The 72,089-nt window shown below is 33.5% G+C and overlaps 2 protein-coding genes and 1 long non-coding RNA gene across 4 annotated transcripts; 1 reads left to right on the plus strand and 2 right to left on the minus strand.

Moving 5' to 3' along the window:
• Nucleotides 1-18,972: 18,972 nt before the first annotated feature.
• Nucleotides 18,973-21,582, minus strand: LOC131594403 (F-box/kelch-repeat protein At3g06240-like). The gene has a single exon (XM_058866522.1). The coding sequence runs from the start codon at nucleotides 21,491-21,493 to the stop codon at nucleotides 20,270-20,272; it is 1,224 nt and encodes a 407-aa protein (XP_058722505.1). The 5' UTR covers nucleotides 21,494-21,582; the 3' UTR covers nucleotides 18,973-20,269.
• Nucleotides 21,583-29,122: 7,540 nt separating this feature from the next.
• LOC131594405 (uncharacterized) lies at nucleotides 29,123-36,845 on the plus strand. Of its 2 annotated transcripts, XM_058866524.1 has the most exons (10): nucleotides 29,123-29,449; nucleotides 29,678-29,752; nucleotides 30,102-30,577; nucleotides 31,228-31,427; nucleotides 31,526-31,675; nucleotides 32,869-33,183; nucleotides 34,181-34,330; nucleotides 34,419-34,568; nucleotides 34,667-34,873; nucleotides 35,046-36,845. In XM_058866524.1, exons 1-10 carry the CDS (start codon nucleotides 29,356-29,358, stop codon nucleotides 36,307-36,309), a joined length of 3,081 nt encoding a protein of 1,026 aa, XP_058722507.1. In that variant the 5' UTR covers nucleotides 29,123-29,355; the 3' UTR covers nucleotides 36,310-36,845. The 2 variants fall into 2 exon arrangements, with proteins under 2 accessions (XP_058722507.1, XP_058722506.1); XM_058866523.1 differs by having other exon boundaries at nucleotides 29,123-29,752.
• Nucleotides 36,846-56,575: 19,730 nt separating this feature from the next.
• Nucleotides 56,576-57,729, minus strand: LOC131598757 (uncharacterized). The gene is made up of 2 exons (XR_009282386.1): nucleotides 57,620-57,729; nucleotides 56,576-56,926 (listed from the first exon to the last, which is right to left on the minus strand). It is a non-coding gene; the product is annotated as an uncharacterized LOC131598757 (long non-coding RNA).
• Between the last annotated feature and the right edge of the window lie 14,360 nt (nucleotides 57,730-72,089).

Here is a 72,089-nt window from a genome sequence, read left to right on the forward strand (position 1 = left end):
ATACACTACATGACTAGGGATGGCAACGGGTGCCCGCGGGTGCGGGTTTTATACTACCCAAACCCGCACCCGAAATTACCACCCGAACCCGAACCCAAACCCAAAAGCTATTCGGGTGACAAAATAACACCCACGCCCACACCCGTTGGGTTCGTGTTTTTTCACCCAAACCCAAACCCGCAACAAAATTCATAAAACATATTTTTCCTACAATTTTCTTACAAATTTCCACACAAAAAAATAATATTATATATATATATATATATATATAAAAAATATATTATATAATATATATATATATATATATATATATATATATATATATTCGGGTGTGATTTCGGGTTTCGGGCGCGGGTTTCACACTACCCAAACCCGTCCCCGAAATATCGGGTGGCACCCGAACCCAAACCCAAACCCAGTCAATTCGGGTTTTCACCCGTTGACTCGGGTTCGGGTGCGGGTGGACCCCGTGGGTTTGGGTCTGTTTGCCATCCCTATACATGACTCTCTATATTTCTCTTTTTCATAAATGACATAGTTTAAACCTTCTATTTGCATCGTCTTTTCATATTTGCATAGTTTATTCATATACTATCATTTTCGATCTTTCATTCTCTACTTTGCTCATCCACTACTCCAAAGGTATGTTTTAATTTGTTATACATCTTGCAATCTACTCAGTCAGAGAATCCACGATCCAATTTCAAATTTTCATTATTCTTGAACAAAAACCCCTCATTTTTTTGCTAATTGTAATCTCTGGTCGTATTGATTTTGTATTTCGATTTCAACTCTCAATTTATGAGTTTTTTTCTCCAGTTTTTGAACTTCAATATCATCGTTTTGTGACAAAACCCCCAATTTTATCGTGAACTGATTTTGAAATTCATAGTTTTCCCCTAATTTCTAAAATTAGTATCAAGTTTCGAATAAAAAGGTAGGTTCTTTTTTTATCGGATAATAACAATTGATTCTATTATCAAGATATAACATTCAATTGATGTTTTTATTTTCAATTTTTCAACTTTTATCGTTCTTTATCGAAAGTCCAAAACGTAAGATTTTGTTTTATTCTTCTTAGAATTAATTCGCTTCTAATTGTGAAATTGTTTCCACTTCTCAAATTATTTCCATGTATGCATCATTTTTCTGTTTAAGTTATAAACTCATATCTTCTAAATTTCCAAAATCAATTGTTTACAGTTATACTCTCATGTATTTACATGGAATATGTTAATTGAAAATATTATTTTATTTTCCTTTCTCTTTCGTTTCAGTTTCTGAAGGTGTCTTCAATCTTTTTGGTGGTGGGTAGACCTATTGATTTGACATTGTTTGTATGTTAGGTGTATTAGTTGCTATTTTTTAAAATTATTTTGTAATGTTAATTGAGAAATTGAGTTTCAAATCTTTTTTAATTAGATTAAAATGTATATGTTAGTGGTTATTGATTTTCTTAAAAGTGTTGTGAAAAGTGAGATGGGGACAAAGGCAATGAAAGCTATGAAGAAGATTTTAAAAATGGTTAATGCTAAAATTAAGTCATTTTAGTGTTGGGGTTGATTGAAAATATACATGTTTAAGAAGTTTCACATTGTTTAGTTTTGTGAGTCCAAGGCTATATATATGGGATTCAAGTTTTTTGAAGTCACACGTTGCTTAGTTTTGTGAAGGAATAGGGAGTCAAAAGCTATATTAAGGATTCAAGTTCTTTGTTATAAGATGCATAAGTCAAAAGCATTTTAAACTTGTATTTGACTTTCTTTGTTCTCTTATACTCTTGTATTAGAGTATTGTGATATATAGTTAAATATTTATTTTGGATGGTGTGGGTGTACTGGGGGCTTGGAGTAGTTGAAGTTATATTATGTGTTGTAACAATTTTCACATAATGCTATTCTCTGGTTGTCATTTGGCAACGGTCGTGGTTTTTTCTCTAGTTTTGGAGATTCCACACTATGTTCTTGTGTTGTGATTGTGCTCCTCTTTTTTCTCTATGTTTGTTTTTTTCCAACACTGGGGGTGTTGATTTTTTGGTACGTCCAAATAGGGGTGTTTATTGGTTTGAGCAAATCCAAACCAAACCGGAATCCAAACCAAACCATAGTGTTTGGTTCGGGCATTATTTTAGTTTAGACAAAAACCAAACCGAACCAATAAAACTCTATATTAATTGGTTCGGGCATCGGATTTCCAAAACTTTACCCGCGGACCCGTCTACCCGAACCAACCATAACTAATTTGAATAATTTATATCATAATTATCATGGAAACTAGTATTAAGTATTCAACTTCAAGAAGAAAAAAAATAAAATTTCATTTGTGACATTCACAATCTATATGGAGAAACGAAAAAATTAAAGATTTTATATTATTATTGAAATTTAGTTGGTGTAAATTAGATATTTTTAAAAAATATTTATGCACATTTATTTTTAGTGTATCCGATCAATTCAACTCAAACCAACTCGTTGTTTATCGATTTGGGCTTTATTGCAAAAATGTGCAAATCCAATCCAATCCATATATTTTTTATCGGTTTGGACTTTATTGCAAAAATGTGCAAATCCAATCTAATCCATATATTTTTTACCGTGTTTACAAGAATGATTTTGAGACTATAAATTTGGAGTGGTTTCATTTTGTAGAAATTTCAATTGTAGGTATTTTGAGGACAACGTGAAGCCTTTTAAAGTCTATTAGAATTGAATTTTCTAATATATCTTCCATTTCAATATTTTCCTCTTCTTTGTAGTCATTGATGATTGTTACTCCATAGTTTACTAACATTTTTTCTCTCTTTATCTTTTGGTTGTTTTAGTTTTTCAAGTTTCTAGGATGATTGTTCAATTATTATATTCATCAAAACGGTTTCCTTGAACATGATTCATTTCAATACAAATAATTTGATATGCATTATTGAGTATTACAAACATTAGTTATATTAGTTATATGTTTAATTTGGAACTTATATAGTTTAGAATCTAATATGCATTATGAATTTACTTGTTAAGAGTTTTTATATGAATTTAAGAAGCAAGACATACTAACCATTAGAGTAAAGATTAAATATTGATAAATCATGGGTTTTTTGAAGTCCAATTTGTTGATTTTTAATTAAAATTGAGATGCGTCTTTTTAATCTCAAGCTTTTGGGTTTTTTAACTTTAAATTATTTTACCAATTCAACATGATATTTTTGCTTTCATCTAATATAAAAATTTCATTTGATTGATATTTTCATCTTAATACTATACATAAATTGATTTTGAATTATACAACTTCTTTTTCTATATTTAGTTATCTAGCTTTTTCAACAAATGTCATCACCCATTTCATGATAATACGATTTATTTTCTTATTTTCATTTGAAGTTCTTTGTCAAAAAGGAAGAAAATAAATCAATTAAAGTATTAATGCAATATGGTGCAGGAAGTCAGATTAGCATATTGATTGACTTATTGGAAACAACATGAAGAAGCTAGAAATCAAGAAATAGAATTCTTAACTCTTGATCAAGAAGCTATACAACTTTAAAGAGCAAGATAGGAATAACACCTATTTGAAATATTTTATTGTATTAGTTAATTTCCATTTAATTTTTATTGAATTGGTTAAAATTTTATAATTAAGGATAATGTAATATAAGGTAACTATTTTATTCTGAATGAGTTTTTCTTTATTTAATTAAATAATATATTTGTAGTGTAGTTTTTGGAGCAGTAGTTGATGAAGGATTTTTTTGTTAGATTGTTGTAGAAATTGAAGGAGTGATTTCATACATATGTAAGAATTACATTTTTGTTGTTTAAGTTGTCTGCATTTTTATGTCCTATAGATTTTTTCTTAATTGGTTGCATGGATAGGAATTGGGGAACTGCAACAAGTATTGGGAAGTTCCTCAAGGAGAAAAACTCATAAATCAAGGTAGATTTGTTTATCCTACATATTTTTTTTCGGTTAAAAGTGAATACATGAACAAGTTTTTGTGTTTATATTTATGCTAACTATATGCTTTATGTCACTTTCGTCCCTAAGTGTATGGTGTAGAACCGTTTAAAAGTGCAATTATGAATGGAGGAACCCTTATATTTTAAGGGTTCTAAGGGTTATCTTTAAAAAACATAGAAGGTACAATTTTTGAAGAGTGAATAGTTGGACTTCAATGAATGTGTTTTACGCATTGATTTCAGTGCAAATTTCAAAATGAGAAACCCAAGTACTCGTGTTTTGTTCCTTACCTTTTCCTTTACTTCACCTTCCCCTCCCAAAACTCTTAAATTTAAAATCACAAAACTCCAACTTCCATTCCCAAATCCCATCATCATCATTTCTAATGTCTTCTTGGTCATGCAAAAAATGCACTTTCCTTACCCCCTTCACAAACTTCCGAATGCCAAATTTGTTCATCTTCACATCCACAACCATCTCTTTCTCCATTTGTTTCTTCTTCTTCGTCTTTCCCAAAAATGGTCCAACAAATCATGCACTCTTTTCAACTTTTACAAAAACTCTACTTGCCACCTCTGCAGCATTCGAACCCGCTCTTTTTTTCCGTTTACACTTTTTACGATTTGACTAACATCGAACATAATGATCGGCTCTATTTTCTTTCTGCTTCGATCAGGTAAAAGGAAAGCCATTGTTTCCTTTGAATATCCTTCTCAGCCGCTAGATTCTAAGGGTTCGCTAAGTTTCCTTCAACACCGAAACAATAAGCTTCAAACTAACCAACCACCGCAACTTACTCCCTCCCACCGTAAGCAACCTTTTCCACATTCCTCCGCCTTACTTCTTAACCTCCATCGACCTCTTTTCATCAAAAACAAAACCATAATCACCTAGCCACACAACCGAGCACCGCTATTCTACACACACTAACCACGTTTTTCATCAACATACTCCCTCCATATTTCAACCGTGAAAACTCAATAATGTCGTAACAATATTCTCATCCATTCCTGTAAACTCATCACCGCGCATCTCAATGCAACAACTGCATCTCACAACACATCAACATTACAAGACTTGCTTCTAACGATGCTTTTGACTTCGGGTGACGTCGAGAAGTTGTGAATACATTTAATGTATACATTTATTTGTAAATACGTGCAACATTTTTTAAGTAAAATTTGTTAAAGAGATGTTATATAAAAAATTATTTTAAAAAATAAGTGAAAATTTTAATTGAAAGGTAAAAGAAGTCTATTAACCTATTAAAAATGTAAAAATAAATTAATAAAAAATAGGTGGACAAGCCCGCCGCCCGCGAACCTGCCACCTTGGCAGGGCGAGCTTGATTTTTAGGCCCATTTCAACTTTGTGGGCTTGCCTTCCCCGCTCTTTTATTGCAGGCAAAAGGCGGGGCGGGCGGGCCATTTTGCCACGTCTACCTGCAAGGTACTCCGATGATCAAGTAAGTAGGAACACAAATACCTTTAGTGTTTCAAGGGTTTGAAATTGTGTTACCTGACTCTCTCAAATGATAGGGTTTTTATATTGCCCCCAGCGCTTGGGCATTGGTCAACATTTTGGGTTGGATCGAGGATCTAGGCCTAAAATGCATGACTGTCAGGATTCTTGGAGTATGTTTAGGAATCCTTTGAGGCTACCCGAAATTAGTCGTTGATCGGCAGAGAGATACTTCTGGGCGGGAGAGGTGCCCAGTAAGCAGATGGTCATTTGTTCCCGACGGGGTAGCAGAGGGATGCCTTGCTGCTGGTGCAGATGTAGGTCGGGTCAAGCCTAGTGATTGCACATTGTCCTCAGGCCAAATGGAGGAGTGTCCTCGACAGAGGGGAAGGAGAAGGGAGGCTTCCTTTGCCCTCAAGTGATTGGGCCTAGGCCATTGGGTCATTCTGGGTGCAGAAGTGGATTGCACCATGCTTAGCCGTTGGAATTGTCCAGAACAGTATTTATGTTGTTTTTATGATGCAAAAAATGAGTTTGTTGGGTATATTCGAGAGAATTTGGTTGAAAAAGTTACTGGTGGTACAAGCGTGACATATAGTTTTCTATCAACCAAGGCAGTTTTGAACCTTCACCACCAAATCAAAATAGCCTTTAAACACTAGAGATGATGACAACGACTATTAATGAAGATCCAATCTTGGGTACTTCATTAAGTCATGATCCAGAGTAATTATTCGTACTTTCTAAGCTCTCTATACATGAAATTTTGAAGGGGGGTGAGTGGTTAGACAATTTTGTATTACAATTGTGGTGCTCGTAAGTGTATTTTTTACGCTGATTTCTATTTAGGGTTATTACTATTTTTGCCCCCTACCATATAGGCGACTTTTGTTTTATCCCCTGTAAAAAAAAATTGTAAAACTAACCTTGTCAAATGAAGATTTTGTCGTTTTAGGCCTTGCCAGGAAACGACACACTCCAAGTGCCTATGTGGCGCGCTGACAGGATAAATTTTTTGTTTTTTATTTTTTTAATTCCAAAAATGCTGATGTGTCTTTCGTATTATTTTTTTAATTATTTTAAATGCCACGTTGGCATTTTATTAATTATTATTTTAAATTTGAAAATTTTAAAAGTGGCATTAATCCAAAATTTTGTGGACTACGGGAATTGAACCCATGACCTCTTAATTAAAAGAGATGGATGTTACCACTAGGCTAGTCAACTTGTTTTAATTTATTTCTGAACTTAAATGTATCAATTACATAGTACATTTTTATCATATTTCATATTTTCATTATATTTTTTGTGTGTAAATGATTGTATATTTTATATTGAATAATATTATATTATTTTATTGTGTTAATGATTTTTCAGTTTTTAACCATACATGGCCCTTTGTATGTGGGAGTCCATCTGTCCCTGGGATCGATAATATGGGATACCTGATGCTTGAAGTTACTGGTCAACCACCGGATTTCTGATAGTCTCGACTTCTCCAGGTAATTTTCTAGGAATTATCATGATGGAATTCGAAGGCACGATACCGACACCATCTGATATTATTGGCACAGACAGTGATTTCAACAATGGCTTTTTATGAAACTCGGGACCAATGCAATGTATTAGGATGAATATTGTAACACCCCATATTTTCTAATTTTAATTTAATCGGAAATTAAATTATTATTTGGAATTATTCGGTATTTTGTGGAATTATTTAGAAAGAATTATGAGATGGGCTATTGGGCCAAGTGTGGTGTTAGTAAAGAGGGGGTGCTATGTTAGTAAAGCCTTTTACTAATTAAAATGTTATTTTTCATAAATAATAAGGAAAATTGGGAGAAAGGAAAAAGGAACGTGAAAAGCAGAGCATAGGAGATGAGAGATTGGAAAGCTGGTACGTGAAGAGGAACAAAGAGGAAAAGAACCAATCAAGAATCTTTGGCTAAGGTAAGGGGGGACTCTTCCTTTTAGTATCTATTATGTGATCTTAGGTAACAGGTAGATTGATGTATGGTTTGGTTCAATTCTATATTGGGATTGTTAGGTTAGAGTACTCTCATTTGGATTGAATTGATGATGATGGTGTGAACTATTTGGCTAATAATGATGTTTTATGGTGTATAATTGACTGTGTGATGATTATATGCCTGTATGTGATGTCTGGAATCATTTTTGGGTGAAAAGGATGTGAAATCGCAGAGTCTGAACGCAGACCCGTAATTCTGCAAAATCGCCAAGTCGCGCCGCGAACCTCTGTTTGCGCCGCGAACCGTTGGGCAGAATTCCAAGAAGTTGTGATACGCTCAGGTCGCGCCGCGTCCATGTGTTGGCGCCGCGAAGGCGTAACTTTTTTCTCGTTCCGCGCCGCGAACCTGGTTGGCGCCGCGTGCTGTTAGTGATGGAACATTTCTTTAAAAATGCGTAACTTTCAAACTGTAGGTCCGTTTTTAGTGTCGTTTTGGGAGTTGTGCAAGTAATTAAATGTTTTATATGATGAATGATGAATGTAGGCAGTGGCCGACTTTATTTCTATAAAGCTTGATTTAATTACTTGATGAAAATTGACATTGTGTGCATATGAGATAGGTGTAACAATGTAATTGATGTGATGATGAATTATTGTGATTATTATTATGATTGTGATGAATGCATGACTATTTGAATGATGTTGAAAACATGTCCATACTTATTCGGTGATGTGGTGTTGAGATGAGTTGTTCATCGTGATTCGGTGTGTTTTAAGTATGTTATGTGTGTTTCATTCATTCATATGCATTTGATGATGGATCCAGTTGATGAGTGGATCGTTGGTGGACATATTTCCCATTGTGTGGAAATTGTGTCGGTGGGCCGTATCTCGATAAGGCGTAGATCGGTTAGGTGGATTGATTCCACGGTTTATTGGTACCACATGCATAGTGTCAGTTGTGTCATATGCATTTTGTCAAAACATGATTGTATGGATTTCTTTAGTATGTGTTGTAATCTATTATTGTGTGAATTGATGAATAATAGATGCGAATCTGAATATGTATAATTGGGTGAACGGTATATTATGATGCTTGTTGCTTATGAATGGCATAATATTTACTAACTGCGAATGAGACTCACCCTTACATGTTGTCATTTTCAGATTGAGGAGTAGCGGCATTAGTGCTTGGTGAGGATGACTCGTAGAGTTTATCCATTTATGTTGGGTCGTGTCAGTCATGCTCTGGTCTTGTAACACTGGGGAATGAGAGTTTTAGAGTTTTACGAGAATACTCTCTTTTATTTGATGATGAATTGTATTTTCGTTTGGTCGTATTTGACGATGTTTCTTATTCCGCTGTGATAAACATGATTGTGTTTTAGTGGACCGTTTTCTAATGAAGCATGACTTTGGCCTTAGTTGATTTAATTATTTTAAATAATTGTGGCACCCTTGTGCATATGTTTTTACTCTGATTAATTATTAAATTGCCGCGGGGTTTAGAAGGGTGTTACAAATATGCTTCCAGGCTGCGGCGGATCGTGTATGCCACGGGTAACATTAAGGAGCTTGCGACTGAACCTGATCTGATTAGAGAGCGTTGCCCCTAGTTGAGTATAATTTTTCCCAGAATAGAAGTATTTGAAAAGAGTTTCCTCGAGAGAAATAACCGAGATGTCCCATAATAATATGCCCCTGGCGTCATGAACTCGGTAATGTTACCCCTAGTTAGACGAAGGAAGGAACTTGTCCTGAGCAATTCTAAAGGAAGAAATATGCCTCTGGTAATTCGGATGAGGAGACATGCCTCTGGCTATTAAGCATCTTTGAGAGATTCTTCGAATCTTGACCTGACTTCCCCATATGTCATGTCCCTTGATTGGACGATAGTAACCATGTCCCTTGTATACATTGACTTTTAACCAACTGAGTCATGCGCAGGAAATGTCTCTGCTTTTCGATGCACTTTTAAAGCAACTTTGTTTGTCAAGAGGACTTTTGTTCATTGAATGTTCAGTATGTGTACTTCTCTGTTGTCAAACTCTTAGTTATATGCAAACAATGATATTCAAAATGCAATGCTTATGTCTGTCTTGAAGTTCTGAAAAAGAATTATTTAGCAAAACAATGTTTGTAAAAACTGTTATATTAACTCAAGATTTATAACAAGCCCTACAGGAGTCATGATACCTTCTTGTAACGGTATGCTTTCGAACTAACCATGCTTCACTTAGGACATTTAAAGGGTTGTAACGTGGCCTGGTTCACGGTTTAAGAAACAAAGGATAATGGCTCGAAGTTTATTTGTACCCAACCCAGTCCAAACATTGTTGAATAAATTATTAAAATACATGAAAATCCCTACTAAAATATAAGCATACAGGATCTTAAAGCAAAGAATCAAAATTCACAAAATTTTGGAACAGGCCGCGCTACGCGCCTATTTCCACGCGCCAAGTCAGAAGTTCACACGCTACGCGCGCTCTGACGTTGCAACACGCCGTCTACGATATTTGAAAAAAAACTCATTTTTGATAGCACTTCCGAAATATGTTTTAAACCAAATAAACCCAACCATAACCACCAACAATCATGCATATAAGGGTTTCTAATCATAGTTCTACCATGGGTTATCAACATAATAACAAAGAACATGATTAATCACACAAGTTCATGGATTCTACATAAATCCTGACATTGAAAGTTATGAAATAGAGTGATGAAGAAAACTACCCATTGCATACCATACAATACCCATAATAATGAGGATTATCCCCTTACCTTTTTAAGATTCCACTTCTTCTAGGTTTTTCTTCTCTTTCTCTATTCTCCTCTTTCTTCCTCTTTCTCTTCTCTTTTTTCCAAAATTTAAGTTACGAGGCTAAACCTAGTTTCCTCTTACTATCTTTCTTTAATCAAATGGGCTTAGCATCTCTTACACCCCCTTATTACTATCAGTTCTACTAATTAGACCCAATAGTTATTTAATCATTATTTTACCAATCATTCTAAATAGTATAATTAACCCATTAATACACAATCAAATAATTATCACACCAAGTAATAATTAAATAAATACTACAAATAAAATAATTATTTAAATAAATAAATAAAATAGATAAATCGTGATGTTACAAACATCATGATCGCCGTCGTGACAGGCCAACGTGTGATTGTTAAAGATTGTTTTGGTCTTTGTTCGGTGAGGAGGAGAAGACAGGGAGAGCAAATGATTCCCTAAAACGGCGCCACTGATCTGAACCAGAAGTGAGTAAGATACGTCTGTACAATATTGGTGATGAGGAAGAGAGGGTGTACCTGCAAGTAAGGGTGACAAAACGGGTCGTGGCCCACCGGGACGACCCACGCACCGACCATAAAATGGCATGTTGGGATTTTTGGCCCGTTGCCCACCAAAGCCCGCCCCACCAAAACCCGCATTGCCTATTCGTTCAGCCTATATCGCCTTAAGTCTGACGATCAAGTAAGTAGGAGCACAAATATGTTTTAGTGTTTCAAGGGTTTGAATTTGTGTTACCTGGCCTGGTTTTTATATTGCCCCAGCGCTTGGCCATTGGTCAATGTTTTGGGCGTGATTGAAGATCTAGGCCCAAAACGTGTGACTGTCAAAATTCTAGAAGTATGGTTAAGAATCCTTAGAGGCTTCCAAAAACTAGTCGTTGGTCAGGTAGAGAGATACTTCTAGGCAGTAGAGGTGCCCAGCGAGCAGATGGTCATTTGTCCCCGTCGTGGGAGCAGAGGGATGCCTTATTGCTGACGCAGACGTAGGTCGGGTCGAGGGTAGTGATTGCACGTTGTTCTCAGGCTAGATGGAGGAGTGTGCTCGAATGAGGGGCAGGAGAAGGGAGGCTTCCTTTTCCCTCAGGTGATTGGGCCAAGGCCATTGGGTCATTCTGGGTGCCGAAGTGGATTTAACTATGCTTAGCCGTTGGGCTAGTCCAGAACAGTATTTATGTTGTTTTTAGGATGCAAAAATTGAGTTTGTTAGGTATATTCAGCCACACTAATTTAAATCAGTTGGAAATTCGAGAGAATGTGGTTGAGAAAGTTACGGGTGGTACAAGCGCGACACATAGTTTTCAGTCAAACAGGGCAGTTTGAACCCTCTCCACCAAATCAAAATAGCCTTCAAAGACTAGAGATGGTGACAACTAGGGGTGTTCAAAATCAAACCAACTCAATAGAAAACCACAAACAAAACCAAACCAAATCGAAACCGCAAAAAACCGCATTTGGCTCGGATTTGTTTGGGTCATTTTTAACAAAACGCACGGTTCGGTTCGATTTGTATTTTGTAAACTGAATCAAACCACATTATGTTACAACCTACCTTTTACTTAATTCACATTTAACCCGAACTTAAACCTATTATACATTAGCCTTATGATTATGAATAATTTTCTCATCCTTATACATATGATTTTAGTACCGATCTTCTCAAATCTCTAATAGCATTATCTTGCCTTCTTTGCCACATACATTTTCCTCTTCTCTAATCGCTATTATCTTATATTCTTTCTTTTTCACCTTCTCATTTTTATGCAAATGTTCTCTAATTTAGTTTCGTTTTTATCGCACATCTTCTTCTCTAATCTCTCAACTCTTTTGTTTTTTCTTTTTCTTTTTCACTAATCTCTAGTCTCTTTCATTTTTTTATTTCATTATAATAATTTTTATATTGTTTCATACTATTATTTTATGTTTATTGTTCCACTTTTGTCTAATTTAATTTTTACGTATTAAATGGAAAGTTATTGTCAAAATATGACGAGTTTTGTGCTTATTTGATAGTGTATGAATGTCTAAATATAAAGTTATGTTGTCATCTATATGTGTATGTATGACTCAATAAAATATTTGTATAAAACTGAACCAACCGAACCGAACTAAACCGCATTGATTTGGTTTGGTTTGATTTGGTTCGATTTTTTTCTAAAAGTCAACCGAACCAAACCAAACCGCGTGATTTTTCCGCTTGCGGCTCGGATGATTTTTTTCCATCAAAACCGCCCAAACCGCACCGCGAATACCCCTAGATGACAATGACTATTAATGAAGATCCAATCTTGGGTATTTCATTAAGTCATGATCCAGAGCAATTATTTGTACTTTATAAGCTCTTTATACATGAATTTTTGAAGAGGGATGAGTAGCTAGACAATTTCGTATTACAATTGTGGTACTCGTAAGTGTATTTTTTACGTTGATTTTTATTTATATTCATACTTTCTTGTACTTTAACATAAAGATTTGCCCTTGCAAGCACATCCATGAGTTATGTGAAAGGAAGCTTCTATACAAGTATCGTATCTTGGATGTTGCGAAAATTGCTCTTACTCGCGATTCGCCAGGACACGAAATGAAAAATTACTTACAAGACAAGTTGATGGAGAAAGGGAACACCAAAGATTGTTATTTGGTGTCGTTTTACCGCGAGTAAGTGTATATTAATTTCTATTTTTATTTATAAATCAATTTTATCCATATTACTAATTATTCTGAATGTTTATGCAGGCGACATTGACAACTACTAGTTATATATCCCACAAAAATATTATAGTTGTGTTTTGCTCGTTGTACTCTAGACTGCCCAAAGTTGTGATTATTGCTTTGAATGAATAAGCGGAATTATTTTTAATACTCATATTTAACTTTAAAATTGAATAGTTTTTATTCATGTTTAATTTTAACTAACATGTGTAGAGCGATGGAGGAATTGAATGCGCGCAAAAAGAATTTTAGTAATGACATTTGATCACGTTGGGCCAGTTTATTCTTATATTGTTATGAATCTCTATAACAACAATAGTTTATCTTGGTTGTTGTAATCTTAATTTGTATATGAAGAGAGGTTTTGTCATTTTGATGTGCAAATCTGTAAATATCAAATGTGTGTATTCTGTCTTGATGATGATAACATGTAAATTTGTACATTTAGTTTTAAATGATATGATATATTCCAATTCTGTTATATATTTTGTAGTTTCTATGTAAAGAATGATACATGCAGGTTAAAAGATTTATAATGATATGATACATGCCAGTGAAAATGATTCAGGCAAAAAAAAAAACACACCAATAAAATTGGTATAAATACAACAAAAAAATGAATTAAACTCATCAGTTATCACATAAAAATGAGTTAAAAGAATAACTTATTACCTCAGATTTTAAATAAAAACAAAAGGTATATGACGCGCGCAACAAAATTTAGAAAAATAAAAATATGCAGTTCCTTGGTGTCAAACCCATGACCTTTTAACACTTTAACCTCTGTGTTTAAAACACCTAGGTGTTAAGTGCTAACTTTTCACGTTGCCCTTCGTTACCTCGCCTGGGTAACCGATGTTTAACGTAATTCGCGACCAAAGTTACAAGCGTTATTTGTAGTAGTGTTGGTTGGCACATCTATATTTTGGACAATAATGCCTATTATGTGGATGTGGTTTACCTTATATATTTTACTGACTTGGAGCAGATTCATGAGTTCAACCAAGGAGTCGATTGTTTGTTTTACTTGTACTCCAAGTTAACTAAAGGTTGTCTTTGGAAGACCAAATAGATGATAGTTGATTACACGTTATTGACGGTAATATATTTGCATCATTTACTGTTGTTATATCACTTTCATAACACTTGTGATACGCCATTACTAATAATTCATATGTACCATTTTTAGGCATGGATCCTCCAACACTTCTCATGCATCTCTGGCTAGTCATATGTTGATCTCTACACTAAGGATATGTCATGTGCTTGTGCATTCGTCCCGCTCAAAGGGAATCAATTGACTGAACCCTTCATAGTGTATTTTGACCATACAATACACGAAGATATACACTTTTGGTTATACGATGATCATTGTCATACGCGTCCTTTGGATGACATAGCCTTCTACTTTGAATGGTTGACTTGTAGGTGATATTTGATGTATATATTGACATCTCCTTGAGTGAGCCATGCTCTAACTCAGATATATGCAGGTTGTTCCATGAGAATACTTCGTGTTTGCTCTTCATGATATGGCCCGCGAAGATGTAGATGACGTGTATGATGATTTTCTTAATCATATAGTATTGGCTGAAACACGAGGTGTCATAGCTCCTAGTGAATGGAGTTGTGCGTACGACTACGTCTAGTGGTATTTTAGAATGTCAATCTTTATACGATACCAGATGTAGAGGAAGATCCACATAGATCAACTCATCGGAAGATATTAGAGGAGAAAAAATATGATATATCATGTTGTTGATGTGTCGCATGCATGTCGTTGTATTATAAATCTTACACGAGCGGAAATAGACAGAAAAAACTTTTCAAAAAACTCTTATAAAAAAATCATTGTAGACGTTATTCTTATTTAGACACAAAGGATAAAATTAGTTTTGGCTTTAGAAAACATGTCTTTTGAATTGTATTCATCCATAACTAATATAATTTCCTAGGAGCATTAACGTCAATCTTTAGAATTGAATCCTCTAAACCAATTCATATTAGATAAATTTTAATTGGCACATTTAAATTTTATTATTTATTATTAATGTTATTTATATAATGGAGCGGCTAGAAAATAAGGTCCTCAAATTTATACTAAAATATCCATGTAAAGTTTCTAGAATAAATAGTATTATTTAGGGTAAAGAGTGTAAATTGATAATCAACCTAAAAAGAGAGCATATAACAATTTAAACTTTTCTTAAACTAGAGTACTATTGCGTGTTATAAACATTTTTTCCATATATATATATATTTATATATATATATATATATATATATATATATATATATATATATATATATATATATATATATATATATATATATATATATATATATATATATATATATATATATATATATATATATATATATATATATATATATATATATATATATATATATATATATATATATATATATATATAATTCATCAGAGTTTTTGTTATAATATTTTTTAAGGTTCAATATTCTTTATATATTAAACTCGGGTTCATTTTAATCTGTTAATTTAAAAAATATTTATATTGATCATTCAATTTTTTTAAAATGTATTTTGTTGAATTAAATAATTAATATATATTTTTTTAAGTTAAAGAAATAAAATTAACTTCAAAATTAACATTTGAAACCAAATAAAATGTTAAACTTTTTTTTCATAGTAAAAATATATATAAAAAGTCATCGCTCTTTTATTGGTATATTATTGAGAGATTGTACATGAAGTTACTTTTAAAATGGTATACATAGTCCATTGTATAAATAATCTTACCATATTCTACACAAAATGTCAATTAGTTTGCTGACACATACCAATTAATATAGGTAAATTATTTGCTTAATAGCTGGAATATTTTTTATTCGACAGTTAAATAATAATAATAATAATAATAATAATAATAATAATAATAATAATAATAATAATAATAATAATAATAATAATAATAATAATAATAACATATATAGTTATAATATTTCTATTTAAAAATATAATTATAATATTAAACAAAATATAATAGTCTAAAATTCACAAACATTATTTAATATAATATTTAATCAGTACGCTAGTTAACATATGATATGTAACATTTAAAATTATTTTACAAATCAATACAATATTTAATGACAAGTGGATGGATGAGATATTTTTATGGAAATATTTTGTACAGGAGAATATTATTTTATAAAAAAGTGAGTATTATTATATAATAAAGTTTGCTTCTTGTCTACTTAAGACAATTAAATGTCTTTGAAATGAAATAATTTCTATCAAGATCAAGAATGTGTTATAGACCTTCCATCATTCACCAAGGGTCTGTTGTTAATGTGATCCTAGATTTCTTAGCAGGAAATTAACTTGGATACCACCATAAAATGTTATATTGAAAATTAACAACTATGTTTGTTTAAATTTTAAGTCATACTGTACCTATATAGTCAACAAAGATCTTGAATGAAAACATTAAACTCATAGGAATAACTTCCATAATGACTTGTCACAAGATAATAGAACAACAAAACATATACGCTAAACCGTACTGACTTAAAATTGACACAACTTACAATATATCTTGTACTTATTATAACATGAAGTCACACAAATTACTGTAGTGACAAATAAGCTTCTAGATATCTCACAGCAAATTCTTAATTCCAATCTTCAGGAGGATTCAACACAAGCATTAAATGAATACAGAGTATATGAATAGTCCCTTGTATCACATGCATCTTTGTGTGCGACCACAGTCTGTGTTGCGACTATAACCAAACAAAAAGGATACATGTATATGTCTGCTTTTTTCCTTTAAGTAGCTCTTAAGTAATTTCAGAAAGTACAAATGCATTACAAACCACAGTCCTAAATTAATTCTCATTACGTCATTGCTTGGCTCAACTTTATAAATGCATTTACATCCAAGTGAAATTGGCATCAAGTCTAAGAGTAAGACGTAAATCGGTAAGTTTAACTAAAAACATGCGTTATCTAAAAACATGTTGTTCTATAATCTAGCTTCTCCTTTCCTGCATGATTTATATTCATAATCAGTATACTTTTGAAGGTATAAAGATAGGAACCATACCAACTAAGGAAATTCAGTTTCAAAACGCGTCCTCAGAACGAAGCATCGCCACACAAGCTTTTTTCTTGTTCACAAATGCACGCCACCTAATTATGAGCAAAGTATTCTGTGGCTGCCCTGCTCACACTAACACAGGCAATCAAACAACAAGTAGTCAATGGGAAATGTATCGTAATGTTAATTAATATAAGTGATATATCTCAGTATACATGTCAAAACCTCCACTCCAGACCATGAAGATCCTTTTCTACAAGTGCTTGTCAATGCACTTAACCCAAAATCTGAGACCTTCAGATTCTCATTTTCATCTAACAGAATGTTCTCTGGCTCTACATCTCTACGATAATACCCTAAAATAGATTAGCTCTTGTTTGACGAACCACATAGGGTACAACGATAGAACAAAAAGTTCCACTTTCAAGAGCAATGGCACCAGGGAACAAAATCAGAATCAGAAACCAATGCACCCGAGTGTCTCCTCTTCTCTGAACAACCACCACTGTTGGCACCGGAGCAGCAGGAGTTTTGTTCTTCGATGGGATCATGATCAAAAGGAATCACATCTATTTCCTCATTTGAAAATATAGTCAACAAAGATCTTGAATGAAAACATTAACCTCATAGGAATAATTTCCACGATGACTTGTCACAAGAGAATAGAACAACAAAACATATACGCACAACCCTACTGACTTAAAAATGACAGAACTTACAATATATATCTTGTATTTATTATAGAATGAATAGTAGCACAAATTACTTTAGTGACAAATAAGCTTCTAGATATCTCACAGCAAATTCTTAATTCTAACATAAATGTATCATACTTTAACTATCAATACAAGTACAATACATAGTTCACAAGAGATCAACCCTATACATTCATTTCAGCGAGTCTACTATCATTATCAATAGTTAACAGGCACATCCAAAATTTTGTTTCCAAATCATAAATGATTAACCTAATTTAAACAACCATCAAATCCAAATCATAAGTTATCATGTTTCCTACTTATCTTCATCTGAATACCTTGAATCTAACCCTAAGCTTAACCTAATTTTGTTTTTGGGATACAAATGATTAACCTCCAACTACAAAAAATAAGCAAAACTTTGCCTAAAACATAACATAAATGTCAAATGCATTTGAAATAAAAACAAACTAGTAGAGTGATTGGAATGCAATAATCAAGAGTTTGAAGCATAGAACGAGCATACTCATGTAGATTAACAAGAATAAAACGAAAGAGTAGAGTGATTGGAAGAAAAAAATCTACAATGGTCAACCTCCTCCTATCAAATGCAGATTAACAAAATAAATTGACATGTTGGTAAATAGAGATAAAGCTTACAAAAGCTTAATCTGAATTACATTGTGATAACTGCTATTCTGTAAAACCAGACACGAACAATTCCAGCAAACAATGCCTACCAAACAACACTCAAACAGAATGAACTCAATCATACAACTTAATTTGAATAAGCAGGTACCAGCACAGTAGTAAAATTTGATGTGTTTCTGAACCTCACTCAACTGTATAATTCAAACACTAAACTACATATCATCTAACTCATTTTTCAATTCTCCTGCCAATATCAAAGTGAGAAAACAATGTTAAAAAAAAACAAAGATGCATGATAACTTAATAATATTTAGACAGAAAACCACAATAACAGTAAAAAAAGAAGAGAAGACTAAAACATGGAGTTAACACCAGACTCATCCAACACACTACTTAACTCCTGCGATACTTTCATAGCAATCTTTTCTCATCCTTGTCAAAGCACGTCTCTTCATGTTAGTACTTTAATCACGGAATACAGATATCTTACTTGTTAGTACTTTAATCACATACAAACAAGGAATACAAATACCTCACTTGTAAGTACTTTAATCACATACAAATTGATCCAAAGTTTGAGGGAGAGGTTTGAGAATCTCATTTGTGCAAGTAATAAACTAACAAGAGAGCAAGTACAAACGAACTTCAAATATATTTTTTAATTAATGGATATATTGAATCGACCAAAGATACTACAAACACCCGAAAACAAACACGTATAATTCAGCATAACATACCTACTAAAAACAAATCAAATGGAATGTATTCAATCATGTGGAAAGGGTAAACTTGACATAATTACATTCCTATAGTTTCTCTTTTCTCTTCAACAAAGATCTAAAACAGGTCTACGGTGTAAATAAATCAAACAAACAACTGAATTTGAACAAGTAGACACTACAACATTAAAACTTGATAAGCTTATGGACTTCATTCTAGTGAATAGTTCAATAACTCACTTGCAAATTATGTAATCAATTTTACAATTCTCCACTAAACTATTAAAATGAAAAAACATTGGAAAGAAAAATTCATGAGAACTTCAACATAATTAACTAGACTGAAAACAATAATAATAGTAAATAAGCGAGAAGACTCAACCTAGAGATAACACTAGACTCATTCAACACAGGGTCAACTACAATAAAATCAATAGAGACACAGAGGGAGAGACAGATATATAAATGTCATTCTTAAGCATGACTTCCTTTTGATTGTACTTCAGTTTTTTTGTTTATTTGACAAGAGAAATGCCATAGCTATTTACATATTGTGGAACTTAGCATCTAGTTCACTTTATTGATTTCTTTTTAGTTGGAAGACTTTATTAAGAAGCTACGGTTACACATATGATATGACTACATCAATGTGAAAAGTAACTAACTTTATTAATAGCTGAATATACATACTTATCTTGTGCATTTAGCACATTGGGTCTTCAAGGAGAAAACTTCCAAATACATATAGTTGATGATTTTATTATTTTCTTTTAGGCTAAACTAATAAAGGATAGCCACTGTTTGTTAACAACATTTTGTTTTTTTAGGACATGGGGAACTAGGAATCCATATATAGATCTCCCAAAATACAAAGGCTAACTACTAACTAACACTCTTACTAACTCTAACAGCAATACCAGAAACTAGCTATACAAGAAACATGCAAGATTTTTATTGCTGGAAGAGTAGTTGGGCTTTGCCTCACAAATTCATGGATGACTAATTCCATCATTGCAATTGATAACAAGTTTGGAGACTGTGTTACAACTTCTTTCAAGTAGCATAAGTTATAAAAAAAAAGTTGATTGTTCAACCATGAACAAGAGCCTTCTTGGCTGAGGCCATGTTACCTTATCAAGTTCCAAAATACAAATCATTTCTATGTAAAATTGGAGACCATTTCTATGTAAAGTTTTTGAGATTATAAAAGAAAAATAATCAATCATTTATCTGTCCAATGCGAAGAAGGCTTTCTTTGTAAATGACAATATGACAAGAAAGGAGTTTCCCTTTAAAACCAAGCTCCTTGATCATCTGTGTACTCAAATTAAACCAGACAAGTTCGTCATCTTTTCTTCTAAAGAATAAATCACCATTTACTCCCATTCCAATAGGTTCCTCGATGCAAGGTAAAGGCCCAAGAACGAAGATTTTAGTCCAAGACTCTTTTACACCAAGTTCACCCAAAATTGATATGTGGAAAGTAGTGGTATCTACATAATAAGATATAAAAGCAATGTGGTCGTTTAATACCAACAAGTATCTCCTCCAAAATACAACATCAGAACTATCATTCATATCGGAGGGCATGGATGTTGTACAAAAAATCTCATTGCTTAAGTCAAATGACACCAAATATGCTTTATTTTTATATTCACCTTCCCTAAACCATCCTTCATCGTACCAATGACAGGCTCCCTTCAAATAAACAAAGGCACCTACGTGACTATGACTACCAGAAAACATGTTCAAATCAAGTTTCTTCCAAGAGTTGTTTCTTAGACTGTATACCTCCCACGTGTCATCGGGGGCATTCGGTAGCATACCTCCCGTGTCATTCTGAAAGTCAGTTGTGTCATTCTGAGAATCAGTTAGACAGAATAGATAAGATACATATCGAATGACCTTGTAGTCACGAGTAACATAGTCATAACCAAATCCATGATAGTTAAAATATCCCTCCTCCTGATATACCGGTGACTCGGTAGGACTGGAAGGAAGGAGCTTGGATTCTTGGGTAGCTGGATTCCATAATACAACGCGAGGCCCTCGGCCTTGATAGAGACAAACAACGCCGTTAATAACCGAACCCAAAATATAAATAACTTGTTTCTCCTCCTCTTGAAATGGATGTGGATAATCTAATTTCATCATATTCTCTAACCTCTCACCAGATAGCAAATATAACTCTTGAAAATATGGAATATCAGTTTGAGTTTGTTGTAAGATGAAAGACGAGCCTTCTTCATATTCATTATTTCTAGACATGAAATTGTTGCCGTAGATTTTGATAAAATTAGGGTTTTCAAACAACAGTGACCATGATTTGCGTACACGGGTGAATCGTTTCAAAGATTTAAGAGGCAATTTCGATAAAACGGAAAATGTAAGATCATCGGGAATGTGATACCTAACCTTTTTGGATGCAATCGATTTTGACATCTTCTCAAATTCTTCCAAAACTCGCAGTAAGGAACCAATGTCACGAAAATGGTTTCACTGTTGTAATTTCTGTGAAAGAAAGTGTAATAGAATTTTATAATTCAAATAATTTTGTATTTTTCAATTAAAAAAATAATAATTTTGTATTTTCCCTAATCCTTTTTAAGCTTTCTAGATGGATGAGCTGTATTTGTAATGACTAGTTACATTAGTCTCTATTGCACCGACTTTAATATTTTAAAAATCAGACTAAACTGGCTGGTGACCGGGCGGATCGGAAATTAAAGGATCTTCGGTATGGTCATGGTCTGTATGCTGAATCGGGTATGATATTGAATTTGTAAAAACCAGCCAAAACTAGAAAAAATTGGTGAATCGACAATTTTATAAAATTGACAGTTCAAATATATGCTCTTTTTTCCACACAAAACGACGTTGTTTTCATGTTTTTTTAAATATAAAAATATAATTAAGTCTAAAGGAATAAGATTGTCTAATATTTGAAAAGTGACAAGTTGACACGCAAAAGATAACTCATGTATTGTTCTGATGAAGCAACCACATATTTCTTGGCTAACCAACAAATTTCACCCTTTCTATTTATTTTCCAATGAGTTGTATACCATATCTTGAGACAAAATCGTGCAACCTAAAATAGAAAGAAGTGTTATAGTGATGCTAACTCTTAACAATACTTTTTTGAAATGACAATGTGATTGAACTGAGATGCAACTTCAACATGGTGTTCACAACATCCCAACTTCGACATAAATATCCCTGGCTTGTAGTCAACATATTTTTTAGTCTCAAATGAGCATACTCCATCATAAAAACCATAAATAGAAATATATGTTAAATTATGACTAGTTATGTAATAACATGAAACTGTCTTGTTCTGTGTACCTGTTTGTTGTTGTGTTCCCTAAATGAGTGGCTCTATTAGTCCAGCAGCAACAAACATTTATTTATAAGGTGTCAACCATGTTTCATTCACATATTTAACAAATAAAGGAATATCAACACAAACAATCTCAAAGTGCTTCACGTGTTCGACAATTCAACTTCTGTATTTGAATACACGATGTTGTTCCATAAATTCATGACATGTTATTGTCTTTCTGATTTGACGTGCTCTATACATTTTATGCTCACGATTTCTGAAACATGGAATGAACACAACAGATGTGTTGCATTTGAAAACACAAATTTCATGACATTCATGAATGCAAGTTTTCGATCTGTCACCATAATCTTTGGTAGCAAGTTTTTGATCTATCACCACAATCTTTGATAGCAATTTTCCGAAAAGAATAACTCTTTGAGCTTCTCCAGTGCCCATGTGAAATTCTCCTCCCTTTCATGTTACAAATATGCAAAGACAACCAAAAACGTCAACTTCGTTGACGTAACACCAACAATCTCAAGTAGCGATATTTGGTACTCGCACCTGAAAATGCACTTAATAAAACATATTTAACAACTACAACAGATTCAAGATGTTCACTAAACAATTATTACCAGTTTGTCTTGTATGTGGAATAAAAAATCAACACCAAATCAAACATATCCATCAACTTCACAAAATTGGGATGTGTCGAAACGATATCAGCTGCAACATTTGAGTTTTCTCTATTTCTAGTTCAACACATGTATTTCTCTTTATGAATAAGGCTCAACAACATCTGCATTTCCATCAATGCACCTTTCAAAGCAACAACTATGTACCTTGGAGTCATATTATATTTCGCCATGTAATTCACAAACTTTCTTTCATTATCTTTTAGACGACACAATATGTCATGACCTTCCAAATCCTTCAATAATTTATGACTGCTCATCCCGCATCTAGTGGCGAAGCCAAAATATTATAAAGTTTGGACAAAAATTTAAATACCGTAAATTCACACTTTAAACAAGTCATCAGCAGATGTATAAGCATAAGCATAAGCATTAGCACAAGTATAAGCATAAGTATAAGCATAACCATGCCACAAAAGCTCCACAAACGTTTTAAACATTCCATCCATTCTAAATATTATCACAAAGTGATATGAAGAGTGAACTAAAAATATATTCCCTGCACAAAATCCGAAGCAAGAGAATAAAAGAGTTTTTACCATTTATTCATACAAAGATTATTCTTGTTTAATGACAAGATAGATAATGCAGGTGAAGAGAAAGATGGCGAGGATATGAAGCCACAACAACATCCATATGAGGAAGCAATCATGAAAACATGGGTCACTGACAATATGCACTAATACCTTTATATAACAGTAAAATGTTTTATTCTTCCCCTCCCATAACTTCCAAATTACTACTTACTCTCTAGGCTTCAAAAAGGGGAACTTTTTAACCGTACGACCAACTTCAGAACCATCAGAATCGTCCACCTGCAGTTGATTGTGATTAACCATTGTGTTATCCCATTGAATTTTATAGTCATTGTCCATGTAAAAATTTCTTAGCATCTTAACCGAAATATCATTGAACACAGTCACACTCCAATATCTTAGGGGACCATTCCGTAACATCCAAGGAGAAACAACAATAAAGTTTATAGATAATCTTCAAAAACCATTTTTATTATCACCTGTTTATAGAAGATTCTAAATAAAAACCTGCCAAATTCAAATTTAAGATCACACTCTCGAAAGACTCCCAAGAATTTAAAACTACATTGAAACACATCGTTAAGATAATATTAATATCTATAATCTAGTTTAAGCATAAAGTGAGTAACCTTAGGTTTGCAGGATTTCGCTTTGTAACATATACAATGGTTTCTTTTATCTATGACATCCTCCCATTTATCATTCTCATTTAGATTTTCATCCAAAATCTCCATTAAAAACTTTAAAGCAGCATCCCTCACAGTCTTTGAGGTTCTACAAGAGTAAATAAAAATACTCTCACATTGTGAAATCAACTTATTGTTTACTGCTGAGAAAGGTGAATAGAAGCATTAAAGGGAGGAAATGACAGACAACTCGGACCTGCAACAAAAAGATGCAAAAGAACATGGTTCACACATTTCACCTAACACTTGGGGTACATATCACGAAACGATAAATTCAACAACAATTATTACCGATTCATAAACTACAACCTGCAATAACAATGAATAACATCACAACAACGATTCCGCATCGAAAATAGAGCTTAAAAGTGAAAGAAAAAGAAGAAGAGAATTCACGATGATTCACTGTAACACCCTTCTAAACTCCGCGGCAATTTAAGTAAATATATCAGAGTAAAAACATATGCACAAGGGTGCCACAATTATTTAAAATAATTAAATCAACTAAGGTCAAAGTCATGCTTCATTAGGAAACGGTTCACCAAAACACAATCATGTTTATCACAACGGAATAAGAAACACCGTCAAATACGACCAAATGGAAATACAATTCATCATCAAATAAAATAGAGTAATCTCGTAAAACTCTAAAACTCTTGTTCCCCAGTGTTACAAGACTAGAGCATGACCGACACGACCCAACATAAATGGATGAACTCTACAAGTCATCCTCACCAAGCACTAATGCCGCTACTCCTCAATCTGAAAAAGACAACATGTAAGGGTGAGTCTCATTCGCAATTAGTAAATATTATGCAATTGATAAGCAACAAGTGTAACACCCTTCTAAACTCCGCAGAAAATTTAACAAAAATCAGAGTAAAACATGAAAAAGGGTATTACAACTTCAAAATATTTAAAACATTAAGCCATGTCATGCCTTATGAGGAACTTCAAAACACATTATTCAGTAATCATGTTAACACAGCGGAAAATAATTCAAAACTGAATAACATAAAACAACGGTATTCAACACCAAGAATTTACCGATTTAAAACCAACAAAACATCATTCTAGCATAAGAATTAATCCACCAGACAATACTAAAATAAACGTCCCCCAGTGTTACAAGACCAGAGCATGACCCGACACAACCGACTAAACGAAGTAACTCTACGAGTTATCCTCACCAAGCACAAGCCACTACTCCTTAATCTGAAAAATGTCAACAGTAAGGGTGAGACATATCACAATTAAACTATATTATAAGTTCATAACGACAAAATATCATAAGCAGATTATTCACCCAATCATCACATGTATTTCAGATACACAACAGTTAATCAAACACACAACCATTCATATCAAACACATACGAATTATAACATTGGACAACTTCCATTCATGTTATAATCCTACACAACAACCTAATGCAATGCAACTAATGCATGTGGTACCAAACATGGGACAAACCCATCTCACCGATCCACCACCATAAAGATTCGGCTACTTCTCTCACTAATTCCACACAATGGGAATTAGCTACCGCTGTCCCACCACCATAAGGGATACAGCCCACAACATGATTATGAAATACATGCATCAACCATAACATGCATATCATCAACATCCACCAAAGATTCATAATCATTCATCCATAACACACAAAGAAAACTCATATCACAACCATTTGATATTCACCACAACATCATACATTTAACACATAAATATATTATCACCACAGCGATCACATAGCCTTTATCAATTACAAATGACATATTGCATACAAGACAATCAATGTCATCCTCAACAACCACCAAAAACAACATCTATATTTGATAACTTAAGCCTCATGTATACATACAATTACCAAAAACATATGCAATTAAGAATTATCTATGCGATTCTGATATTTACGCACATCACCATAATTCAACATATTGAATTATCCACCAATTGTACAATATGCATTTATCACATAATAATCACAACAATGCATAGAATTTATCATTCATCAATTTCATGTATCACAATTAGCACATAGTACACAACACCAATACATATTGTTCTTAAATAACATTATTCCATGACATACACATATACAATTACATGTCATTTTCAAAACCACATAATAATTAAATCATCTAGTGCCAATCAAATTATTTTCATCAAAAAGAGTATTTCGTTAGCTTCGTAACGCTTCGAACGGCACCCAAAACGGACTTACGGATCAATAGTTATGAATTTTTAATGTTTTGAAAAAAATGCCAACACAGCGATGTAACGGGTTACATCATTCATGTAACCGGTTACATCAGTTCCAGTAGTGAAAATACCCCATTTTTCTTCAATGTAATCGGTTACCTCAACCATGTAACCGGTTACATCACCCAAAAATTCCCAGAAAGTTGCGTTTTTCATCATTTTTCACATAGGTAACCGGTTACCTCAACCATGTAACCGGTTACATCACTGAAGAAGTGTCAAAATCTGTATTTTTCTTCTGCTACGGGATTATACCTTCAAACCCCCAAAAACCCATCTTTTACACACCAGAAAATCATTATAAGTCCTAATTCTTCAAGTTCAATACCAGCATTATATAATTACTCAAATACACACATCAATTGAGATACAAAACCTACATAATCAATCCCATCATCATTAAACTGATAATATAGGCTAAAAGGATTAGTCACCCCTTACCTTAGCCAAGAACCTTGAATTCTTCTCTTCCTCCTCTTCTCCCCTTTCACGTTCCTTCTCTTTTCCTCTTTTGCTTCTCTTTTTTCCTTATTTTCACAATTTCTCTATTTTATAAAAAAATAGGATAATTAGTTAGTAAGGCCTCTCCATTGGCACCTCCCATTTTACTAACTACGTCACGGCCCAATAACAATAATTCTCATAATTCTTCCAAAAATCCAATTTTAATTACTAAATAATCAAATAATTTCCAAATAATTAATTTAACTTAATTAAATTAATTTATGAAATTACGGGGTGTTACAACAAGCATCATAATATACCGTTCACCCAATTATACATATTCAGATTCACGTCTATCATTCGTCGATTCACACAATTATAGATTATAACACATAACACAAAAATCCACACAATCATGTTATGACGAAATGCATATGACACAACTGACACTATGCATGTGGTACCAATAAACCGTGGAATCAATCCACCTAATCGATTTAAGCCTCATCGAGATACGGCCCACCGACACAATTTCCGCACAATGGGAAATATGTCCATCAACGATCCAAACATCACCGGGATCCAACATCAAATGCATATGAATGAATGAAACACACATAACATACTTAAAAACACCACCGAAACACGATGAACAATTCATCTCAACACCACCTCACCGAATAAGTATGTACATGTTTTCAACATCATTCAAATAGTCATGCATTCATCATAATCATAATAATAATCACAACCAATTAATCATCACATCAAATACATTGTCACACCTATCTCATATGCACACAATGTTCAATTCTCATCAAGTAATTAAATCGAGTTTTAAAGAAATAAAGTCGGCTACTGCCCATATTCATCATTCATCATATAAAACGTTTAATTACTTGCACAACGCCCAAAACGACACTAAGAAATGATACACGGATCAAAAGATATGTCATTTTAAAGTTTGGAAAAATTCACACACAGCAAGGTTCGCTCAGCGACGCAAGGCAGAAGCGAAATCCTTCAAACCTCTGCTTAGCGGACCTCTAGCGACGTCCAACAGAACCGAACTACGTTAGGACCTCCGCTCAGCGGACCTGCGATTTCAGCAAACCCCAAGTCTGCGACAAACCCTGCGATTTCACATCCTTTTCACCCAAAAACGATTCCAGACATCACATACAGGCATATAATCATCATACATTCAATTATATACCATAAAACATCATTTAAACTCATTATTAACTAAATAGTTCACACAATTATCATCAATTCAATCTAATTATAACACCCTAACCTAACAATCCCAATGTCTAATTGAATCAAACCATACATCAATCTACCTATTACCTAAGACCACATAATAGATACTAAAAGGAAGAGTCCCCCCTTACCTCGATGAATTCCTTGAATGCTCTCCTTCTGGTTTCACGTTCTTGCCTCTTTCTCTTCTCTTGCCCTTTTCACGTGTTCTTCCTTTTTCTCCCCAAATGGTTCCTTTTCTTATTTTATCTAAATAAAATAAAAATGAATATAACTTAGTAAAAAGGCTTAACCAACTAGCACCCTTCTTTTACTAACATCACACCACAAGCCTAATAACCCTTATTCCATCATTTTCCAATTAAATCCAAATAAAATACTAAAATTCCAATTATTTAATTTAAATCCAAATTAAATTAATAAATTGAAATTATGGGGTGTTACATTCACCATCTAAATAGGATCATTGTTCATGGGTGAGAGAGACAATTGACTCTGATATTTTGATTTCTTGAGTGAGAGAGAGAGAGAGACTAATGCGATGAGATTTTGAAGTTCAGGCGAGATAAGGAAGAGTCGGGACAACTACCCTAGGTCGTCGGGCGTTGGCGTCGCCCCTGCCCGCATCTAACCATCACCTTCCAAGTGTACCAAAAATTTCTAAGAATATATCAAAAATTGTAATTTTTCTTGATTTTGAAAAGTGATTTTTTTAACAAATGTAACTATTTTTTAAATATATAATATCAAAGACATTTTTGTCAATACAAAAATACGGAAGATGTCATATTTTTTAAATATATAATATAAAGACATTTTTATCAATACAAAAATGTCGTATATAATTTAGAGGGTGACATAGAATCCTCCGGAAAAAAACCTAACTTGAGGCCCAATTCAGTCCAATAGGGAAAATAATTGGAAGTCGGCACAATAGAACCTGCACAACCGAATAAAGCAGAAAGAAACGGCGTCGTATCAACCATCTCCGTCGTTTCACACCACAATCATCACCACATTCAAATTCAAATCAATTTCAACTTCAACACACACTCTCTCTGTAAAACAAAACCCTAATTTCTTCAATTCAATGACACCACGCACGGATGACCTAATCCCCACCGACGACGATGACAGCGACGACGACGGTCTCAAAGAAGACATGGCCGCCGTCGCGCGAGCCTGTAAGTACAAAATAGATGAAATTTCATCTCAAGAAGATCCTCTTTTGGCTTCTGGAGATGAAATTCCGTATGAAAAAGATCCTCTTTTGGCTTCCGGCGACGCTATTGTCCCATTCACTGCCACTGCCGACTCTGACTCTGATGGAGAGAGTGACCGTGAATGTCTCAATAGAGTTAAGAATCTCTGTAAGGATATTGATTCTGTTCCTCATCTGCCGCCGATGACAGGTGCTTCTGATGATGATGAAGATGACTTGGAAACAGTTCGCGCCATCTTCAAACGGTTTTCCGCTTATGATAGAGGTAGGTTTTGTTTTGGTTAGTGTTATGGCGTATTGAAGGAAAAAAATGCAGCTTGTGTGTTAAGTAATCTTTGAAGTTTTAATTTTTTTTAGTTCTTGTGTATGGTGATAGGAGCTTAACATTGTTTGTTTTCTGTTTTCTGTTTTCTGTTTATGCATGTAGAAAAGTTCCTTTTTTTGAAAAATAATCAGAAAAAAATAATATTTTTGATAGGTTTGATTTATTAATTTTTCAAATTATTCCTGGTGTCAACATGTTAGCGTTGTGTTTCCGGTGTCCTTGCTTCTGAGATAGTAAGTCTCTTTAATAAAAAAAACTAGGCAATGACAAATATCTGGTTCCTTTGAAGGTGGAAGGGAAGCATGGGCTGAGGAGGATCAGACCCCGAGTTTAATTGCTGAGAAGGATGTTGTCAATAGCTCTATTTCTGATAGCTCAGATGCTGGTGAATTGTGTCCTGATTCTCAATGTCTTGATAATGACACCAATTTGCTGGTTGATACATGTGGTTATGAGGAGACTTATGAAAAAGATGCTGGGTTGGCTTCTCAAGTATTGAATGAAAGATCAAGATTTCCTCCGTCGGCTCAAGCTTTTGTGGATGCCCTCTCGAAGAATAGAGCTCTCCAGCAATTTCTTAGAAGTAAGTTGATTGAAATTGAAGCAAAAATTGAAGTAAACAACAAGCTAAGGGAAAAAGTTAAAATCCTTAAGGATTTCCAGGTTTCATGCAATAGAAGAACGGGAACTGCTCTATCACTGAAAAAGGATCCGCGTGTGCAGTTAATATCATCCAAGAAGTCTCTTGCTACAAAAAAGTCAAAGGTTGGTTGTGTAATGCTTCTATGGTTATGTGAATTCTTCTGAGACGTTACTCATTATTCATATTTTTAATATGGTATATGACTGAATATTACCCCAATTTTCCTTCCTTTTGAACATGATTTTGCAAATTATAAGAACTATAGTTAATTTCTGTTTTAATAGATGCTTATATTATGTCCATACAGTCATTGGCTTTATAGGAAAGTAGATGTAGAGATCTCTCTTTATAGTTTTTGATTGGATTTATGAAATTCAGTTTTTGCTTATTTTGATAATGTGAGTTTATGTCTGTTGGGGCTTGAGGGTTTCGAATCTGTTACAACAATTTTTCCAATATAAAAATCCAATGAACTAGTACAAAGCAGTATTATCAAATAGCTGCGCCATGGCAGCTATGATGGATATACATGGCGGTTTTTGTGCTTGCCGCAATAGTAATTACGGCCGATATTGCGGGTTTTCCCACCATAATCCGCTATATCAGCGCCGCAAAGCAACCGGTTTGGCGGGATTTTTGGCTCTCCGCCATCGACAACACTGGTACAAATATTGTGATAACTTAGTAATAAGAATAGATAGCATTTGACATTCTTGGTATTGCCAATGTAAGTATTGGATGGTAATCCTTAATTTTTTTTTTCTTTTGGCAGAACAATAATAAGAAGGTGTCTGCATTGTGTTATGGCCCAGATGAGAATTCTCGTGTTGCTCACTATAAGATGGTATTGGAAAGATTTCCACTTTCATTGGATCGAAAAAAGTGGTCAAATAAGGAAAGGGAGAAACTTTCAATAGGAATTAAGCAACAATTCCAAGAAACAGTGTATCAAATTTCAGTAGATAGAATGGGGTAATATCAGATTTATTTTGTCATACTATTAAATGTTCTATTTGTCATTGCAATGCTTCCCATTATTGAGGGCTGATTTTTTAACTTATACTTGGCAGTTCAGAGTGCTCACCGGGAGACATAATTGATTCATTTAAAGATCTTGAAATCACACCAGCAAGGATTAGAGCATTTTTACCTAAAGTTAAATGGGATTCATTGGCTTCTATGCATATTACTGGCCGTACTGGTGCTGAATGTGAATCAAGGTATGCATTTCTTAATCGGTGAACTTCTGTTTTTCTATGCAAGTAAAGATGGTTATTGATGATAAATCTTCGTGCTTTGATTGTTTTGTTATTGCTCAATTCTCATGCTTCATATCATATCCCGTCTTAGGAATATGAGAACTACATAGACTGTTATTTAGTTACTGTGATTTGAACATTTTGTAATGATATTTTATATGTTTAATAGATGAGAGATGCTAACATAGAGTTCGAAGTTGGTGAAAGAAAATATTAAGATAGTACTACTGTGATTTAGTCACACCATGTATACCGGTTTACTTTTTGATAGGACCCTGAGTCTGGTGGGCCTTAGTCTAATAAGAGTTAGTTAGGACATTTCCTTTCATTTCAGGGGATATTCTGTTATAGAAGAGAAAGAAAAAGATTAAAGAAGGCATTCAGAAAGTTTGTTAGAAAACAGTTAGGACTTTAGAGAGAATTCTCTCTTGTTTAGGAGCTTAGCTCTGGATTAGGAGTTCATAGAACTCTGATTTACATTTTCTTGTTCTATTTTCACCATTGTAGAGCCTTGAGCTCACCAATTTTATTCAATAATATACAGTTTCTATATCTTGATTTTATCGGTTCTATCATTCCTTGTTTGGGTCGGGGAGATCATGACTAGATAAGGTTCAAATTGAATCGAAATAGGATCCTGCATAAGATGATATAGTGTATATCTATATTCCATACCTGTTCAGTAAATTAGGGTTGGGTATTGAAAATGTTCTATGAATCCCATACCATTCCCTTAGGGAAGATCAACTTGTCTCTTATTATGCACGATTGACGTGCTTTCAGATGCTTAATTATAAGTGTTATATTATTTGTATATTAAACACAGTTGTTTGACTATTGTTTATGTTTACTGCCTTTCTATGAAGAATATCTTCCTGGGCATTGCAGACATCTATGACGATCACCATCACAGACAGTTTATCCTTTTTTGGTTTTCAAAAAGAGTTCAAGATCCACATAGATCATGCAGGTGGGACTGTACGTGAAATGATTTTTATAATGATGGTGCTTAATGTGTCTGTGATGATTGTCATCACAGATGTCTGTGACACCCCTTTCTTGAATCTAATGTAGACCATAGAATAACATATATCAATGGATTGATGGATTCTCATACTTTATTTGACAAATTCTTCTTACGTTTGCAACCATAGGTGGTTAAATTGTGAAGACCCTTTGATCAATCATGGCTCATGGACTGGTGAGGAGGATAGGTCTCTTTTGATTACTGTTCAAGAGACGGGCATCAGGAATTGGTTTAACATTGCTGCATCATTGGCCACAAACAGGACTCCATTTCAATGCTTGGCACGATACCAAAGGAGCTTAAATTCTTCGATGATAAATAGTGAATGGACCGAGGAAGAAGACACTCAACTTTGTTCTGCTGTTGCATATTTTGGTGAGTCTAATTGGCAGTCTGTGGCTTCTGTTTTAGAACGGCGGACGGGAACTCAATGCTCAAATAGGTTGGTTTACTATTTGTTGTAACTTTGTCCTGTCTTTATATATTCTTTTTTTTCTTTTTGCATTTTGATAATATCCATTATCTGAAATCAGAAAATTTTTAATGGTAGCCTATCACTTAAATTAACGATGTACTCCCTCCGTCCCAAATTATAAGAAAAAATCACTTTTTAGATTCATTGAATAATTAATGTATCTGGTCTATATATAGATCAGATACATTAATTATTCAATGAATCTAAAAATTAAATTTCTCTTATAATTTGGGACGGAGGGAGTACATATTATTAACTAGTTTAAAACCTAGTCATAAGTATTTCATTTACAACTGTTTGTGATTTAAAATCATCTATTTTTGATATTTTCTCAAGCGAATATCATGTGGGCTTTCAGGTATAAGTGACTAACAAATAATAATTAGATGTCAGCTCAGTATAGTTTGAAACTCGGCTTAGTATAGCTTGCAGGTATTATGAATGGAAGATTTTGAAAAGAAGTATTATGCCATTGTAACTTCAGCTTCAAGCTTTTGCCATTCTTTTAGTAACACACTAGTAATCTACCCTGTTGTATCAGTTGTTGATTTACATTATGGTTTTAACTGGGAATATATGGTTACAACTATTAAAAGAATTGCTTTATGTATAAATTATTGTGTACTTCTAGAAGCGAGTCTATGAGGCCTAGCATTAATTTCCGCCTTGTTTACCACAATGCATCTTAAACTGCATTTGGCTTAAGCTCTAAATACTTCCTTTATTTCTCTTGCAAGGTTGCTTTATGGAAAAATAATGAGAATGATATGCCTATTCTTGATAATGAAATGACACTAAATTAGAAATTAACTAAGCTTAGTCACTGATTTAAAAAACTGAAACACGGCCAACTATGCTTGCTTTCCGAAATTGGCATTGATTTTAAGTATATTGGAGAACAGGAGAACTTGTTTATTTGCTGCTGCATTTTGTGTACTAATGCAACAAATTATAATTAATGTAGATGGAAAAAATCAATTTGTCCTGTGAGGAAAGGAAGCTTTACACCCGAGGAGGATGAACGCCTTACAATAGCAGTTGCGCTGTTTGGAAGGAAATGGAATCAAATAGCTAAATATGTTCCTGGCAGGATTCAATCTCAGTGTAGAGAAAGGTAATGGATTTTATTATGAACCTTTTGGCAACATTGATTTTTTATGGTTTAAGGCTGTTGTTGATTTTCTTGAGCATTCTCTTGCCAGATACCTTAATAGTTTGGATCCTTCTTTGAAATGGGGTGGATGGACTGAGGAAGAGGATTTAAGATTAGAAGCTGCAATCACCAAGTATGGATATTGCTGGTCTAAGGTGGCTGAAGATGTACCTCCCCGCACTGATTCTCAATGTCGGAAGTATGTGTCTAGCTGTAACTTTGATAAAAATCTATGTTTTAAAAATATTTCAGTTTTCTTATATTTGTATACTTTTACATATTTGTTTCATTGATCAGGAGATGGAAGGTGATATGTCCTGAACAAGTTCCTTTGCTGCAAGAAGCAAGAAAGAGGCAAAGGTCTCTTCTTGCCAGGAACTTTGTCGATCGAGAATCAGAACGTCCAGCTCTTACACTCAATGACTTCATTCCTTTACAAATGTTAGTTCCACCATCGGATGTTGATGCTGAGAAACTCCAAAGGAAGCGGAAGAGAAAGTCGCGGTACCCTCTCTATAAACTCCCTTTCATTTTCTCATTGATTCTTTACAAATGTTATATTTGATGCCAGCTTTGTTAGAATTATTCCAGTAAATTGTGCTGGCCTGCCCATTTAGTGTTTCCAATTGAAAGTTGCTTTATATCTTCGTTTCTAACTCCCGTTCGTTGGATACAGTGGCATTTGCAAGGAAGAGAGGTCCAAAAAAAATGGAAAGGAGACTGAACTTTGTACCGGGGAAGCACAAGGTGTAGAGCCCAAGAAAGAGAGGCCTAAAAGACATGCAAAAAAGAAATCATTTTATCCCGAGGGTGTAGAGGATATAGTTCCCAAGAAAGCGAAGCCCAAAAGACATTTGAAGAAGGCTCGAATTTGTCCGGAGGAAGTACAGTATATAGCAGCATATAGTGACATGGTCAAGACTTCTGGTGGTGGTGGTGTTCCATTCTCTGCACCAGGCAATGTTCCCAAGAAAAGGAGATCTAAAAGAGGTCCTAAAACGGCTCAGCCCAAGGAAGTAGATAATATAGCATGTAGCGACGAGGTCAAGACCTCTATCGAGAGTTCAGAAAGTCAAGATGGAGACAACGTAACACTTGCATGCTTTTTGCGCAACAAATCAAAGAAGAAACTATCTAAGTCTACCAAAAATGCTAGCCAGGGTTTGACTTCCTCTAGGACAAAAACTGTATCTAAGCAGGTTGAAAATCAAATCCCATCTGGTGAGCAAGATAGACTGTCTATGTCACGTGGTATTGATGGAGCTAAAGATTTATCAATGCAAACAGAAGATGATTCTAGCAGACAAGTTAGAAAACCAGAAGGTACAAATGCAACTAGAAAATCAGAGGGTGCACACAATTTGAATGGTGGTGGCGATGCTATACCTCTTAAGTTCTATGTTAGAAAGAAAACAAAGAAATTGAGTCAAGCTACTGAAGAACGTTGTACTTGCTCTCCTTCCAAAATGAAAAAGGGATCTACATTTCTCCATGGAAACAAGCCAACCATCATTTCTAACGACAGTGAACCATCGGTGTCAAGAGTTGTTGAAGAGGAGAGTGTTTTACATGGTGGTGTGGTTGAAGCTGAACCAACAAACGTCAATCTTGTCGAAGAAGAGACCGTTCTGCATGGTGGTGTGGCTGAAGCTGAACCCACAAGCATCAATGTTGTCGAAGAAGAGACTGTTCTGCATGGTGGTGTGGCTGAAGCTGAACCCACAAACATCAATATTGTCGAAGAAGATACTGCTCTGCATTGTGGTGTGGCTGATGCCGAATCCCCAACCGTCAATGTGGTTGAAGAGGAGACTATCATGCATGGTGGTGTGGCTGATGCTGAGCCCACAAACATGAAAGCGGAAGAAAATGAACCGCTGCTTTCCTTCCTGCAAAACAAGACAAGGAAATGGCAAAGACGGCACAATATTCGGAAATGAAGTTGTCCCTGATGATCCAATTCACCTGGGCTGGTAACCTGTTTGTTTTCCAACTCCAAGGTACTGTATAAATACTCAACAGTTGATTAAAACCCGTGCTCGGAAATTGTCGAATGGCCAAACCACATCATAAGGGGAAGCTAGGTGGTGGGTAACTGTGAAACCTGATATAGCCATGATCATGAATTTAACCCAGATCGCCTGCAGTAGAAAAATAAAGGACCATGGCCTGGATTGCATGTGACTGCAACTGCAGCATATTGCTACGGTAGGAATCTGAATTAGACGAGGACATAGTTAAAGGCACAGTGAGTTTCGAGATAACAAGCATGCCAATGGAATTTTGCTGAGCTTTTGGCCTGTATAGAGCACATTTTCGGCCTAGCCAATATATGTATACATACTGTAGGACGGCTAGAATTTTGTAAGCTTGAAATTAGTTAGGTTTTTGATTAGTAACACTAACAAACTTAATGCAACTACATGCAAGCATGGGAAATTTTACCATGACAAATAGAATCAAATTGGATTTCAAACCGGCTAGACTTAAAGAAATTACTAGAATATTGCGATAAAAATACGGTTGGGCTGTTAAAATAATTCAACTTTAGACAACTTTTTATTTTAATACAATCCATGACAATGTTGGTTTGAAGGGTTCTGTATGATTTTTAAAATATGGTTAAGACGCCAGATACTGGCAGTAATTTGCCCATGATAGAGTTTGTGTTTGAGTTTGTGTAAATTTTAAGAATAACTATTCAAACTAATTTTTTTTTTTTTTTAAGTTTTTATGAGAAGTTTTTTTGTAAATTTTTTTTATACGAAATTATGTAACATTGTAAAAATTATTTTTAAAAAAGCCAAAACAAACGGGCTCTCTACCGTTCATAGAAAATCGGTTTTTTTTTCATCTTGTATTCATTTGTCTTTTTTAAGATTTAATTAGTCTTTTGGTTTCCTTAGCTTTATTTAAAATTTTAGTTTGATCTTTTATCTAATAAATGTTTTTTATGTTTGTTAATTTAGTTATGCATGTTAAATTTTGTCCATAAATATTAACTTGTGTTTACGTGATTATTTACATTAATCTATTTTACAAAAGATGGAAGTGAAGATGTGATATTTAGATGATTGATATCTATATAAAGAAAGAACTAGTATCTCGCATAAATTGCAGTGTTGGAAAATAGAGTCTGTAATAACTACCTAAATTTTCTTTCAACTGTATATTTCAAGGCTAAATCTTCCGGTCATGCAACATATTAAAGTAGTTTATTGAGGGTTCGTCCACTGACTCTAATTTAGGTGAACTAGAAGTCCCTAAAGGTGATATCGCCTTATCTGAGAAAGACGCAACAAACATTCTTTCACATAACGATGATCCTATGACTATTACTGAAGGTGATATCGCCTTATCTAATGACGCAACAAACATTCTTTCACATAACGATGATCCCATGATTATTACTGTGAAGTGTGATGATTGAAATATTAAGGGTCTTGATTGATCAAGGAAACATGCATCCTCTACTAGGATGCATTTGAGAGGTTTCACCTGTACTTAAATGACCTCAAGCCCTTCCAAGGATCGTTGGTGGAATTTTTGAGTGAGTTAGTGCAAGTAAAATGTTATGTAACATTGAAGACCACATTTGGAGCAGAAGGAAACACCAAGCAAATGAAAGTAAGAAAACTAGTCATTCATGCGTCTTCCTCATATAACATGATTATAGGGCGGTCCGCCTTTAACCAGCTAAGATCCTCCCTATCTACATTATATCTTTGTATGTAATACTCACTCTCAGGTGTGCGAGTACGAGTGGGAGTAAGCTGGGGCAAGCTAGACTTTGCCAAGCCTGAACCTGGCCTACTAAAAAATTACAAAGCCTAAGCCTAACCAGTGGTCTATCATAGGTTTTTGTTTTAGGCCTGAGTATGACCTTTTCGAATGCCTGTTTGACCTATTAGCCTACATAAAAGTCTATTTAATTCAAACATTTATAAAGAAGCAATTCAACTAATATTTAAATAGGCAAACAAATTAAAATATCAATGAGACTAAATGCTTATTTGCATTTACTTATTCAAGTTTACCTATTAACCTAAGTTTTCGATAATATTTGTCTAGCCTATTCCCGCCCCTATGTGCCAGTTAGGGTTATCCAGGGAGATTAGGAGACCGCCAGGAAATGTTACATTGAGAGTCTAGAGTTGAAGAAGGTCAGAACCTAGGGCGTAAACGCAATTGACATGAAGGTGGAGGAAAAGGCGCTGAAGGAAGCTCAAATGGATAGAGACATGACTGTTCCAGATTAAGTAGGCATGAAGGACAATAAGAAAAATGACAAGTCAAGTGATGGATGTTAAGACATCGAGCCTTGGTTTATTTAGTTTAGAATAGTTTCATTTACTATTTTGTTTTATTCGGATGATTTACTATCTCTATCGTTTGTAAGGATCATTTGATTACATTAATTTGTAGGAGCACTCTTTTCCATGCATTGCCAAAGTGACACACGAGTTTTTAATGAGGCTCCTCATTTTATTAAACTTAGATTATGGTTAATTTATTTGCAGGAAATTAAGGAGAAAAAAGATCTTATCAAAATTACCAATCGAGGTAATTATGCATGACGGAATTCTATATAGGAGTCCTTGTTGCCCTTTGAGGCTATTAAACATGTTGGATCCTCATGAAGGAGTCCTTAACCACCCTTGAGGAGATTACATACACTAAATACTCACAAAGGAGTCTTTGTTGCCCCTCGTGACCATCATAAATGTTGGATCCTTATGTGGGCATTCTTGTCGCCCTTTGAGGCAATTAAACAAGTTGAATCCTCACGAAAGAGTCATTGTCACCCCTAATTCGATTACATACAATGAATACTTATGAAAGAGTCTTTGTCACCTCTTGTGACGATCATAAATGTTGCATTCCTACGAGGGAATCATTGTCATCCTTGGAGCGATATTGGTATTTTAGGCGACAACCCTCGTTCTAAAAAATAACCGCCAAGGCCACAATACAAAGTAATCCAGAAGATAAATTATAAGTATACAAACAATTCATTCAATTCAAAGACCCATTGAACTTAAAGAAGTATAAAGTTGTTAAGGAAAAATAATTTTAGAACCCCTCTATTGAGAGATGTCACGAAAGGTTACTAGAGGAACAAATAAATAAAGCCCCAAGATCATTGGTCATATAAAATATCCCCATAGTGAAGGACATCTTCTGTATCTTGGGAATCATTCAAAGAGATTTCACCAACAGGAAAAACCTCTTAGTCGTCCACCAATTGGCTTCCACATACCACCTTGAACAAGTTTATCTGACTCAAATCTAAGCCTGGGGAGAAAAATGATAAATGTTATTTCGCCTGCTCAAAGTACTGGTCGAAAGTATCAACCAAGTCATCTTTGAGGGAAGATATTTCCTCCACTAATTTTTTAATAGCACTGAGGCCCCTTTCCAGAGAGCCTCTTAATTGTGTATAAATGATGTCATGCATTCGCGCCTATACTGCTAACATCCTAAGTAAGGTATTCAAATCCTCTTTCTCCTTCAGCAGGGTCCTCATTATTCCATAACGTTGAGTGATAATTCCTTGAGTCATGACAAGCTTTTACTTCAAGTCATTAATGACTCAAGTATGCTTTTTCCACTGGACCTGTTTTATGATAAGACCACTTCATATATGAATTTCATCCATCTTTGATAGTTCAATGGATGACTTACTATAAAGACTTTGATAATCAAAGATAAAATCTTTGAGAAAAGGGAGGTGAATCCCAAAATACTTGATGACATCAAAAGAGGCATCCCTCCACATAGAAGTAGGAGGGTGAGAAACATCCTTAGATGAGTGGGTATCGCATTCAGCCCTACCATCTCTAATAACCACTAGCTGCCATTCTTTGGAGCTTGAGAAAGAACTTATTCATGCTTTTGGATATTTCGGTGGGTGAGCATCATCTGTGGGATGGTCATCGCCACACCTTTTGCTCTCTACCGTAATTCATCTTCTAGGGTAACTTGAAAGGTTTGAATTTCCTTGGGGTGAAGCGTTCCTTTCTTTGAGCTAGGGAAATTGTTGACATTTTTTCAGCATGAAAAGTCATTGAAAGATATGAATTAAGTGAAAACTTAAAATAACCTCAAGGAAAATATCTTTCCCAACCACAAGCTTACCCGAGTACATCTATCCCTCATAATTTACGTGATCCAAAGAGATTAAGGTGTGAGAGCTCATGAGTTTAAATTCAGTCAATCTTTGAACCACATCTTGCTCTCTTGGGGTAAGGTTGGCAAAATCAAAATCAGTGTTGACCTTAGGGTCATTCCTCCATAACAATGGGAAGTGAGGGGCTCTAGTCACCCTAGTCGTGACCATTGAAGCATAATCCTGCTCCTTTATCCTTCACGAACTTATCATTACATTCTATGTAGGGGTTAGAATGGGGATTTAACAATCTTCTTCCTCGGAGACCGAATAAGGTTACTAAACCACTTTTGGGGGTGATCTTGATACCATTAAAAGAGACGAATACCCCAATAGAATAAGAGACCTCCAATTGGCGATAGAATTTTGAACACCATAGTTATACCCCAGACATTGGGTGTAACTTGAGAAGGAGCGACATTCATAATCACGTGAAGTTTGGCTTTAAACAATGTGAAAGGGATTAAGTGTAACACCCCAGACTGCCTTCGGGATGATCGACTGACCCCACAAACCAACACGGGTCTTTTCAGCATGCTTTGACCTCACTCGCATGCTTTCCGGGAAACTTCCCAGAAGGTCACCCATCCCAATACTACTCCAAGTCAAGCACGCTTAACTGTGAAGTTCTTATTGAACGGGCTCCCGAAAAGAAGATGCATCTTGTTGGTATAGGTAGTACCTATCAGTCCTTATAAGCTTTCCTTCAACCATGCAGTCCCATACCTGCACGGCTTTAGGATCCTCTCATTCCGATGTGGCGACCACCCTAGCCCCAATTGGCCCCAGGTGTTCCATGCGGTGCAACCACCCCTCGCCTTCTTCGGCCTCGGGTGTTACATTAAGACCCCAAAATCATGAATAACGGGGAGGTGGGAGCAGAAGTAGGGGTGGATGAGTCATCCATAACGCCTATATTGGCCTTCTTCGCCTAAGAGCATGGCTCCAAAGAAACACTGTCCTCATATCGAGTATTGGAAAGTACAATCTACCGCTAGAAAGCAGTTATCCTTTCCTCATCAAATGATAAAGATGTGAAGTCAAGTACGCTGAAATGTTTGTCGTCAGTTTTTGCCATTGGTTCCTGGTAAGAGCAGGTGGAGCAAGAAAGTTACTACCAAAATCAATAGGTCTCTCAGGTCCCATAAGGCCTATTTAGCGATGTTAAAAGAGAAGGCACTCCTAAAAATGTCCCCAAAATCAAAATATTGCCATTAAGAAAGGAATGATTAAAAAAGAACAGAGTCATACATGGTACCACAATAAAGAACTTGTGCAATAAATGTATTTTTTTCCCTAAAGGAACCCTTAAATGTTTGAGTAAAGGTTTAGGGAAATGAAGTGCATAAAAAATCAAGGAAGGAAAATTGAAATCTATTTAATGCAAAACATATTTTCCCCAATTGACGTGTGATTTTCCTCAACTGACGAACGTTTGATCTCCTTCAGCTGATTGATGTTCAAAATTCCTCAGTTGACGCGTGGGTCACATAGCTGACATTTAGATACATGTTCTAAATCATCACATGCATGAAGGATTTGTCCTAAGCCCGAGGGACTCACCCCATGCATGGAGTGTTCATCGGTGTAAAAGGAGGAGGATAAACTAAATCACTTCGCCATATCTAAGCCCTCGCGCTTGAGAGACAATGTATTGGTATAATTATAAGGGGCCAATGAAAGGCAACGAGGAAACAAATAACGTCATGTCTCTCCATGAAGTCCTCTTGCCCTCCATCTATTGGATTGGTCGCTGGTATATTAGATATGTCGTCCATGTATTGAATGTGTCACCTTTCTCTTGGAGGAGTTGCCTGAGGGGGGAAAATTGAGAAATAATGTGTCCATATTTAATAACGGTAGGAAATAAGGCATTTGACCATGTTCTCTAAAATAACAATGGATTAACTGCCCACTCTGCATCCTCTCAGTGATGATTGTAATTTTCAAGAGATCTAGGAACTAGATCCAACACCGTTATAAATACCTCAACTCTGAAGTTGAGAAGGATAATCTCACTCTTATAGAGAAAATCACAAATATTACGCTTTTCACTCTCTTACGTGAGCTAGCTCTGTATTTCACAGTATACCTTAAAACCTCTGACACCCTTAATCATTAGGGATTGTCACATATATATTTTAGAAAGTATAACTCCTTATTCAAAAACTTAAAAATTAAGGACAATAGTCAATTAATGTTGAAATAAACTAGTAATTAATATTATTTTGAAAAATAAATATAAATAAATAATAAATTAATGTGATATATCATACTAATATAAATTAAACACATATTAAAATATATGCTTACTATTTAGTTTGACTTGTACCGATTTTAAAAAATTCATAAAAAATTCAATATGTCATGAGCGGTTTTTACAAAATAGTATCTATTACATTCGATAATATGAAGCTTTTTCTTTATGGATTTAATGGAAATACACTGACAATGAATCGTAGCCGTTAAATATTTATTGAATTTTGACTTTTTTTATTAATTATTTATAGAATAATACATGCGAATGGTTGTGATGCACTGACTGTGTACAAAATTTTACACTGACGATACATATCCATTAAACCCTTTCTTTATTATAATTTTTTATTTTTTAAAATTAATTTAAATTTTTATTTGAATCCATTTGAATTTGAATATTTTCACCATTAATAAAAAAGAATTTGAAATAAAGAAATTTTTATTTCTTTATAATAAACAAATTTCAATAATATCTAACACAAACAAACTATCGATTTAAAATTTTAAAAAATTGTTAGAAAGAATTCATATATAAATCTCGGATGAAAGAATTAACATCCAAAATAAATAAATTAAAAATGACAAGATTCTCACATTAACCAAGACTAGTGTTCTGTCACTCTTTCTCGTTAGACCAATTGCACGCTTACACCATAAAAAAATGACATTGATCTACCTCAACCATAGACTACGTTAGATTTGGTTTTTGTCCTTTTTTTTAATAAGATTTTTATGTTCAACTTTGACTGTATATTATTTTGTTTTCATAACAAACTGTAAGCAATTGTCCTATCAAAAGAAAAAACTGTTATTTTATTTGGATTCTTTATTTAAATAGTCCACTTTAAGAAATAGGCTTAATTGCAGTTTTAGTCCTTCTATTTTGTCTTTTTCTTGATTTTGATTTCTCTATTTTAAAAATCACTATTTTAGTCACCTTTTTAAGTTTTTTGTGCAATTTTCGTCCTCTTATTTTACCTTTTTCTGCAAAATTAGTCTCTATTTTTGTCCATTTTTCAACAAAAAACTCAACAGGGGGACCAAAATCGTGATTTTAAAAATGGAGGGACCAAAATCGAAAAAAAAGACAAAATAGGGGGACCAAAGTTGCAATTAAGCCTAAGAAATAAATTCTAAAATATTTCACTTTGAAAAAGCTTAAAATATTATAATTAAGGTTTTTTTAAGTATACCATACAATTTTTTATTCATTTTTTAAAATAATCAATTTAATTAATAATAGGCACTTGAGCATAAGACTTATATACGTAAGAGATAAACAAACGGTTAACAAAGTAAAAAAACACTTTATAAAAAAACTAGCCACGAAAAAAGTTACATTAAAAATTATTGAAGCATATGCCGCTTGATTAAACCACCACGAACTAGCAGAAGATTGAGCGCTCTGTTAGGGTTTGAGAAAACCCTACTTTCTGAAAACGGCAAGTCCTTGGAGGAGGAAGACCAGCTGGCTCGGAGTAAGGCTGCAGATGGAATGGTCGTGGAAAGTGTGATAAACGAGATGTTGCATGCACTGAAGAACGTATCTATTACCACATCGAGTAAGTCTTACAAAGATACGGTTTTAGGTGGCAATGGTGCTGAGACTAAGGATGCCAAGGGCGGGGGGGGGGGGGGGGGGAGTTTTGACTGGGATAGTGATGATGAGGAAGAGGACGAGTCTGTGGAAGCAATACGAGTGGAGGATCAAAAATTTGGGGGATACGACTGCCCCTTGTTTATTTTTTAAAAGCATTCAAATAAAAATCACATTCTATTAACCCAATATTCAAAGCTTAATTGTGAGTTGCATGGAGAAGAGCCCTTACCTTAGGCGTTTTTCTTCCTATTCGCACACTTAGATTTCTACACATGATCGATGACTCCTACAAAAAAATTGAACAAGCGTGAAAATATTTGATTATTTTCTCTTTGTATAAGTGTCTACTACTTTTTGCACCTAAAATATGGATTTTATACAAAATAGGAAAACAAGTATATTGAACAGACACAAAACTGAAGGAGATACTTTAAATAATTTTGCATGTGTTTTCATTTTTTATGTACATGAGTGTGCATGTCTTAATTCCCTATATCAATATGAAATGTATTCTTAAAAAATAAATTACTTGTTTATTTTTTTAAAAATTCTTATGTATTTCGTAAGTAAGGTGTTTAGAAGCGCTGCAATTTGCTATCAGAAGATTGAAAACTGGCACTAGTAGTCTCATTGTGGCGAGGAAATTGCGACCCTACTTTCAAGGTCATAAAATATATGTTAAAACAAATTATATTGCTCACCAGATCTTAAAGAAGTCGGATATAGCAAGAAGAATGATGTTTTAGGCAATGAAACTCTTAGAATATGATATCTCGATATGTCCCCAAAGGTAACGTCAAATCCCAGGCTCTGGCGGATTTCTCCGAAGAATTTAGCTCGCTTGTGAACCAAGGGGCGCCCCTAGAGTGGGACGTTATTGGTGGATGGCGCCTCAAAGGTGAAGACGAGCGACATTGGGATAGTCTTAGAAGGACCTAGCGATATACTTATAGAGCAAGCATTGAAATTCAAGTTCACAACCACCAAGAATCAAACATAATAGAAAGCTTTTGTTATCGAAATTATCCTCGTCTTGGAGTTAGGAGCCTCCAGATTAAAGATCAAGAGTGACTCTTAATTAGTCACCAATCAAGTCTTTGGATAATACCAGGCATAAGAACCCCAACTGATGAAATATCTACAAAAGGTACAAAGTTTATTCTCCTGCTTTACTTCTTTTGAGATAGAGTATGTTCCTCGTGAACAAAACTTTAGGCCAAACCTTACATCCAACCTTGCTACCTCAAAGACAACAGGTTTCAACATAACAGTAATTCAGAAGACTCCTGCCTCTCCTAGCAATGAAGCATACGTGATTTACTCTTTGGAAGCTGTCCCTAAGTCTGTTTTGATGTTGCCCATATTACATTACTTGTTGGGGATGAACTTCCGTTGAATGTGGGGGAAACAAGGAAAATCCGAAAATAAGCTGCCAAATACGGTGTCCTCTATAGAAAAGTTTATAAAATGGGGAAGGTTTCTCCCGTGTTGCGGTTCCTAGGTGAACACGAAACCTCCATGGCATTGGAAGAAATACACAAAGGAGCCTGCAGCAATCACATTGGAAGACAAGCCCTCGCCCACAAGCTATTAAGGACGGGTATTATTAATCTAATATGATGAAGGATAACATCACCTTTGTCAAAAAGTGTGATAAATGCCAGAGACATATTGACCTTCACCATGCCCCAAGTGAACTTCTTTTGTCGATAACTTTTCCCTGGCCCTTTTACTAGTAGGGCATATACATCTTGAGTCCTTTCCCCTAGCGCTGAGCTAGAGGCGCGACTGAAGTCTAGCCTAAGAGACTTAGCCATAAGTTTTATTTGAGGACCTGATAGAAGTCACAGAGGTCCAACGCCTCAACTAAGGGACATATAGTCTCATCAGCCCGACTACATATGACTTCGCTTGAGGGACTTAGATTTCTCAGGCTAATCAAACTCTCGCCTGAGGGACTTAGAGCTACCTCAGGCGAAACCAGACATAGAAATCCAGCCTAGAAACGCGACTGATATCTAGCCTAAGAGACTTAGTCATAAGTCTTGTCTGAGGGCTTGAAAGAAGTCTCACCCCAAGAGATCCATCGTCTCGCCTGAAGGACTTATAGTTGCATCAATTAGGCTACATACGACTTCGCCTGAGACTTAGAGTTTCCCTAGACAAACCAAACCATATGATTTCTCTTAAAGGATAATAAGACCCTTAGCCTAACAGGCCTATCACGTCAAGGAAGTCAATGCCTCGGGGTACTCCCCCATACCACAATCTAAAAACACTTCGTCCTCTATCAAAGACCTCCGGCTTGAGAGAGAGTGTATTGTTATATTTATAAATAACCTTTGTAGGCCGATGACCATAAGCGTTCATATGTCTCCCTTAGGAGGCACCACCTCAACCCCCAGATACTTCCCTATTGCCAAGTATCAGACCAATGTTTCCTTGAAATATGCCAAGGAGATTTTGCTACGATTCAACATGGATCTTTGGAAAAAAAAATTGTATCTCATGATTCTTATATGTAAATTGACCAAAAGAAAGAAATATTTGTTTATGCAAACATATGTGGGGATGTTTATACTAAGATTTTGCAGACAAGTTTCTGAATGTGTGCTCATGTTTTAAATAGAATTTTGGGTTAAATATTTTTCTAGTCCCTATAAAATTACCAAAAATTACTTTTAGTCCCTATAATAAAAAGTCGACTTTTAGTCCCTATAAAATTACTTTTGCACTCACTTTTAGTCCCTCTACAGGGACTAAAAGTGAGTGAAAAAGTAATTTTATAAGGACTAAAAGTCTACTTTTTTTTTATAGGGACTAAAAACCAAAATTAACATATTTATAGGGACCAAAAACTTATTTAACCCTAAAATTTTTATCTAGGTAATTTAAGAAGGATGTCTTAATAATTTTCTCATCACAAAAGCCAAGTTTGTTGCAACACTTTCTTATGCATGTCTAGGCACTCTCATAGAGAATAATCCTGCATCAAGTTGTTCAATTTCAAGAAAAAGAATTTTAATTACTATTGACATAAGGCTATAAAGCTAGTACAATCGATGAGAGTGATGAATTGAATTCTTGAATCTACAAATTGTTGATGTTTACTTTCTTGGAACTCGTACCAATGCTATTACCGACTATTAGCTGTAAAAAGCTGAACGAATAATTGAATCAGACCACACATTTAAATACATTTTCTGTTACTCAATAGGTTTTGTTTATACTTTACTCTCTCCCTTTTTTATTATAAATCACTTTTGAAAAATATTCTACTTATCATTAATTTGTATTTTTTATAATAAATTATTTTTTAAAAAAATTAATAATATATTTCCTATTATATCCTTAAATATATTTTTTTTTATCAATTATATAATTTAACAAGAAGCTTATCTTGAAGATAAATCGAAATCCGTGAGAATAATATTATAACACCATAATAAGACCATAACTTTACAATTTCCAAAGTTCAGCTACATTCATAAATTGATATTAACACAATAATAATGTAAACCGTTACAACTACATAACAACTTGATTCTTTACTAGTTGAAATATCTCAACCATTGCACAGTCCACCTATAAATCACATCTTCAATCTTCAAAGTCCAGAGATCCATCTGAATGTGCAACAAATATTAGCAAAAATATTATCCATCCAATTGAAGAAAATTAATAAATATCACTTAACTTTTCCAAGGTTTTCCAGATCTAAGATAACTTGAGAAATATTTCATTAAAAATACCTCACCATCTAAGATCTCACAGATCTAGTGTGTAGATCATGATTATATAAACAATATACTATGCTACAAATTAAACAGATAATTAAAACTAAATTACAATAAAATAAAACTGGATTAGTTTGAAACAATTTTTTTCTTAAATTAAAACAATGGATATAAGAAGTTAAGGTGTAGAGCTCCCTTCAATCCAAAGAAAGATGAAACTAAAAAGGTGATAAGTCTCCCTAGATATGGAAGCCACAAAACTACCACAAAAAACACAAAAATTGGGTAGAATTGAGGGATCCATAGCCAAGCAGCTCTATCAACATAGCAACATCCATATTTGAACTAAAAGAAGCTCCACCCCTCAAAACCCTAACATGAAAAATAAGTGAATCTAGTCAATTAATAAGCAAAAATAGAAAAACAAAATAAGCTGCAAAAAAATCTAGAGACTAGATCTTGTTTTTCAGATCTAAAAGGAAGTACCATCTTCAAATAGATAAAAAGAAAAAGGAAAGAGCAGAGAGAAACTAACAAAATACCAATATGAGGAGAGAACCCTATATTTGAAAGTTATCCTTTCATTCTCTTAAATAATGCAACTTGGACTCAAACGCATCCAATTTTCCACTTCAATTACTCTCTTTATTTTTAAATGAATATCCGTTGAATTTCTTGCATTAATATTTTAAAAAGATATGCAATAAATAGAATAAAAAATATTATTAATTTTATTATATAATTTTTATTAATTATTCCTTTTGGTCTCATTTATAAGAAAAGATCATCTTTTTAGATACATTGAATAAATAATATATTTGGACAACCGTATCTAATTACTCCTCCTTAATTTGTACATCATTTTCAAATTCTTAATTTGTTTTTGGTAATTCTTAATTTAAGGTTGAAATTTTATTTGAAATATTAAATCAATAAAATTAATAATTCTAATTATAATAATTTGTTTTAAAAAGGCAATACATCATTAGTGGTTGTTTATCCATATGAATTTTATTTATTTCTTGCAAAAATATATTTTAAAATAGTTAAAAATTGACTTTAGAAAAATAAATAATTATGGAAAACAATATTTAAAAAACAACAAAAATAATTAAGGACAATAATGAATATTAATTTAATTGATAAGAAGTCATGAAACATCTAAAGTAATTTATAAATATTTATTAAATTTGGCAATATAATTATTAGATCAGAGATGATATATCGTCTTAAACAAATCAAACAAATAAGTTAAATTAAATTAAACATGGCTCAACGCCTTAAATAAATAGATGTTTCTATTAATTATCTTCTTTTACTACTTTCGTACGACATAAGGTAGATAAATTTTTATTCTCGGGAGTTACCTTTTGCGCCTTCCACTTCAATTTTACTTCTACAACGTTCACTCCCTAAGTGTTTGCTTATTGGGTGTGGGCCATTGATATTGTCTTTTTCCGCTTCAAGCTCTCCGCCTAGCACTTCTTGGTGATCTCTTCATACCCCTGGATAACCCCAACTCGCTCATATGGGAGTGGGTATTTCATGCATTAATACATAATAGATTGGGTGGCCCCGAACTTATTGAAAGCAGGTCGCCCTATAGTCATGTTATGTTACATGAGGAAGGTGCATCTTTAACTAGATATCTTACCTTTATCATCCTAGTGTTATCCTCAACTCCAAATATGGTATTAAGGGTAATATAACCTTTTACTTGCACTTCCTCGCCTGAGAAATCCACTAATGAGTATTGGAAGCCTTTGAGGTGGTCCAAGTTTAGGCGGAGTTTTTCAAAAGTGTCTCAATATAGGATGTCTATAGAGTTTCCTTGATTAATCAACATTGTCTTAATTTGTTATTCGTCACATTGCACAATTATGACCATGGGGTAGTTGTCACGTGGGTGGATGCCTGCAACGTCCCGCTCAGAAAAATTGATTTCATGCTCTTAAGCTTCCTTAGCTCCATAATCCAGGTAGGTTTGTCCTCGCCCTCCTTGCTTGATTCCTTGCCCTTTTGGATCTAGGGCTCCTGGATGCGTCTCTCCCTAGTGAACTGGATTCGTGTTGCGTCTAGGTTACTTCCCCTAACATACTTATTCAGATGGCCCTCTTTGATGAGACGTTTTATCTCTTTCTTTAGTTGATAGTAGTCTTTAGTGTGTTGCCACTTGAACTTGTGAAACTTGCACCCTCTTCTGGGCTCGAACCTCATGACAATTGACATGGGTGCTAGTGTTATGGAATGTCGTGAATGTGACTGATTTCACGCCATATTTTCTCCTGACACGTGTTTAGGGGTGTTGAGCTCTTTGTAGGTTTTTCGCTTTGTTAAATGTCGCATTGTCCCTAATGAGTGAGGTAAGGTGGATCTTCCATGAATGTTGCAAACTATTTAAATTATTAGTTATACGTTCTTTTACATCTCTGGAAATGTTTTAAAAACCGGACCGGTCATCAAACTGATGAGGGTACTGGATCACTGGTTCATTGATCAAACAACTAGGTCAATAGTCAAACCGCGTGACTAAACCGTATTAAATTGGATAACTATATTGAATACATTGATCTCTATAACAAAACTATATATGTATTAAATTGTTCGAATTAGATGAATCAGTCTCCTACAAAATTTCAAAATATCATAATTTTACATGTTCATTCTTTAAATTCAAATTTTAATTATAATCATCACTCACAATAAAATAATACAAAATTAAATAAATTTTGAATCCGTTCTAATTGCAAATATGAGAAAGTTGTTTCAAAAAGTTTTGAATAAAGTATAATTATATTATAGCATTACTTTTAAAAACAATATGAAAATGGCGTAGTTTTTTGTCCGAGAAAAAAATATGCATTTGACCCGCCAGTTTTCCAAAACTGTCGGTTCATCAGTTTTGGCTGGTTTCCACCACTTTTAATAGCATCTTTGATTCATCAATCAGACGAGACTAGTGACCCCTCTTTTTCCCGGTTAGACCTGCCAGGTCGGTCCAATTTTTAAAACATTGATCTTTGGCATTTCTTTTCTCACCATTTATATAGCACCATGCACATGTCACCACCTCAGCCAAAGAAGCCGTAAGCCTCTAGGTGAGGAATTCATTAAAATGTCTTGCCCTCAATCGATTTTGAAATTCTCCTTCGAACATTTCCCAATTATAGTGGCAACTTTGATCGTCGTCTCACTGAAGCGGGTGATTTACTATCTTTGAGATTCCGAAGAGCATTGGAGAATATTGAAAAGGCTGGTGGCATCCATCTTTCAGTGCTTACTTGCTCAAACTTATGGACCAGTGTTTTCACCAAATCCTAGTATCCGGTGATTGAGAATCGTGAGAGGCCCATGTACCACCTTAATGTTGCATATTTGTAGTGTCATACTCTGAAGGTGTTAGAGAGGAGCTTGCATTTCATGGAATCAGAAGCTTAATAATTGTCTTATGCATGTTGATGTGACATTGTCATATTGGTCATTGTGCCCATCAAACTTCCCCCATATTCATCTAAAAGAGGTTAGGGGTCTAAAAGAGAGGTTTGGGGTCTAAGATTTCAGTTTCTTCTAAAGGGTCAACTTCCTACTGGTGTTTTGGATATGAAGGATGCAATCCTCCAAAGTATAATTTTTGAGGTATAAGTTGTCAATGACATTATCCTCGCTATCGAACTTATTGTTGGTCGAAGTTGCTACCTTCTTGTTCACCATGATTGATGGAGGAGTTGAACGCGAGGATATGAATCTAGCCAAATGTTGTAATAGTTGCCCATGTAAGTTTTATTGGTGTCTACAGTGGGCGTCATTTGTTAAAAGGACAAGGCGTGATAACCTCTTGTGTTATAAGGCTATCAAAAGTTTTTAGGATTGTTGTGGTGTTAGAGCAAGCTCACGTATGGAGGTGAGAAGCTTTCTATATTGGTGTCTTAGGGTGAATTGACTATCTTTCTCAACCTCAGGTTTGAAGTATTTATAGAAATTATTTGGAGGACATGACTTCCTCTCTTGTCCTCTATTTCTTTGGAGGAATTATTTCCGTATTATCTTTCTCTGGAGTATGAAAATAATGTAGTTACGTTCCCTATTTCTTTGGAGGACATGACTTCCTCTTTTGTCACCTTTTTTCGTACTATTATGGACAAGGGCACATCACCTACATGTTTTCACAAAAATAAGAGTGATATGAAAAATGTGCACCTTAACCAAATGATAGGTCATCGTTCCAATAAATAAACGATTATCGATCTCATATGGAAGATGCATTATATCACATTCCCTCAATAATGCATTATATGGAAGATGCATTATATCACATTCCCACAAAAAATTTCTCCCACTCAAATTGGAATCATCCTATAATACCTTAAGAGCGAGTCTTCATAGATTTGATCAACGTATTAAACTAAGAGCAATACTTGGTCCTTTTTCCAAACCTTTAAAGCATTAAATGCAATTGTTTTAACACCAACCATCAATTGATCCAACTCTACTAAGTATGTTGGCAAGATTGCAAATATTAATGTGTCAATCTTATCATAAAGCTTGGTTGGACAATATTACATATACCTTTGCTCATGAATATACTAGATCTTCATTTTTTATTAATTTTTCTTACTAGTTTTTCCTTTTTTTTTTTTTACTTTTTCCTTCTAATGCTTCCATTAGGGTCAGATAATCGATCAATTTTAGGCCAAAAACTTAAACCTGATGTAAACCGTGGTTTTATTTTTACAACTCAATTTCAATCGCTTAGTTTTTTATTTTCGATAGATTCGGTTAAATCAGTTTGACAGATAAATCGATTCAATTTAGTCGATTTAATATATATTGAATACATATATAAACTACTCATCTTTTAATGAATTTCTAGCTTACACAAAAAAATATATTTATTTTTTTACTTTAAAAAAAATCAAAATTTCATGAACCTAAAAAAAAACTATTTTTTATTAATAAAAAATTATCATTATAAGATACTATTTCAAATATCATTTTACATTAATTTGATCATTATCATACTATAAATCATTAACTAAATAATATTTAAAATTTTATATTATATGTATTCTTGTGAGTAAAAATGATAATAGTTTGACAATATTATCAATATCAAAAAAAAAATCATCAAATAACCAGGTTTTTCGATAAAATTACCTCAATAACAAAGTTTTTAAATTAATTATGCAACTAGTTAGGTTTAAAAAAAATTTCCCCGGAGAGAATGTGCCATGGATGTTGGCACATACACTTAAATTTTCATGTAAGCACCACGGGGTTGGCGCATTCAGTGTTAAGGGGTCATTGGATGGCGCATGCACTCATCTGCTATAGTGCATGCCCCATATAATGTGGCTCATGAGTGTTAGGCCAATTTTTTAATTTTTTTTATTTTTTAAGAACTAATATTATTTAATAGAAAATATCATTATATACGACAAATAAAATTACACATTCCCCCGACTCGGTTGGTGATAACGACTACCGGTTCCATACGATCGCCCTACTCTATTGCGTGCATGATAACAACCTTGTTAGGGTTCTTAGGTAGATGGCCCTGGGATTTCAATGCGATCAGAGTCCATAAATTCTTTCAAGAAGTCCATATCTGAACCACTGACAAAAAGTAGGTTGTCCATGTCCTCATAGTATGGTCGTGTTGGTGGTGGTACGTGTTGCATGTTTGGTTAGTAGTTTTGGGGCAATTATTTAGGGTGGTTGAGAGGGAATGGTTCTTGTGGTGCTTGATAATCATATGTTAATGACTGTGAATAGGCTGGGTTGCATGGGTTATATCTGTCATTGGGACCCATATCGGGATAAGATCTTTTGATGCGGGGAGGTGATTGATAATATTCCAGTCAAAAAGTGGACGAGATCATTTGACAATGGATAAATATGGGGACACATGACAACAAATCTTGTGGAATCAATGAATGATGTCTTCAAAGGAATTAGAAACCTACCCATAACTACTTTGGTGAGATCAACCTATTTTATGATGGGTGTGTTATTCGCGAAAAGAGGTGAAAAGTGGAGTTCAGTATTGAGATCAGGACAAATGTTTAGTGAAGGTTGCATGAAATTTATGAAGGCATAGACTAGCAAAGCTAACACCAATCTGGTTACAATATTCGACTGTCACAACAACACTTTTAGTGTCAAAGAGACAATTCACCACAATGAAAGGGTGCCAAGACAAGAATATCGGGTCATACTACCAAATGGTTGGAGCGATCGCGGAAAGTTTCAAGTCTTTCATATGCCATGCTCCCATATCATTGCGACATGTTCACATGTTCATCAAGATGTATTATCACCCATTTACAAGGTCGACAACTTGCTTAGTGTATACAACGATGGCTTTCTAGTGGTAGAAAAAAAGGAATATCGACCTGCGTATGAAGGGGATGTAGTTTGCACAACCACCGTATGCAAAGGAAGAAAAAAAGGTCTCCCAAAAAACATGCGTATTACAACTGAAATCGATATGGCTGACAAAATGGAAAGTGTAGTAAATGTCGCCAGGTCAGACACACAAAAACACATTGTCCCAATCGTGGAATAAGCTCCACGACATAATCATTATTTCACTCTATATAAATTTATTTGTATCATTAAATGAAATATCTTTTTAAATTCTACTTTAAATTCATATTCAATGTAAGGTCATGCTAACGAGTGCCCCATGCGCACTAGTTAAGGATTCCAAATATAGAAAATATTATTTAAATGAATCAATAATTTAAACTTCCAATGCATTGAATACAAATATTTTTAAGAAAAAGATACATTTTATTTCTTAGAAAATTCAATTATTTTAATTTTTATTACATTTAATACAAATATTTAATAAAAATATATCATTTTAAACTTTTGGGACACTCGTTAGCATTGCTCTACAATGTAACATTCGAGTACATTAAAACAAAGACATTCTCGCATGAAACGGAAAATATAACAGCACGGTAATCAAATAAAACAACTACACACATCAACGGATCTACGAGATTACAATTATCAAGACAATATCAACTAAATCATGTATCATTAAAATAGCATCATTGTCGATTTTAACAGATTTTCAGGAATGAGTTTCTCCATTTTAGTTGGACACCTTCATCGGGCCTATTAATTATTCTAATTTGTTCACTTTCAAAAATGTCTTCATCAAACAAATGAATCAAACTCATTTGAAAATGTCCAGACATCTCCATGTCCGGACATCTCGTATTCCAAAGTCAAAACTTCATCGGAGACTATGTCGCCAAAAACATAACTTAACGCCCCTTTAAAAAATTGGAAACATTGTAAAATGGTTCTAATTAGGGGTGGCAAAACGGGCCATGGCCCGCGGGGCCCGCCCGCCACCCGCCAAAAAATGGCGGGTTGGGTTGGGATTTTAGGCCCGCCGCTCGCCAAAGCTCGCCCCGCAAAAACCCGCCGCCCGCCATACTCGCCCCGCCAAAGCCCGCCGCCCGCCAAAACCCGCCTCTCCTCTAAAACTCACTCTTTTTTTAGTTAATTCTAGTAATTTTAATTCTTGATGGTTTATTTTATACATTTATTTATAAATATATGTAATATTTTTTTAAGTAAATTTGTTAAAAAGTTGCTTTTATAAAAAATTGTTTTAAAAAATAAGTGAAAAGTTTAATTAAAAGATAAAAAAAGCCTATTAACCTATTAAAAAAATATAAATAAAAATAGGCGGGTAAGCCCGCCGCCCGCCAACCCGCTATCTTGGCGGGGCGGGCATGATTTTTATGCCCATTTTACTTGGCGGGCATGCCCGTCCCGCTCGTTTTTTGGCGGGCATAGGGCGGGGCGGGCGGCCCGTTTTGCCACCCCTAGTTCTAATGCATCATGTATTTATAAAAAAAAAAAAACAAAACAATCCATGAGCCACCTCCCATGGACATACTTGGCGCATACATTCAAATTTTAATTTATGCACCATACACTACAGAGCAGTTGTTTTTTAAATATAATTAGTTAGATAATCAATTTGAAAACTTGATTATTGATAAAATTTAACTGAAAAACCTTACTATTGATAAGAAAATTTCAGATTTAAAATAATCATCCGAACCAAAATAAATTGCTTTCAACGGACAATTCAAACTGTTCACACTTCACACTTTAGTTTCCATTATTACTGTCTCCTTTTGTATTAATAGTGTTTATTTTTATTATTATTATTTCATTTTTTTTGGCATGCATACCATAATTTATTAATTTAATTAGTATGATATTTCGGCATCTTTGTCGTATAATAGTACTATTATAGTTTCATTGTGTAGTGAGTTCCAGTGTTTATCATGAACTGACATTGCCAGAGGTCATCACTAACTGCAGACTACTCAGCCCTTGGGAAGGACACCCCATTAATTCTCTGAGTTGAATAAAATACTGTAAATCAGTTCAATAATTGCACATTTAAATAAAAGCTAAAAACCAAAGATCTATTCATAAAAATCCAATAATCAATAGATCTCCATTACATTCAAAAACTACATTTGCTGAAAGAAAATTACAACTTCAACATCTACTTTCATAAGTTGATGAATCATATCATCACATCTTCTACATGCATTGATCTCAATTGAAGTCCACAATCTCTAAGTATAATATACAACACCAGATCCATCATATTGGCCAGAAAATAAGGTCAACAATTTAATTAAAATAATAACATAGAAAAACTCAAAATTAATAAATATAATAAATTTACCTCAACTTCCAACATCTCACAGATCTAGTAAAATGCAACACAGCTGTATAATCCCATAGATCTACTAAAATGCAACACAACTGTATGTAAAAACTATGCTTCAAACAAAATTATACTATAAATCAAGCAATTTATTAACAAAACTAGTTTGAAATATTTTTTTCTTAAATTAAAAAAATATAATTAATTCAAAAACACAAAATTAGAAAACTTGCAAATATAATTAATTCAAAAAATAAATAAATTCACTTCAACTTCAAAGATCTCACAGATCTCTAGTTTTTGTTAATTAAATTAAAAAATATATAAAATAAAATAATTAAATTAAGAAATAAAGGTGTAGAGCTCCCTTCAATCCAAAGAAAGATGAGACTAAAAAAGTGATAAGTCTCCCTAGATATGGAAGCCACAAAACTACCACAAAAAACACAAAAATTGGGTAGAATTGAGGGATCCATAGCTAAGCAGCTCTATCAACATAGCAACATCCATGTTTGAACTAAAAGAAGCTCCACTCCATAAACCCTAATACCAAAAACTCCAACTTCATTAAAATAAAAAAGAAAAACTATGAAAAAAATAAATCTAGTCAAAATAAGCAAAAGTAGAAAAAGAAAATAAGCTGCACAAAATCTAGAGACTAGATCTTGTTTTTCAGATCTATAACAAATATTTGATGACGAAGAGAACTGACTTTGAGATCTATAAGATAGTAGTAACTTCTACAAATAGATAAAAAGAAAAAAGGAAATACCAGAGAGAAACTAACTCAATGCCTCAAATGAGAACCCTATCTTAGAAGGAGCATTCTCGTTCTCTTAAATAAAAGAACTTTGGACTGAAAAGTTACACCTTCAATTACATTTTTACTCCCTCCATTCTATGATAATTACGACTTTTGATTACTTTATAGTATACATTAAAATAATTATAAATAAAAATATGTCATGGTAGTTTTATAGCTGTAAAAAAGAGAGATAATTTTATACTATTGTCTTTACTAGATAGTATATTTTTTCCTTCAAAATAATTTATTTGTTTATGTAAATATAAAAATTCGAAATAATTTACTCTTAATGTTTAGTATAAAATTAATTAATTTTTTAATTGTACTTTCTAGATAACACTATAATTTTGAAATATAATTTGAAAGGACGATGGAAGTAGTCTAAGAGCTTCGGAATCAGACACTGATGTTTGAGGGCCTTATAATTCTCCATTTCTTCGTTTTGTTCCTATGAGATTTGGTCAGGCCTTCGTGCATCAACTTGTAAACAATAATTATATATACAGTTATATTATGTTTCACATGCTTGTGCTTTTTGGTTTCGTATTGCTCTTTATTCAACTGTTGTTATTAGTCGGTTGGGATTAGAGGAGAGTTAGGGCTTGCTTTGAGCCTTGTAGTTTGCACAATTTGTTTGCTATATAGAGTAATAAATAATATTTGCTTAAAGTGTATATGACGTTAAGTATTTCGCGAAGTCATGTATGGTTGTTTTCTTTGAGGGTGTGTTGTGTTAAGATGTGCGTGTTGTCTTGGTGGAATGTTGAGCTAGTTGTGTGTAGTTGTAATCGGAAGGTGCTTGCGTGGTGGAAGTATTGGAACATTTTGATAGGTTCTAGAGGGATATGTTGATGTGCAAAAGGTATATCCTTATGCACGGTGCATAAATACTCAAATATTGTTTATATTACTCAAAGTATTATATTTATTACTCAAAATAATATACAGATTACTCAAATTAGTATAGATATTACTCAGAACAATGAATATATTACTCAAAATAGTTAAAATTCGATATTACTCAGAATTGTGTAAATATTACTCAAAATAGTGTACTCATTACTCACAATTAATAATTACTCATAATTAATAGATGTGTACAAATAATGTATATATTATTCATGGATTATAATATTATTACTCGTTTCTAACAAAAATGTTACTCGAAACAATTTAAATATTACTCGTACGAGACTTATGCACCGTGCATAAGGATATACCTTATGCACATCAACCTGGCTCGATTCTAGAGATAGGTTTGGAGTTAACATCCGCTTAATACTGGAGTTTAATGCCCCTGTGTTGTTCGACCGGTTGAGACAACGTCGAAAGAGCAATATGATTGAACTCTCGGCGGTGTTTCAAAAATGGACATTGATGTGAGGGATATGTGGTGTTTCTGACGAGTATTGTAAGTTGAGTGCAACAAAGTGATAGGTTTAAGTTTGTGACGAATAGTTTACATTCATACCGGATTAGTTTCTCCTCTCGAAAATGCATCTATTTTCTATTTATAATTTACTTTTCCGCACTTTACTTTAAAACTCATTTAACCCGAACTCAAGAACTAAGAATCCGTCGAACAATAATTATTTCCAAATAATCCCCGGGGAGACGATAAATTCCCAGAATAATATTTCCAGATCTTTTACTTGCCACATTACTACGTCAACAAAATGGCGTCGTTGCTGGGATTGGTTTTGGTATTGGATATCATTGCGATAGTTTTTAGGTTTTTGAGTTTTTGTACATACTTGTATATTTGTACATGTTTTTATACTTGTGCATTTCTATGTTTATATTTATACTTGTGTAAATAAGCTAACTACTCACATTATCCGCTTTGGCGGAACTTAGTACAAAAGAATCATGGACTAAACTTTTCATCGTTGGTCCATTAACTTGTATTTACCATCCTATCGGAATAGGGAACAAAGGTGATATATTATTTTATTCAAAAGATGGCAAACATGTTTTGTTTGATTTGATTACGCAGAGAAATGAAAAAACTGATATTAAGTTTCAATAAGGTAAGACACTCTTTTATAAGGAAGTCTTTCTTCCGGTCGAAGAACTAAGAGATTATGACCGTGATTATTAGGATTTTATCTTGTATTAATAAATAATTTCATACTTATTATCAAAGTATATGAAAATTATATTATTTAAGTTAATTTAGAATTTATATTGATGTTTTTATGTATTGTTATTTAGTGGGCTCTTATTAATATTTGGGCTTTTAGGTTTATTATCCATCAAGAGTATTATATAATGTAGTCTCATAGAGACATTTGAAGGTATCAAAGAAATGAAAAAGTCTTTTAGTTTTCTTATTATTTAATTGATAGGAAGATTTTCCTACCAAGATCTATTGAACTAGGATTTCTAAAATAAAAGGGGAAGAACAATAAAATTGACTAAATAAAATAAAGAAAACTAAAAGACTTTTTCATTTCTTTGATACCTTCAAATGTCTCTATGAGACTACATTATATAATACTCTTGATGGATAATAAACCTAAAAGCCCAAATATTAATAAGAGCCCACTAAATAACAATACATAAAAACATCAATATAAATTCTAAATTAACTTAAATAATATAATTCTACTCTCTATCATTGCCGCGGGGTCCACTTGAACCTTGTCCTCAAGGTTCTAAATTAATGAGAAGAAAAGAAATTTAACAAAAGAGTTAGCCATTTAACACATAATTCCTCTAGCATAATGAATATGCCATTCACGTGAATACCAAAACTAAACATATTTTTCTTTTCATTTTAAAAAAAAATAAAGGTGTCACGTGTAGAAGCAAGTGTAGAGTATGGTTGGCAAGAGACAGCTGGTTACCATATGTGACAGCCTTTTTTTTTTCCTTTTTTTTTTCTGTCTGTTCCTCTACATTTCTCTTGAAAGCATATTTTTCTTTAAATTTTTCATGTGACTTTTTCAGTGAATCAGAAATATTTTGAATCTGTTCTTTCAAATCTTCTCTATATTTGTTTGAGATCTCATGAGTCTCAATCACATATTGTTTTAGAGTTTCTAACTCTTGGTAAAATGTTTCTTGAAATGAATCTGTGGGCAGGTGAGTTTGCTGGGAAATGGTATAGGATGGATGTAAATGAGGTGAAATGGAAGAATGTTGATGAGATGTTGAATCTGATAGCTCTGGTGTGGGTTGGTATGAAGGAATAAAAGGAGTTGGGATATTTTGTTGATAGAATGGTGTGTAATAGTCATATGTAGGTTGTAGATGTGGTGTGTATCCATGATTATAGGGTAAATTTTGAGATGAAGTTAAAGGAGAAATGTTTGTGGAATAAGATGGAAATGGAGTAACAGTGGTGATGTTGGGATGATATGCATAAAATTGAGTAGTGAAAGATGGGGGAAATTCATATGTCATTGTAGGGTTTTGGTGTTCAAGAATGAAAGCACCAGTTGATAGGAAGATTTTCCTACCAAGATCTATTGAACTAGGATTTCTAAAATAAAAGGGGAAGAACAATAAAATTGACTAAATAAAATAAAGAAAACTAAAAGACTTTTTCATTTTTTTGATACCTTCAAATGTCTCTATGAGACTACATTATATAATACTCTTGATGGATAATAAACCTAAAAGCCCAAATATTAATAAGAGCCCACTAAATAACAATACATAAAAACATCAATATAAATTCTAAATTAACTTAAATAATATAATTCTACTCTCTATCAGTTTGCTTCATCAAGTTTATTTTATGGTTTACATTTTTGCAAACTGATTTGATTTCTATTTCAACTATATGAATGATCTTATGTCCTCTTGCTTTATTTCTCCGCCTCTTATAGAATGTGTATCATGCTTGGAAATGGCTAATGTAAAAAGATTCACCAATATCTGTACCTTTAGAGAATAGGTTATTCCTGACCTCTTGTGGATTGATAGTTAGTTTGTTAGTATTAAAATTGATGCAGGAACGATGTTATAATATTTAGGTAACTGTTTAGGTGGAGTTGTCTTTAGATATTTTATTGGCAATTAGAAGTGGGCTGTTTTTCAGTATTTTGTCGAGTCTTCGTCGTTGTCCGGGTTTGTATTTGTGCAGTTTCATTTAATTAATTTCCTATAGGATTTTTCTGCAACAGTATTTTTCTTTATAGTGGAAGGAGTGTTGTTCATTGTCGATAAGGATTGGACTGTCTATGTTTGTCTATGTGTATGTTGGTTTGCTGTGTGTATGGTTAGAACTGGCTTATTCCTTGGTTTGTCTTCTACAATGGTTGTGCATGTATTTTCTATTTCTTTTTGGGTTCGTCTTGTGCTTGAAATTTGAGTTCTGTAATGTTTTTCAGTTGTTTAAAAGTGAGTATGTTGGAACCAAACTGTTCTCTAAAGCTGGTCTGCTATGTAGGTGTGTAAGATTTTCATTTTGAAACTATTAGTAGTTTAGTTTTAGATGATGCTAAATCTGAGTAATTATTCATCAGGTAGTTTAAAAGAGCAAAGTTGACAAACAAAATTATTCCAAAAATACTTTATTTAATGTATTGCAGTTGTATTACATATAAATAATGAACACCAACTTATCTCCGATTACCGTATATCATTTGAAAAATACGAGTGAAATCACATAACAACTATATAATGTAAGAAAAATTTAATTGAAATATATATGGATAGTGTAATGAACAATCTCGAAGCACAGGCAACGTCATTTCTTGGAAATCATGGAATTAATCACACCGGTCAGAACCTAATCCCATACAATGTCTTCGAACATTTTTTAATATTTTGTCATGCTTGACAAGCCAAACAAAGACTCTAACTCGTTCAGGAACCCTCAATCTCCAAATGTTATTCCATGTACTATCCATCTCCCCACTATTGAAGTCACGCATCGTGTGGTACATTCTCGATATCGAGAACCTCCCCAGAGAACACTCTTTACAATTTTGCACATCTGCACCATTGTTATCCTCAGGGGGCAGGATTGCTCCAATCTTAGTTAGAATATTCAAAGGCACCCATGAGTACAAAATCTGACAATTCCACATACCCTGTTTCACCATATCAACTAGTTTAACACTCCTCGTGGGATATGGAATTTGAGTGTTGCATTCCACTAATCGCAACCCTTCCTGAATCCAATCATCATTACACAAATCTATCCTTCTACCATCTCCAACTATCCACCAACTATGGGTATCCATTTAAGGCCAGAATTTGACAATATTTTCCCATAAATGAGAATTGCATCCCGCTTGTATTTTTCAAGCAAAACTTTGCACCAAAACTCCTGAGATCCAGCTTGAATTTTCCTACCTAATTTTAAAATGCAGGCCTGGTTCATCTCATTCGATCTTTGCAGACCTAGTTCACCATTCTTTATTGGCATAGTCACCATCTCCCAACAAATCACATGGTATCTTCGTCTCTGTTCCCGTGTCTATCCAAATAATCATGTGTTGTCTCCTTTGAATTTCATCAACATAAGCCTTAGGGATGACAGTAGTCATCATATGATAAACCGAAACAACTTCTAAAACACTCTTTGCCAAGGTCACCCTTCCAACACTTCTACGGAAAAAAATATCACAGCGGTTGGAAAAGGGATACCACAATGATTGACCAACCGTTGTGAGGTAAGTGGTGCGATCGCATGATGCTTTCCACCACGGTTGTGCGACCGTGATTATAAGTCAAATAACGTGTTACCTACAACAACGGTTGTATTAATAAACTGTTGTTGTATGTCTTTTAATACAATAAAAAAAATGCCGCAGTAGAACAACACCAACAACAACAAAACAAGAACAGGAACAACAAAAAGTGAAACAATAAGAACAAGAACAAGAACAATAACAAGAACAACAACAACAACAAGAACAACAACAAAAACAAAAAGAAAAACAACAACTAGAACAACAATAATAAAAACAAAATAATAAAATCATTAAAAATTATATCTTAACAACAACAACAACAACATTAAATATTTTATCTGACACAAAAAATAACTAACATTGCTAATTTGAATCCATGTTTTCCTCGTCTCATTCAAGTTGGAGAAGAGATAATGGACTTCTGAAATTTGTTAATGAAAGCAATAATGTTTTTGAGTTTTGTTTATGGGAGAAATGATATTTTCGAGGTTGATTTAGTGGAGAAATAGAGTCTCGTAAATGAAAAATGATGTTTTGAGGTAGAAGATGAAGTTCGTCTAACTTTGTCTAGGGGAAAGAGAGTGAACAAAGAGCATTATAAAATAAAATTGTAGGTGCTAGGATTCAAACTCATGACTATACGTCACTTTTCACCACAGTTGGAAGTTCTAATCGTGGTGAAAAGTGGCTTAAAAATGAAAATAAAAGGAAAACACTTAATAGAATAGATTCTACCACGGTGGGTCCTTTGGCCGAAGTGAAATGGCATTACAAAAGGTACTTTTTGTAGTAGTGCAACAAAAGATAATTAATTAGTTTTAAAGTGCATAAGCTTCACATTAACCTGGTCAATCACATAGTCAAAGTCCTTTTTTCTAGGAACTTTCCCAATTAAAGGAATCCCCAGGTAGCTACCTAAGGAATTGGTTTATCTAAATCCACAAAATGTGAGAAGAGTGTCTCTCAACTTTATACTCGTGTTTGTTGAAAAGAACATGCTAGCCTTATCATTATTGACCTGTTGCCTTGAACATTTGCAAAACGCAACTAAAATATTAAACACACACTGCAATTGCTCCTCAGTAGCTTCGCCAAAAAGTAAAAGATAGTCAATAAACACCAGGTGAGACACAATCAGACCCTTTCTACTAACTTTTGGATCCTTCCACTTTCCTCATTCACACCCTGGCTGATTTGATGCAATAACTTGTCGATACACATGACAAAAAGATAAGAAGAAAACGATTCTCCTTGATGAATACCTCGCCGAGGGCGAAAGTATTCTCCTCTAGCTCCATTCTACTTCATATTTGTTTCTACATTAGTCACTATGTGCATAATAACATTAATCACGACCTCTGGCAACCTAACCTCCGTAAGCACTTGCCAAATAAAGTTCCAATTTAATTTATCATAAGCTTTTGATAAATTAACTTTGATGGCAAAGTAGCTTTTTCTACCTTTCACTTTTTACCAAGTTGTGGATCATTTCTCGTCAAACTATTATATTTTCAAGAGTATTCCTCCCCGACACAAATCTAGTTTGGTATGGAGATATAATAGTTGGTATACAATATTTCAATATTTCAACCACCACCTTACCAACCACCTTATAAATAGTGTTACACAAGGAAATAAGGTGAAATCGGCTGATATACTCCTGATGTTGGACTTTGAGAATAAGATAGATATATGTTTGATTGACCACTGATATCATGTCGGGGTTTTACCACACCTCCCTGAAAAAATCACAAACCTGCTAACTCACAATATTCTAGGATTTTTGGAAGAAACCTGTTTGGAAACCATCCGGTCCAAGTGCTTTCCAATGATTCTTATTGAAGATAGCACGCCTAACCTCCTCATTCTCAATAGGAGAATTTAATTTTTCCAGATCACTGTTACTGATCTCTAGTAAGTCACTTTCATTTGAAGTCATTCGTCCTATTTTGATCAACATTATCTATCCATTGTACATCCTCACCTCTTAATATTTTTAAATGGTCAGATTTCTACTATCACATAATATAACAGGGGTTAAATTTAAAAAATAAAAATAAAACAAAACTACAAACACTAAAATCACATTATCTAAAGGTAAAAGTGACTATTAATCAACAGGATCAGCTTTGGGCCAGGGCATGTAGACCCACAGTCAAAAAATTAAGGGCCTCAAAATTGAAAGAAAGTTAAAAAAATTATAATATATAAATAAATAATAAATATCATGCTAGCTAAATTATCACACTTGTTGTGTAGCCCAGTGGTAACAACCCCATGGGTTATAAGCTTGGTGTTGTGAGTTCGAACTATAGGAGAAACAATTTTCATATTTTTGTTTTACTAAGCAGTTTATACAATTTATATTTTGGTTTTACTAAAAAAGGTAATTATGTATTACTCTCTTCGTCTCATTTCATCAATGAAATCAACGTAGTTAATCATTATTTAAAACAGTGCGAAAAACTCAACGAGGACACCTATTATGAAACGAATGGAGTAATACTTTTGTTTTACTAAACAATTTTTACAATTTATATTTTGGTTTTACTAAAAAGGTAATTATGTATTAATATAACAAAAAATTATATATGCACCCCACAAATCTTTTCAATTTTGAAAAAAATAAATTTCAATAATATATATACATTATTTTTAGTTTATATTTAAAAAGATCCATTATATAATAGATTAATTTATTATTAAATTTATATAATAAGATATAATATATTATTATTTATGTCTATTTCTATTATTTTTTATTATTTTATAGAAAAATAGATTATTAAATTTTATTTTATAATAACAAATAAAAACTTAACAAATTCGCTAATATTTTTTATTAAGTCAACATGATTAAATAGATATTAAATTGAATTAAGTAAATTAATTTTTTTAAAATTTGATTAGAGTTAATCTAATTTGATGTAGAATTTATAAAATTTTATAATTTTTTTAGTTTAGTTTCGTTTATGTTTATTTATCTATTTTAATAAAAGTTTGAGGATTTTACTATTATGTCTTAAAGTTTTAAGGCTCTATCGAAATACTCAAAACTAATTTATAGATTTTGATGTAAATTTTATTTAAATTTTTTGTATAAAATTTAACATTATTTATAAGTAAATATTTCAATATTCATCATACAACCATATAATTTATTATTAAATTTTTATGATTAAATATAATTCATTATCCTTTGTGGAAAATCTTTAACAACTGTTTTTATGTAATTCTCTCTGACTCAATACATTAATTTGATTTGATTGCATCGATGCCAATACATTTACACATTTTCATGTATTTATCTCCCTTTACCTCTTTATTGTCGAACATTTGTCTCCCACCGAGCCGCCGCCGCCTCCGATTACAATCACGTCCACCGTCTTTCCATTTGAGTTTGACATAGTGACCCTCTTCTCTCCAAAACAAAAGGGAAAAATAAAATCCCAAAAAAAAAAAATTCAAGCTTAATTGCTCAATTTATTTTATTAAGGATGAATTTTTGTTATGTGCCCAAACCCTCTAAAAATCAGCGGGCCATCTACAAATTATTTCATACAATACAAGTACCACAATCATCATCTACACACTTAACCATTATCAAGTTTATTTTATTTTGTGTTGTTATCACAAACCAAATTATATTTTCAACAGCAACTATGAGTATTTACTCATGTCTGAACAGTGGCCACCATCAATTTGCAAACCTGGAAAATGTGCTATCCAAAAGGTCCTCTTGTGTAAACTTGTCTAATGAACATGTTCCATGTTTTTTCTATTGATATTCCCAAAATTTCTAAAGAATCTCCTTTTTCTAAATCTGGCCAGTCATTGTGAAGTAGTCTTCAAATTAGGCATCTGAAAAAGAAAATATAAAACAATTTTTTAATCAATTCAAAATTAAATAAGCAAAGAAATAACAAGTATTTATTTCAGACCTTTTGATATATTTCACTTGGATCGTAATCTTTGGGATAAGGATAGCTTGAATTGGTTGGCCACAACCCATGAATCTTAATGGCATGTACCAACATATGGTTTTTCTTTTTGGATATATTGAAACATATGATTTTAATTCTGATATGTAAATACTATTTTAGAACAACACAACACCAAACCGTGTCAAAATCATTTTGAAATAAGAAAAAAAAAATTAAATATCTAATTCTATGTCTTGCCATATATTCTAACACGTTAATTTTAGGAGTCATTTTAGAAATCAAAGCAACACCACTTTTATAATAACAATAATACTATGGCTCACCTTAGATGTAAATTAGTCTCCATTCCCTTACAATTGAGAGTAATATTATTTCTAATTAAAACTTATAACCACCTGTGAGATTAATTGTGTGAAATTATTGGCTTGCGAGAAGGAAATGAGCGATTCAAATAGAAATTAATCAGGTCAAATTAGGATTTTGAAATTGTTCTTGGCCGATCAAATAAGAAAGGCCCGACAAACAATCTTCTTATCAAGACTGGCAAACTTTTACGTATTCTTTTGTCAACATCTCATTGAGAACCTTTATCGTTGTACCAAAGATCTTTTATGGCTTCTTTTATAAATATCTTATTGAGTAAAAAGAGTATTTCAAGTGTTTGTAACTAGTTATATCGGGTCTGTAATCGATTACACCTGTTGTAAATTGGCATATAATCGGTTAGAGTGGTAAATTTTTCTATTTTTTGTTTGTTACTTGTACGCGCGCATATATATATATATATATATATATATATATATATATATATATATATATACATACATATATATATATATATATATATATATATATATATATATATATATATATATATATATATATATATATATATATATATATATATATATATATATATATATATATATACATACATATGTGTGTGTGTGTGTGTTATGTTGTTAGCCATTTGGACTCTACCCAACAAACTGACTTCAATGACTGTGGGGCCTTTTAACTTGGAGAATTGAGTTTTTTTATTTATTTTACTATTTCCATTATTTAATTCCAATAGTCTAAATAAATATTTTCATTCATGTAATATTTCTTGTGTGGGAGAATTACCTGATGGTCGTCGTGTTGCGGTTAAGAAGATTCATAACAACGATGTAAATGATCAATTCAATAATGAGCTCCATACCTTAAGCATCTATCTCAATAATAAATGTTCAAAGTCCTCATATATATATATATATATATATATATATATATATATATATATATATATATATATACAACATAATGATTTACACTTTTTTGGTTTTTTGAAAGGTGTTATTTCTATGGCGTTGGCAACACTCGTTGTTATTGCAATCATATATATTTATAGGCGTCAGCACAATAGTAACTATGCTGAATCATATGCACAATCGGTGATACTGACTTCTCATCCGTCGAGACTAGAAAGTCAACGATTTGTTAGAAATCAATATTATGGTGTTCAATAATACTCTACATATGATGATCTTAAGGAAGCCACAAATAATTTCTCAAATCAAATAGGAAATAGGGTATGCAGGATTGTATATTATGGTAAAACCTAACACCTTATTATAGTCAAAACAAAGTTTCTAAGGTCAACACTCATGTAGTCAGTGATCTCATCCTCCATTGATCAAGATCAAAGAGTTAAAACTAGAAAATTTTAATTGATCAAATCTATGATGTTAGCCGCTTGGACTCTTCCAACGGCTGATACAAACTGACTGCAGTGATTGTGGGGCCTTTTAACTAGGAGAATTGAGTTTTTTTTGTTTATTTTACTATTTCCATTCTTTAATTTCAATAGTCTAAACAAATATTTTCATTCATGTAATATTTCTTGTGTAAGAGAATTACCTGATGGTCGTCGTGTTGCGGTTAAGAAGATTCATAACAACGACGTGTATGGTCAATTCAATAATGAGCTCCATACCTTAGGCATGTATCTCAATAATAAATGTTCAACGTCCTCATTAATATATATATATATATATATATATATATATATATATATATATATATATATATATATATATATATATATATATATATAAGGTGTGTGCGCGCGTGTGTGTATATATGTATATATATAAGGTGTGTGTGCGTGCGCGCGCGTATGTATATATATATATATATATATATATATATATATATATATATATATATATATATATATATATATATATATATATATATATATATATATATATATATATATATATATATATATATATATCTGTGTGTGTGTGCGCGCGCTTTTTTTATAAACACAACATAATGATTTACACTTTATTTGTTTTTTTGAAAGGTGTTATTTCTATGGCGTTGGCAACACTCGTTGTTATTGCAATCATATATATATTTATAGGCGTCAACACAATAATAACTATGCTGAATCATATGCACAATCGAATACTAACTTCTCATCCGTCGAGACTAGAAACTCAACGATTTGTTAGAAATCAATATTATGGTGTTCAGTACTTTACATAGGATGATCTTAAGGAAGCCACAAATAATTTCTCAAATCAAATAGGAAATGGGGCAAGCGGGATTGTATAATATGGTAAAACCTAACACCTTATCATAGTCAAAACAAAGTTTCTAAGGTCAACAGTCATGAAGTCAGTGATCTCATCCTCCATTGATCAAGATCAAAGATTTAAAACTAGAAAATTTTAATTGATCAAATTTATGATGTAAGCCACTTGGACTCTACCCAACGGCTGATACAAACTGACTGCAGTGATTATGGGGCCTTTTAACTAGGAGAATTGAGTTTTTTTTGTTTATTTTACTATTTCCATTCTTTAATTTCATTAGTCTAAACAAATATTTTCATTCATGTAATATTTCTTGTGTAAGAGAATTACCTGATGGTCGTCGTGTTGCGGTTAAGAAGATTCATAACAACGACGTAGATGGTTAATTCAATAATGAGCCCCATACCTTAGGCATCTATCTCAATAATAAATGTTCAACATCCTCATATATATATATATATATATATATATATATATATATATATATATATATATATATATATATATATAAAACACGCGCACGCACACATACACCCCTTTTATATATATAAGGTGTGTGTGTTACGTTGGTATTTTGGAAGATTTTCGTGTGCTATACTAAATAAAAGTCATGAAGTTCATTAAACTTGCAAAATTTGGTATTTTGGGAGATTTTCATGTGCTATACAACATAAATGTGTCGCACGCTCGCGAAAAAGGAACAGAGTCGCCACTAATATATTTATCCCATAAGGGAAAGGAATATCAGAAAACCTAACAAAGGAAGGAACAGGGTCTTGCGACCAGAGAATCTAGGTACGGGAGTCGGTTACGCAAGGGGAAGGTATTAGCACCCCTCGCGCCCATCGTACTCAATGGTATCCACCTATGTTTGTTTCTATCTAAAGGGTGTGTACTATGCCTATGTCTACATCTAAATGCGAATGAATGCAGAATGTAGGGAAAATAAAGAATTGTACTCGCACGGGCCCTACCCCGCTGCCTACGTATCCTTTTCAGGAATCAGAGTTACCGTAGCTCGGCTCACGATTTTCTGTTTGTTTTGTGTTTTTTAGTTGGGCGGCGTTAACGTTCGCGCTCTTGCATAAAGGATCGCCTATGATGCGTACGAGCGGAAATAACGGTGCCCTCAGAAAGAAGAAAAAGAGATATTGGTTTGTGTCTTTTAGGGTGATTCCATGATGACAAAACCCACTACAAGGTCTCGCATCACTTCCTCACTTTGTTTTAAATCTGAACATTTATTAGGTTTTTTGAAGTGTTTTTGGTTGGTGATTTTTAAGGGAATTTATTTGTGACTTAGATCATACCAAAAAGAGTTTTGTTTTGCATATTTAGAGAACGCACATCGAGGCCTACGCCAAAATCGTTTCTCTAAATAGCGGTTAAGAAATACATCGAGGCTTCACACCTCAATCATTTCTTCTCCGCTGAGTAGAAAAAGAAGTTCTTTTGTGACTATTTAGAGAATGCACATCGAGGCCTACGCCACAATCGTTTCTCTAAATAACGGTTAAGAAATACATCGAGGCTTCACACCTCAATCATTTCTTATCCGCTAAGTAGGAAAGAATATACATCGAGGCCTACACCTCAATCATTTCTTTCTTACTATGAAATATAGTAACGGTATGATCTTCATCGATATTTATTAAGTATTTTAAAAGTTGAAAAGAAAAAGAAGATGAGAAGGGACCTATTCCTAAATTCTAGTCTAAGTTGTCTATTAAAGGGAATTAAAATGAGAAAAAACTATACAATTTGTTAACAAAAACTATATATGGAATATGTAAAAGAAAATCAATATGTGACGAATAAAATTGAGAACTACAACAAGTAAATGATACTCACAAGCACACATACATCCATTAATTCTATACAAAAATCGAGACTAAAATTTAATTCCTAAGTCTATTAAAGAATTATTTACAAAGAAGTATCAATCAAAAGAAATTCAAATATATTGTGAAGAAAAAGATTTATTAAAAGGATTAAAACAATTAGGGAAAATTAACAAAAATCGTGACTATTATTTACACACCCTAAAATATCTAGAACACTTTTTTTAGGCATTTTTATTTGGTGAGGAAAAAGAATTATGAGCTAAAAGTAAAAAGGAAACAAAATTAAAATAAAATCTACTATCTAAACAGAAGGGGGGTGCAACAACATTTTCTAATGAACTAATATTATGTACAAGCAAAACTGGGCCTAAAACAGGTGGTGTGAAAAGCAAGGGCGCTCAGGCCCAGTTACA

This window comes from Vicia villosa, linkage group LG4 (assembly GCF_029867415.1).
Source record: "Vicia villosa cultivar HV-30 ecotype Madison, WI linkage group LG4, Vvil1.0, whole genome shotgun sequence".
Taxonomy (NCBI): Eukaryota; Viridiplantae; Streptophyta; class Magnoliopsida; order Fabales; family Fabaceae; genus Vicia; species Vicia villosa.

Bases quoted from the DNA above. Each gene is read 5' to 3' on its own strand.
- LOC131594405 (XM_058866523.1), top strand. From the start codon at position 29,356: ATGACACCACGCACGGATGACCTAATCCCCACCGACGACGATGACAGC. The intron at 34,331-34,418 runs GTAATGGATTTT...TTCTCTTGCCAG, and splicing joins CAATCTCAGTGTAGAGAAAG to ATACCTTAATAGTTTGGATC. The intron at 34,569-34,666 runs GTATGTGTCTAG...TTCATTGATCAG, and splicing joins ACTGATTCTCAATGTCGGAA to GAGATGGAAGGTGATATGTC.
- LOC131594403 (XM_058866522.1), bottom strand. From the start codon at position 21,493: ATGTCAAAATCGATTGCATCCAAAAAGGTTAGGTATCACATTCCCGAT.